The 60,948-nt window shown below is 52.9% G+C and overlaps 1 protein-coding gene and 1 long non-coding RNA gene across 2 annotated transcripts; both read left to right on the top strand.

Annotated features, from left to right (window-relative positions):
* The first annotated feature begins 1,396 nt into the window (after positions 1–1,396).
* HTR7 (5-hydroxytryptamine receptor 7) lies at positions 1,397–34,292 on the top strand. The gene is made up of 5 exons (XM_032952445.2): positions 1,397–2,321; positions 12,546–13,037; positions 17,663–18,124; positions 18,769–18,874; positions 33,653–34,292. The coding sequence occupies exons 2-5, from the start codon at positions 12,550–12,552 to the stop codon at positions 34,214–34,216; spliced, it is 1,620 nt and encodes a 539-aa protein (XP_032808336.2). The 5' UTR covers positions 1,397–2,321; positions 12,546–12,549; the 3' UTR covers positions 34,217–34,292.
* A 53-nt stretch (positions 34,293–34,345) lies between these two features.
* LOC142924268 (uncharacterized) lies at positions 34,346–40,120 on the top strand. Its single transcript, XR_012941451.1, has 2 exons — positions 34,346–35,589; positions 39,325–40,120. It is a non-coding gene; the product is annotated as an uncharacterized LOC142924268 (long non-coding RNA).
* The last annotated feature ends 20,828 nt before the right edge of the window (positions 40,121–60,948 follow it).

Here is a 60,948-nt window from a genome sequence, read left to right as displayed (position 1 = left end):
CCGCGCTGGTCATCAGCGCTGGGTTTGTCGGTTCGCCGTGGTCTCGCACAGGGGCAGTCCAGATTATCACTCCCCCCCCCAACTTCGTCCGCGTATGGCCCACGTTGATGTGCCGAGTATCAACTCCAGCATCGGATTGCGATGGGGCTGGTGGAGCCACACGATCATAGCCGTGAGCCGCGACTCCTGACCCAGGTTCGTAGCGCAGTCGCGCTCACCACTCGCGCCACCGCTCCACGCAATTAACGAATTGACTCGTCGACTGAATTTGCTGAGCGGGCTGGCCAGGATCGGGCAAAGCCGAGCGCCGCTCCCGTTTCGCCCAGCCAAACGGAGGCACCAGCGCAGAGTGAAGTGTCACTGACCCTGACATCAAAACTAACGGTGGCACATTTAAGAATCACAATTAAGAGAACCGTCACGCCGTGCAGGACGTGGCTATAAAAAATAATACTTTTAATGTGAGCTATATATAAGAAAGAAAGACAAACTCGCTCAACAACAGCAATCCTGGCTGTCCGTGCTTTAGCAGCCTCAAACGAGACCTAGTTAATATATTCATTTATTCATCGTTCGCTCTTGTGACGTCGGAGGTGAGGGCGGTCGCAAGAGATTGATGTGGGAGTGGGGAGGTTGCACGAGACGAGGAGAGTGGGACCGCACGAGAGAGAGAGCACGAGAGAGAGAGCACGAGAGAGAGAGCACGAGAGAGAGAGCACGAGAGAGAGAGAGAGAGCGAGAGAGAGAGAGCACGAGAGAGAGAAAGTACGAGAGAGAGAGCGAGAGAGAGAGAGCACGAGAGAGAGAGCACGAGAGAGAGAGTACGAGAGAGAGCACGAGAGAGAGAGAGAGCACGAGAGAGAGAGAGAGCACGAGAGATAGAGCACGAGAGAGAGAGCACGAGAGAGAGCGAGAGAGAGAGAGAACACGAGAGAGAGAGAGAGCACGAGAGAGAGAGAGAGAGCACGAGCTAGAGCGAGAGAGCACGAGAGAGAGAGAGAGAGCACGAGATAGAGAGCGAGAGATAGAGAGAGAGGGAGAGCACAAGAGAGAGAGAACACGAGAGAGAGAGAGCACAAGAGAGAGAGAGAGAGCGAGAGAGAGAGAGCACGAGAGAGAGCACGAAAGCGAGCACGAGACAGGGAGAGAGCACGAGAGAGAGAGAGCACTAGAGCGAGAGAGCGAGAGAGAGAGCACGAGAGAGGGCACGAGAGAGAGAGAGCGAGAGAGAGAGAGAGCACGAGAGAGAGAGCACGAGAGAGAGCACGAGCTAGAGCACGAGAGAGAGAGAGAACACGAGAGAGACAGAGAGAGCTCCCATGCCAAGGTGCACGTTGCTTGGTGGGGGGCCCAGGTTTGGGGGGGGCGGGGGGGTGTTAGGGGCGGGGTTCCACCCTAGCATTTGTCTCAGAGTCTAAACCCCACCACTGCCAGCACACACCCACAAAGTGCCCTTCCCACCACCACCTCCATCAACTGAACTCTCCACTCATCAACCTCGTTCGAGGATGTCGCGTCCGGAGCGATAGTTGTCAGGGTCCAGTGAGCGAGTGTGTTACACCTTGAGATAAGATTATTTATTAGTTTACCTCCTGGCGTGAGAGATGCACGCGACGTGCAGAAGACGGAGAGATCCGCGCAGTAAGAGGGGACGTTTGGGCTGAGGAAGACGTCAATGAAGAAGCCTTGGGAGTCGTGGAATGTGTGAGTGGGTGTGTGTCTGTGAGTGGGTGTGAGTGGGTGTGAGTGAGTGCGTGTGACTGAGTTTGTGTTTGAGTGAGTGTGTGTGAGTGTGTCAGTGTGTGAGAGAGTGTGTGAGTGCGTGTTTCAGTGAGTGTGTGAGTGGGTGTATCAGTGTGAGTGAGCGTGTGAGTGTGTGTGAGTGAATGTGCGTGTGAGTGTGTGTGAGTGAGTGCGTGTTTCAGTGAGTGTGTGAGTGAGTGTATCAGTGTGAGTGAGTGTGTGTGAGTGCGTGTTTGAGTGAGTGTGCGTGTGTCTGAGTGAGTGAGCATGTGAGTGTGTTAGTGGGTGTGTTAGTGTGTGAGAGAGTGACCGTGCGAGTGTGTGTGTTAAGACTCTATGAGGGATCTTTGTCTACGTGTGTGTATGATCGTGTGTATGATGAGTGCGCTTTGTGAGTATTTGCGTGAGTGAGTGAGCGTCGCTATGGATGGACGTGAGCGTGAGTGTGAATGTCAAGGTGTGAGCGAGTGTGAGCGAGTGTGAATTCCCGGCACCGTTGCGAGATTGGACCCAGAGCGCCACCACCACGACCAGCAGCAGCAGCAGCTAAAGACCCGACATCGAACCGGACTCTCCAGGTAAGCAGTCACTGGAGTTCCATAAAAAAAAATATTTAACATTTTTGTATCTAAAAATGCCCAACGATTTATTCGTTAAGTTGTAGTGCAGAGTGTGTGTCTCCGTGATACATTGTGAGTGTCTGTTTGCATGTGTGTGTTAGGCTAACAACACTTCCACACAACAGTGTGTTAAGGCTATACAGGGAATGTATATATGTGTGTGTGGGGAGCGGTGGCGCGGTGGTTAGCGCACTTGCGCTGCGAGCACGTCTGCCAGACCCACGTCGTGGCAATGACACCAGTACTGCAGGTCCTGGGCCCCCCGTAGACTGAGTGGACACATTTGTGAGTGTGCGAGCGAGTGAGCGTTAGAGTGAGTGTGATGGTGAGTGTGAGTGAGTGAGCGTGATGTTGAGTGTGATGTTGAGTGTGATGTTGAGTGTGAGTGAGTGAGTGTGATGTTGAGTGTGATGTTGAGTGTGATGTTGAGTGTGAGTGAGTGAGTGTGATGTTGAGTGTGAGTGAGTGTGATGTTGAGTGTGATGTTGAGTGTGATGTTGATTGTGAGTGAGTGTGATGTTGAGTGTGAGTGAGTGTGATGTTGAGTGTGATGTTGAGTGTGAGTGAGTGAGTGTGATGTTGAGTGTGAGTGAGTGTGATGTTGAGTGTGATGTTGAGTGTGAGTGAGTGAGTGTGATGTTGAGTGTGAGGGAGTGAGCGTGATGTTGAGTGTGATGTTGAGTGTGATGTTGAGTGTGATGTTGAGTGTGAGTGAGTGTGATGTTGAGTGTGATGTTGAGTGTGATGTTGAGTGTGATGTTGAGTGTGAGTGAGTGAGTGTGATGTTGAGTGTGAGTGAGTGTGATGTTGAGTGTGATGTTGAGTGTGATGTTGATTGTGAGTGAGTGTGATGTTGAGTGTGAGTGAGTGTGATGTTGAGTGTGGGTGCGTGAGCGTTAGAGTGAGTGTGATGTTGAGTGTGAGTGAGTGAGCTTGAGAGCGAGTGTGATGTTGAGTGTAAGTGAGTGAGTGTGATGTTGAGTGTGATGTTGAGTGTGAGCGAGTGAGCGTTAGAGTCAGTGTGAGTGAGTGAGCGTGATGTTGAGTGTGATGTTGAGTGTGAGTGAGTGTGATGTTGAGTGTGATGATGAGTGTGAGTGAGTGAGTGTGATGTTGACTGTGAGTGAGTGAGCGTGATATTGAGTGTGATGTTGTGTGATGTTGAGTGTGAGTGAGTGTGATGTTGAGTGTGATGTTGAGTGTCAGTGAGTGTGATGTTGAGTGTGATGTTGAGTGTGAGTGAGTGAGCGTGATGTTGAGTGTGAGTGAGTGTGATGTTGAGTGAGTGAGTGTGATGTTGAGTGAGTGAGTGTGATGTTGAGTGTGAGTGAGTGAGCGTTAGAGTGAGTGTGATGTTGAGTGTGATGTTGTGAGTGAGTGAGCGTGATGTTGAGTGTGATGTTTAGTGTGATGTTGAGTGTAAGTGAGTGTGATGTTGAGTGTGATGTTTAGTGTGATGTTGAGTGTAAGTGAGTGTGATGTTGAGTGTGAGTGAGCGTGATGTTGAGTGTGATGTTGAGTGTCAGTGAGTGTGATGTTGAGTGTGATGTTGAGTGTGAGTGAGTGAGCGTGATGTTGAGTGTGAGTGAGTGTGATGTTGAGTGAGTGAGTGTGATGTTGAGTGAGTGAGTGTGATGTTGAGTGTGAGTGAGTGAGCGTTAGAGTGAGTGTGATGTTGAGTGTGATGTTGTGAGTGAGTGAGCGTGATGTTGAGTGTGATGTTTAGTGTGATGTTGAGTGTAAGTGAGTGTGATGTTGAGTGTGATGTTTAGTGTGATGTTGAGTGTAAGTGAGTGTGATGTTGAGTGTGAGTGAGCGTGATGTTGAGTGTGATGTTGAGTGTGATGTTGAGTGAGTGTGATGTTGAGTATGAGTGAGTGAGTGTGATGTTGAGTGTGATATTGAGTGAGTGTGATGTTGAGTATGAGTGAGTGAGTGTGATGTTGAGTGTGATATTGAGTGTGAGTGAGTGAGCGTTCGAGTGAGTGAGTGTGAGTGAGTGAGCGTGATGTTGAGTGTGAGTGAGTGTGATGTTGACTGTGATGTTGAGTGTGATGTTGAGTGTGAGTGAGTGAGCGTTAGAGTGAGAATACGAGTGGGTGAGAGTGAGTGAGTGTGCGATTGAGGGTGAGTGAGTGTGAGAGTGAGCGTGAGTGAATGAGAGTGAATGAGAGTGAGAGAGTGAATGAGAGAGTGAATAAGAGTGAATGTGAGTGAGTGAGAAAGTGTGAGTGAGAGAGTGAGTGTGAGTGAATGAGAGTAAATGAGAGTGAGTGTGAGTGAGAGAGTGAGTGTGAGTGAGAGAGTGAGTGTGAGTGAATGAGAGTGAATGAGAGTGAGTGTGAGTGAGAGAGTGAGTGTGAGTGAATGAGAGTGAGTGAGAGGGTGAATGAGAGTGAGTGTGAGATAGAGAGTGAGTGTGAGAGCGAATGTGAGTGAATGAGAGTGAGAGAGTGAATGAGAGTGAGTGTGAGATAGAGAGTGAGTGTGAGAGCGAGTGTGAGTGAATGAGAGTGAATGAGAGTGAGTGAGAGAGTGAATGAAAGTGAGTGTGAGATAGAGAGTGAGTGTGAGAGCGAGTGTGAGTGAATGAGTGTGAATAAAAGTGAATGAGAGTGAATGAGAGTGACAACAACGTACACTGCCCATTCTCAATCCACTGCTGAATAACCCCCCCCAACCCCCTCTCCCCACTCTTCGATGGCTTGTTGGGTTGGTGGAGGTCGGTAAGCATTGCCACACGTAAGAATAGTCGTAGAGGATAACAAGCAACGGGGGTTTAATATGGACATCAGCGACCGATCGGGATACAACGCCGCCTCCACTCGCGTCGTTAGTTCGTGAGCTCGCCTCGGCCCGGCTCATCGAACTTAGCACGGGCAGTTGCGTAGCGTCACAGTGCGCTAACCGCTGCGCCACCGCTCCCCAAACGCAAAGAGCCGAGCGCAGACGCAGAGCGCGCGGCCTCAGGTCAATAGCCCCCCCCCCCCCCCCCCCTGAACCCCAACCCCACATAGCCCCCCTCAAAACAATGTGTACTTGGACTTGCGGGCAGGGATGCAGAGTGTACACGAGCGTGGTGCTGGCCACCCGCCCCTTCGTGTGCCGGCCTGCAGAGGTGCTGCGTAGCCCGCGAACAGCGCTCGCCCCAACAGTCTATTTCAAACGCTATGCGGGGAATCGTTGTCGGGAGCGGTTCGTATATCGCATCAAGTTTTACGCACTGAGTGGCCAGCAACACAAATACGAAAATCCCCCCCCCCCCCCCGTATAGCTTGCAACAGACTGTTGGGGAAAATTATCTCGTGTGAGTAGCACCGGCACTGGGCGAGTTGTCATCGGCACTGGGACGCGGCACATCAGCGGCGCTCCCAGCCGCGAATAACAACAGCGGACAGATTGACACAGATTGGCAAGTGTTGGAGGCACTGTGGCCCATTGTGTGTGGTTGTTGTTGTTGTTGCTGTGTGAGTCCGTGTGTGTTTGAGTTCCTAGTGTGGGGGTAGCGGTGGGGTAGTGGTAAGCGCTACGAACCTGCTGTCCCGAGTTCTATCCCCGCTCGCGGCCAACACCAACAAGGGTTAACTGAACCGGTCCTGGGCCTCCACTAGGTCGACTCAGCCTCAAGTGGATACCTGGTGCAGTGTGTAAATATCACCACTAGGGATACAAAGGCGGCCGGGCGTGGTGTTGGCCACCCACCGGCCTTCATAGGCGCTCGCTCACAGCACTCGCCCCAAAAGCCCCACATTTGTGGAGGTGGTGGTGGTGAGTGATTTTGAAAGTCCATGCGCCACCTCAACGCAATTTAAACTATTCACAGCTTGGCCCTTGACTTTGCCCTTGAGCACACGGCGAGATAAGAAGAGTCCTACTCCTTTAGTCTTCCTTCACGCTCAACCTCACGTCAATCAAGGCTCAGAGCCCATTGCAGCAGCCAGCGACGAATCTCAGCCAGCGCTGACAGCTGTCACGGGAACTCCTCGACTCGTGGTGGGTCCGTCAGTTTCAACTTTACAGGTGGCCGGGTGGTTCAGCGGGTTCACAATGACCACGTGTCTTCTCAGATCCTAAAACTAAAACAAAAAATATTTCACCAGGCTCACTGAGCTATATATATTTGTTTTTTTCATTCAGAAGCGACCTGGCCATCACAAATGATAGCTCAACGAAGTGGCCTATCATGGGGAAATGTCAAGCACACTCTAAAAGCACGTTTTAAATGTGGAGGGGAAAAATCCACGCGATCGCGGGGAGAGAGACGCCGCAAACTCAAACATTAAACAGCAACAGGCGTCAGGGTCGGGATCGAACACACGACGACCTGCATGCCAGGCGAGGTCATTAACATCTCGCCGCGGGATCTCGGAGTCTGCGACATGGCCATTATGAACGCCACAAGGCGCCCAAGTCTAATTCGAAGATCCCAGTCTGACACTTCGACTCTTATCTCCTCATCCCTGTCACGCCCACCTCTCTCTATCTCTCTCTCGACGGCTGTCAGATCCCTGAGAGGTGCAAAGGGGACACTTAGCGACTGCCTTTAAAGTGATTTGAGAACCCAACTCTGCACCAGCCACCCACACGCGCCTCTACCACGTGTTTCTTTTTGTGTAACACGTTGTCTCAAGCACAGCGCCCAAAGAGCCGAAACGCCGAGCGGCCAGCAACAGACGGCACTCTTTTCACGCGTTACTTTGAATTGAGCAATGTTAGTGTTCGTATGCGAGCTTCGGGGGGAAGGAGAAAGTGGTGATGATGATGATGACGATGATGAGAGGAGGCAATTCCAAAGTGGGGCAGTGCGAGGGAAGACGCAGAGAGAGAGAGAGAAGTGAGGCGGCCTTCAGTGTGGCGAGTGAGTGCGTGAGTGAATAGGTTAGTGAGGAGTAAGTGAGTGAGTGAATAGGTTAGTGAGGAGTGAGTGAGTGAGTGAATAGATTAGTGAGGAGTGACTGAGTGAGTGAATAGGTTAGTGAGGAGTAAATGGTGAGTTAGTGAGTGGGTGAGTGGTTGAGTAAGTGAGTGGGTGAGTGAGGAGATGAGTGAATGAGTGGATGAGTGGGTGAGTGGTTGAGTGAGTGAGTGAGTGGGCGAGTGAGTAGATGAGTGAGTGGGTAAGTGATTGAGCGAGTGGGTGAGTGAGTAGGTGATTAAGTGGGTGAGTGAGTGAGTGAGTGGGTGAGTGAGTGAGTGAGTGAATAGGTGAGTGGGTGAGTGAGTGGGTGAGTGAGTGGGTGAGTGTTTGAGTGAGTGGGTGAGTGAGTAGGTGAGTGATTGAGTGAGTAAGTGGGTGAGTGAGTGAGTAGGTGAGTGAATGAGTGGGTGAGTGGGTGAGTGAGTGGGTGAGTGGGTGAGTGAGTAGGTGAGTGAGTGGGTAAGTGGGTGAGTGGTTGAGTGACTGGGTGGTTGCGTGAGTGGGTGAGTGGTTGAGTGAGTAGGTGAGTGAGTAGGTGAGTGGGTGGGTGAGTGAGTGAGTGGTTGAGTGAGTGGGTGGGTGAGTGAGTGAGTAGGTGAGTAGTTGAGTGAGTGGGTGAGTGAGTGAGGAGGTGAGTGAGTGGGTGAGTGAGTGGGTGAGTGGTTGAGTGAGTAGGTGGTTGAGTGAGTGGGTGAGTGGTTGAGTAGGTGAGTGAGTAGGTGAGTGAGTGGGTGAGTGAGTGGGTGAGTGGTTGAGTGAGTAGGTGGTTGAGTGGGTGAGTGAGTGGGTGAGTGGTTGAGTGAGTAGGTGAGTGAGTAGGTGAGTGGGTGGGTGAGTGGGTGAGTGGTTGAGTGAGTGGGTGGGTGAGTGCGTGAGTGAGTAGGTGAGTGGTTGAGTTAGTGGGTGAGTGAGTGAGTAGGTGAGTGAGTGGGTGAGTGAGTGGGTGAGTGTTTGAGTGAGTAGGTGGTTGAGTGAGTGAGTGGGTGAGTGGGTGAGTGGTTGAGTAGGTGAGTGAGTAGGTGAGTGAGTGAGTGAGTGGGTGAGTGGGTGAGTGGTGGAGTGAGTGCGTGAGTGAGTGGGTGAGTGGTTGAGTGAGTGGGTGGGTGAGTGAGTGAGTAGGTGAGTGAATAAGTGGGTGAGTGGTTGAGTGAGTGGGTGAGTGAGTAGGTGAGTGAGTGGGTGGTTGAGTGAGTGAGTGGGTGAATGAGTGGGTGAGTGGTTGAGTGAGTGAGTGGGTGAGTGGTTGAATAGGTGAGTGAGTAGGTGAGTGAGTGGGTGAATGAGTGGGTGAGTGGTTGAGTGAGTGGGTGGGTGAGTGAGTGGGTGAGTGTTGTTGTGCCCCGCAGTGCGGCGGTTGGACACAGTCTGGTGGATGAGACGGCACAGTCAGTGCGAGTTCTCAACACTGGTGAACGAATCAACGAGTGAAATTCCCAGCCACAGGAAGCACGGTGGTAGCAGTCGTAGCGATAAGGCAGTGATAAGAAGGCGACTGACCGCCGTTGAGTGAATGAGCGAGTGAGTGGAGCGAATCAGCGGAGTGCTGGGTCATCAATCAACCCCGGACTGCTGCTTCACTCGGAATGATATCCCCGATGCAGCGGCGAGGAGGAAACTCGGAGCCTTATCCTCAAATACAGACTGCAGCAGCAGCAGCAGGAGTCCAACTTGGGCCCACTTTGTGCTGTGTGAAGCAACAGCAGCAGCAGCAGGAGTCCAACTGGGGCCCACTTTGTGCTGTGTGAACCAGCAGCAGCAGCAGCAGGAGTCCAACTTGGGCCCACTTTGTGCTGTGTGAACCAGCAGCAGCAGCGATGATTGTCCGGCGCTTGCGGGAGCTTCTGGCCCGGATCAGAAGTCGCTGCCTCTCCCATGGCGCGTGGCACGAAGTGCCCACGTGGCGAGAACCGCGCGCCGGGAGCTCGTTCATTGCCATCACTTAAACATCTAAATAACGAAGGCAAATATTGCCCGTGTTGACGTCAGCACGGATAATTATTGGCCAGCGTTAATTAATGATGATGTCATTAGGTTATTGGTGGTGTACGATAAGGGGGAAGGAGTGGGGGCTGAACTCCACCCCCGCCCCCCCCCCCCCCCCCACATCAGCAAGTTTTTTTTTATTTTCCCCGTGGTCAGGAAATCGATTCGAGTGTCTAAGCTAGCAGAGACAACATTACTCGTGACTCGACACTCTATTTAAACTCTCTATGCTCCCAGAGTGGTGGACGTCGTTCATCAAAACTCCATAAGCTAAAGAGGCCTCCAGGTACACTGGTGGGGAGCGGGGGGAGGGGGGAGGGTCACTGTTCACGATGGCCGTGTCGCAGATTGCGAGCCAGCAGCCGCTGACAGACACAACCTGGGTTTGAGTCCGCGTCTCGTCATCTGCGCCAGGGTGGTGACCCCGGGGTTCTCGATAGGTGACGGCTTCAGTGCGGTCCCCGATCGGCGTTATCATCATCTGCTTCATCATCAGCCATGGTCTATTCACTGCTGGATGAAGGCCTCAACAAGCCGCTTGCCATCCCTCGCGATCCTAGGATCTAACAACCCACGCCAGCACCTTGCACTGCACGCGAGGCGATTTTGACCGCTCCGTCTCCTCGGTGGAGGGCGTCTTGGAACGAGTTCCATCGCTTGCTGGCTGCCCCGTTATTTTTATTCCTTGACCAGCGGACGACATCTCGTCTGGCGGTGACGCGTCCTGCTCAAGCCCACGATCGGAATACAATTATTTAACCCTGCGTACATTCTCGAATCCACGTGCTCCTCTTTCTCTCTCTCTCTCTGTGTCTGTCTCTCGGTGTGAGTCCCAAGCGTGCATCCACTGCTGCATGAAGAGCAAGGTGATATCTCTATCCGAGTGTATATTCTATAATCCACGTGTCCCCCTCTCTCTCTCTGTCTCAAAATCATTCCAAGGGTGCACATCCTCCATTCCGCCTCTTTGAACGTGGATTTTTCTTTCCATATTTATAACTTATTCTTTGTTACATGATCCTCCTTATTCGCGTTGCTAATCCCCGACGTGACATCCGCGCAGCGTGGCGCAGACCCCCGGGGGATGGAAAAGGGGCGAGCACAAGACCGGCTGCAAAGTACGCGCAGACGACGTCGTCGTGCGCCCACGTGTTCCGCCGCCGCCGCCGTCGTCGTCGTTATTAATAGCGAGCGCATCTCATTGTGCGCACTTCACGTGGAGAGAGAGAGAGCGAGAGGGAGGGAGAGAGGGAGCGAGAGGGAGCGAGGGAGCAAGAGAGAGGGAGCAAGAGGGAGCAAGAGGGAGGGAGCAAGAGAGCGAGAGGGAGCGAGGGAGCAAGAGGGAGGGAGCAAGAGAGAGCAAGAGGGAGCAAGAGAGAGATAGAGAGAGAGCGAGAGGGAGCGAGAGAGAGGGAGAGGGAGGGAGAGAGGGAGCGAGAGGGAGCAAGAGAGAGCAAGAGAGAGGGAGAGAGAGGGAGCAAGAGAAAGGGAGCAAGAGAGAGGGAGCAAGAGGGAACAAGAGAGAGGGAGCGAGAGAGAGAGGGAGCAAGGGAGAGGGAGCAAGAGGGAGCAAGAGGGAGCAAGAGGGAGGGAGCAAGAGAGAGAGGGAGCAAGGGAGAGAGCGAATGATCTGAGCTACCGTCGGAGGCCGTAGGACTGCGAGGAGGGCTGGGTGCAGATGCAGCACGTGTCGTCAAATAAAATGACAAAAAACAGGGGGAACATAGACATAGAGTCGGGAGAGAGGGGGTAGAGAGAGGGGGTAGAGAGAGGGGGTAGAGAGAGGGGGTAGAGAGAGGGGGTAGAGAGAAAGGGTAGAGAGAGGGGGTAGAGAGAGAGGGGGGGTAGAGAGAGAGAGGGGGTAGAGAGAGGGGGTAGAGAGAGAGAGGGGGTAGAGAGAGGGGGTAGAGAGAGGGAAGGGGTAAGGAGAGCAGAGCGTGAAATCTTTCGTGAAATATTTTATTTAAACGGGGGGGGGGGGGGGCACATGAAGCAAAGCATTGAAAAAACTAAAACAACGAAATGATGAACGAAGCAAAGTGCCGACTACACCGAGCACCTTCTTGTTTCCTCTGATCGTAAAAAAGAGAGAGCGAAACAGAGAGGGAGAGAGAGGGGGAGCGAGAGAGAGAGAGATGTCTCCTGTGTGGATTCATAATCCGCGTTCTGCAGAGATGCGTGTCAACAAACCCGTGATGGTGAGGGACGAGGTGGGGGATGGAGGTGTGGGGTGATACACGATGTAATGTGACGGTGCACGCGTGCGCCTGTGATCAGGCGAGACGGCGGCGGGGTTGGTGGATCACGCAGAGATTCCGGCACGGTGTGAGATTGCGGCCTGCCGTGGGTGTGCCTCTCAGAGGGGTCGTGCAGCAAATGGGTTGTCGGGTTGTTGTGTTGCACTCTGCGTGCCTGCGTGGAGCGTTAATGTTTTCTTACGGGTACTTCGGGTTTTTATAATTTATTTTCGATTTTTTTACATTTTTCAATTTTATTCTGATTGTGTTTCCAACATAGCGTCGTCATCACACGAGAGGAGTCCATTGGAGAACTCTCCAGTGGAGCGGGGCAACTCTCCGGCCCACGGAAGTGGCTATCACTGAGCCACCCATGAGAACCCGTTCCTGCGTGGCCTCTGATCCACCCACGGACAGTCGAAGCGGCAGCACTTTCCCACCCGCCCTGCGAAACGAGAGCATGACAGTCAAAGCCATATTCGATGGGATGTTTTTTTTGTATGCAGGGCGGGTTGAGACCCATCAGGTAGCTCACCACACTTGAGACCCCAAATTTAGCCACAGGCGATTGAATCCCGAATTCGAAATCAGCATCTCAGCGTCACCGGCTCATCGTCTCTGACCTCTGTCGGTGACGAGTGCACAGTCCCTGCTGTAGCGTGGTCAGAGGCACGCACATTGAGGAAGGCGTGGAACAAAACGCTGACAGCTGCAGAAAAAGAACCGTGCAGAGAGAGCGAGAGAGAGAGGAGGGAGCGCGAGATGCATGCTTGGAATGACGCTGCGAGACAGAAAGAGGAGCGCGTGGATTCGATGAGAGGACGCGCACGCAGAGTTAAAGACTCCACCACGTCGACTGTTAAGGGACATCACGCGACGCCCTGTGGTTAAGAGAGAGAAACAGTACGGGGCATTAACCTCCACGTCCCTCCCACACCGCTGTTCGCGGTTGTGCCGCGTGTACGCCTCGGCACCACGTCCGACGTTTCACCCCCCGTCCCCCCACCACATCCCGGTCCAACTTCTCACTCCCGCTATCCGCAGCGCCATGGTGCTGGAATTGAACTCGAGTTTCACCGCCGCAGCCGCCTCCTCCTCCTCCGTCGCTGCCTCCCTCATCCCGTCGCGTCCCTCCAACCCCGGCGGCTACCCGGCGGCCGACCCGGCCAACGCGACGTCCGAGGCCGGCCGGGGCCCCGCTTGCCCCGACCAGGTGCTTCTGTACGGCCTGGCCGCGCGCGTCCTCATCGGCCTCGTGCTCGCCACGATCACTGCGCTCACCATCGCGGGCAACCTCCTCGTCATCCTCTCGGTGTGCGCCGTCAAGAAGCTGCGGCAGCCCTCCAACTACCTGCTCGTCTCGCTGGCGGCCGCCGACCTCTCCGTGGCCTTCGCCGTGATGCCCTTCGTCCTCGTCACCGACCTCGTGGGCGGCGAGTGGATGTTCGGCCGCGCCTTCTGCAACGTGTTCATCGCGCTCGACGTCACGTGCTGCACGGCGTCCATCCTCACGCTGTGCGTCATCAGCGTGGACAGGTGGGTGAGTGGGTGGGGGGTGAAGGGGGGGGGGCGAGAGGTGAGTGGGTGGGGGATGAAGGGGGGGGGGGGCGAGAGGTGAGTGGGTGGGGGATGAAGGGGGGGGGGCGAGAGGTGAGTGGGTGGTGATGAAGGGGGGAGGGAGAGGTGAGTGGGTGGGGGATGAAGGGGGGGGCGAGAGGTGAGTGAGTGGGTGATGAAGAGGGGAGCGAGAGGTGAGTGCGTGGTGATGAAGGGGGGAGGGAGAGGTGAGTGGGTGGTGATGAAAGGGGGGGGTGAGAGGTGAGTGAGTGAGTGGGGGATGAAGGGGGGGGGGGCGAGAGGTGAGTGGGTGGGTGAGGAAGGGGGGGGGGCGAGAGGTGAGTGGGTGGGTGATGAAGGGGGGGGGGCGAGGGAGGGGAGGAGGGGGCAGTGCGAGTGCGGAGCCTGTAGCAATGTTATAAAGGGGCCCTAAATGAAAAAATAAATATTAAAACACAAATGTTTTTATCTGCATAGTAAAGTAATTGTATTTTTTAATTTGCTATACAGCCAGATAACACGACAAATCGCTAACCTTAAACACCCAGTCGTTCATAAAAGTTGAAGGCGGTATAGTACTATAGTAATAGAGCAAGTGCAGAATCAACGAACTGGAATTGATAGCTTGAAAGCGTTTAGCGCGGGGCCCTTGAAAGTGCGGGGCCCGTAGCTACTACACGTGTAGCTACTACATATGTACTACATAGCTACTATATATGTACTACATATGTACTACATAGCTACTACATATGTAGCTACTACATATGTACTACATTGCAACTACATATGTACTACATATGTACTACATAGCTACTACATATGGACTACATAGCTACTACATATGTACTACATATGTACTACATAACTACGACATATGTACTACATAACTACTACATAGCTACTACATATGTACTACATAGCTACTACATATGTACTACATATGTACTACATAACTACTACATATGTACTACATAACTACTACATAGCTACTACATAACTACTACATATGTACTACATAACTACTACATTGCTACTACACATGTAGCTACTACATATGTACTACATAACTACCACATAGCTACTACACATGTAGCTACTACATATGTACTACATAACTACTACATAGCTACTACATATGTACTACATAACTACTACATATGTACTACATAACTACTACACATGTAGCTACTACATATGTACTACATATGTACTACATAGCTACTACATAACTACTACATATGTACTACATAGCTACTACATATGTACTACATAGCTACTACATAGCTACTACATATGTACTACATATGTACTACATAGCTACTACATATGTACTACATAGCTACTACATATGTACTACATAGCTACTACATATGTACTACATAGCTACTACATATGTAGCTACTTTTGCTACGAGGATAATCCGGCACTGGAATGGGGGCGGGGGGTGCTGCCCCCTTTCTTCTGTGTGGGTCAGGGGTCACTCGCATGGGAGAGCGCCGGCTGGGGTGTCACCACAGCCAGTGCTGATGGGCGGATGGGACGTTGGCGGAGAACATTTTAATGGGACCGTGGACGTGTTTACACTCAAGGGGCAGCAGCAACAGCGCCATGGTCACTATCACCACCACCATCACCACCATCACGACCATCACCAACACGACCATCACCACCATCACCATCACGACCATCACCAACACGACCATCACCACCATCACCACCAACACCACCAACACCAACACGACCATCACCACCATCACCACCAACATCACCAACACGACCATCACCACCATCACCACCATCACGACCATCACCAACACGACCATCACCACCATCACCACCAACACCACCAACACCAACACGACCATCACCACCATCATCACCAACATCACCATCACCAACACGACCATCACCACCATCACCACCAACACCACCATCACCAACACGACCATCACCACCATCACCACCAACACCACCAACACCAACACGACCATCACCACCATCACCACCAACACCACCATCACCAACACGACCATCACCACCATCACCACCAACACCACCAACACCACCAACACCACCAACACCACCATCACCACCATCACCACCAACACCACCATCACCAACACGACCATCACCACCACCAGTGTCGACATCGTCTCGTTTTGGTCGAACTTATATTTTTTTTAAATCACAACAACAACAACAATGATGACGACTACGACATTCAAACACCAAACATCGCAGCAGATGACGTCACTGTCTCCCCTGGGCGACGCCAGCTGTGAACTGCAGTGCGGAGCGGGGATCGCACGAACGTGGATGGCGTGTGCGTGGGTACCTGTGTGTGCGTGGGTACCTGTGTGTGCGTGGGAACCTGTGTGTGGGTACCTGTGTGTGCGTGGGAACCTGTGTGTGCGTGGGTACCTGTGTGTGGAACCTGTGTGTGCGTGGGTACCTGTGTGTGCGTGGGTACCTGTGTGTGCGTGGGTACCTGTGTGTGCGTGGGTACCTGTGTGTGGAACCTGTGTGTGGGTACCTGTGTGTGCGTGGGTACCTGTGTGTGCGTGGGTACCTGTGTGTGCGTACCTGTGTGTGAGTGGGTACCTGTGTGTGCGTGAGTACCTGTGTGTGCGTGGGTACCTGTGTGTGCGTGGGTACCTGTGTGTGCGTGGGTACCTGTGTGTGCGTGGGAACCTGTGCGTGGGTACCTGTGTGTGCGTGGGTACCTGTGTGTGCGTACCTGTGTGTGCGTGGGTACCTGTGTGTGCGTGGGTACCTGTGTGTGCGTGGGTACCTGTGTGTGCGTGGGAACCTGTGTGTGCGTGGGTACCTGTGTGTGCGTGGGTACCTGTGTGTGCGTGGGAACCTGTGCGTGGGTACCTGTGTGTGCGTGGGTACCTGTGTGTGCGTGGGAACCTGTGTGTGCGTGGGTACCTGTGTGTGGAACCTGTGTGTGCGTGAGTAGCCTGTGTGTGCGTGGGTACCTGTGTGTGCGTGGGTACTTGTGTGTGCGTGGGTACTTGTGTGTACGTGGGTATCTGTGTGTGCATGGGAACCTGTGTGTGCGTGGGTACCTGTGTGTGCGTGGGTACCTGTGTGTGCGTGAGTAGCCTGTGTGTGCGTGGGTTCTTGTGTGTGCGTGGGTACCTGTGTGTGCGTGGGAACCTGTGTGTGCGTGGGTACCTGTGTGTGCGTGGGTACCTGTGTGTGCGTGGGAACCTGTGTGTGCGTGGGTACCTGTGTGTGGAACCTGTGTGTGCTTGGGTACCTGTGTGTGCGTGGGAACCTGTGTGTGCGTGGGTACCTGTGTGTGCGTGGGAACCTGTGTGTGCGTGGGAACCTGTGTGTGCGTGGGTACCTGTGTGCGTGGGAACCTGTGTGTGCGTGGGTACCTGTGTGTGCGTGAGTAGCCTGTGTGTGCGTGGGTTCTTGTGTGTGCGTGGGTACCTGTGTGTGCGTGGGAACCTGTGTGTGCGTGGGTACCTGTGTGTGCGTGGGTACCTGTGTGTGCGTGGGAACCTGTGTGTGCGTGGGTACCTGTGTGTGGAACCTGTGTGTGCTTGGGTACCTGTGTGTGCGTGGGAACCTGTGTGTGCGTGGGTACCTGTGTGTGCGTGGGAACCTGTGTGTGCGTGGGAACCTGTGTGTGCGTGGGTACCTGTGTGCGTGGGAACCTGTGTGTGCGTGGGTACCTGTGTGTGGAACCTGTGTGTGCGTGGGTACCTGTGTGTGCGTGGGTACCTGTGTGTGCGTGGGTTCCTGTGTGCGCGTGAGTAGCCTGTGTGTGCGTGGGTACCTGTGTGTGCGTGGGTACCTGTGTGTACGTGGGTACCTGTGTGTGCGCGGGTACCTGTGTGTGCGTGGGTACCCGTGTGTGCGTGGGTACCCGTGTGTGCGTGAGTAGCCTGTGTGTGCGTGGGTACCTGTGTGTGCGTGGGTACCTGTGTGTGCGTGGGTACCTGTGTGTGCGTGGGTACCTGTGTGTGCGTGAGTAGCCTGTGTGTGCGTGGGTACCTGTGTGTGCGTGGGTACCTGTGTGTGCGTGAGTAGCCTGTGTGTGCGTGGGTACCTGTGTGTGCGTGGGTACCTGTGTGTGCGTGAGTAGCCTGTGTGTGCGTGGGTACCTGTGTGTGCGTGGGTACCTGTGTGTGCGTGAGTAGCCTGTGTGTGCGTGGGTACCTGTGTGTGCGTGGGTACCTGTGTGTGCGTGAGTAGCCTGTGTGTGCGTTGGTACCTGTGTGTGCGTGGGTACCTGTGTGTGCGTGAGTAGCCTGTGTGTGCGTGCTGGTGTCTGCGTTTGTGCACACACACGCGCGCGCGCGCGACCCGGGAGAGCGGTGGCGCAATGATTAGCGCGCTGCGCTACGAACCCGGCCAGCCGAGTCCCTCTCACGGCCAACATCAGCGACGTTAGCCCCCGGGCTTCCCCTGGGTCGACTCAGCCTTAAAAGGCGACCGGGCGTGGTGTTGACCCATGACCACCCGCTCGGTGTCCTCGAGCAGCGCTGAGAACCCCCTACCCCAGGCTGCTGGTCCCAGCGTGAGACCTCTGCCCGTGTCTCGCCGTCGCATCCACGCGCGCCTTGCGTCCGTTACCCGCACCCCAGGTACCTAGGGATCACGCGGCCGCTCACCTACCCGGTCCGGCAGGACGGGCGGCTCATGGCTAAGATGGTGCTGGGCGTGTGGCTCCTCTCCGCCTCCATCACCCTGCCGCCGCTCTTCGGCTGGGCGCAGAACGTACGGGGCGAGCGCGTGTGCCTCATCAGCCAGGACCTGGGCTACACCTTCTACTCCACCGCCGTTGCATTCTACCTCCCCACCGCCGTCATGCTCGTCATGTACTACCGCATCTACCGCGCGGCGCGCATCAGCGCCAAGCGCCACCGCATGGGGCTGCCGGCCCCGCCACCGCGCTCGCCGCCGCCGCCGCAGCAGCAGCAGCAGCCACAGCAGCCACAGCAGCAGCAGCCACAGCCGCCGTCGTCCTTCTCAGCGCCCCGCGTCGGCTCCCCGCCTGCTACGCCGCCCCCGGCCGAGCGGCCCGGGCGCGGGGACTCGAGCGGCAGGTGAGGCCGGGGGGTGGTCACGTGGCTATGTCAGCGGTGTGCATCAGCCGACTCCACCACGACGTGTCCCTGTGGTGCTTCCTCTGTCTCCATGCTGTCTCTTTATAACCCCTCGTCCCTCTCTCTGTCTCCCCGTGTCTCCCTCTCTCTGTGTCTCCGTGTGTCCCCGCCTCTCTCTCTGTCTCCCTGTGTCTCCCTCTCTCTGTGTCTCCGTGTGTCTCCCTCTCTCTGTGTCTCCGTGTGTCTCCCTCTCTCTGTGTCTCCCCGTGTCTCCCTCTCTCTGTGTCTCCCTGTGTCCCCGCGTCTCTCTCTGTCCCCCCGTGTCTCCCTCTCTCTGTCTCCCCGTGTCTCCCTCTCTCTGTGTCTCCGTGTGTCCCTCTCTCTGTGTCCCCGCGTCTCTCTCTCTGTCTCCCCGTGTCCCCGCCTCTCTCTGTGTCTCCGTGTGTCTCCCTCTCTGTGTGTCTCCGTGTGTCCCCACGTCTCTCTCTCTCTCTGTCTCCCCGTGTCTCCCTCTCTCTGTGTCTCCGTGTGTCCCTCTCTCTGTGTCCCCGCGTCTCTCTCTGTGTCTCCCCGTGTCCCCGCCTCTCTCTCTGTCTCCCCGTGTCTCCCTCTCTCTGTGTCTCCATGTGTCCCCCGCGCGCAAGGCACCCCGATGACGGCGACGTGGAGGCGTGGAGCGGCGATGTCCGGGACCCCCCCCACGGGGTCTGCATGTCCCTCAACGGGGACCACCTCAAGCGGCCACGCAGGGTAAGGGGATCGGTCCCATTCCACAAACGGGCTACGCGCTGCTGATGAGGCACGGGGACATCGAAACCGAACAGGGGTTCTGCTTTCCTTTGTTACTACGACGTGGGCGCTTGGTGGGAGGGATTGGCTCTGACTTGCAGGCACACGGAGACACAAAGACAAAGATCACCCGTGTAGCCTTAACAGACTGTTCGGGGAAAGTGTTGTTAGCGAGTAGCACCTGTTTAGGCCGGCACTGTGGCACGCGACGGGGTGGGGAGGGGGATGGCTGCCAGTGACACGCCCGGCCGCCTTTGTCTCCCCAGTGGCGATCTTTGCACACCGCATCTGAGGCCGAGTCGACCTAGGGGAGGCCCAGGGTCGTTTCAGATAATCGTCAGCGTCGTTGGCCGTGAGTGAGTCAAGATCCGCCCGGTTCGCAGAGCAGTGCGCTAACCACTGCGCCACCGCTCTCCGCCCTTCCCCCGCCACTCAACCCTGCTTAGCTGCTTCAGGGATCCGACGAGATGGGGTGCGTTGGGGCTAATTTGGTCATTATCTCCCCGCTAATCACTCACCCCCCGCCGACAACATCACGCGACAATATACCGCGAGATTTTGCTGGGACATGCATTTCACGGTCATTAAACTCGGGGGTTGGTGGGGGGGTCAGTGGTGGAGGGGGGGGGTGGTGGTGGTAGTGTGGGCAGTGGAGCAAGATGGATCAGGACGTTTAGAGCCCCCCCTCCCCACCTCTCGCTCCCCCTCCTCCCCCGGGCTCTCTCCCCTCTCTTAGCGGCGGCTATTGAGGTCATTAAGGAAAGGTCGTCGTTGTAATTATCCCGCTCGTAGCGTCTCTCCCGCTCTTTCTCTCTCTCTCGTTCGCGCGACCTTTTCGGAGCGCGATTGTTGCTCGTGACTGCTTTGTTGTTGTTGCTGTTGTTGTTGCTGTTGTTGTTGTCAGTCTCTCCGAACGGCGAGACTGACCCACGGCTGTCCGTCTCGTTTGTCCTGCTGTGTGGTTTGTGTTGTTTACGTCTGTCGCGTAGGCAGCCGTCTGTTGTGGTGCGTGTCCCTTGTGTGTTCTCTCTCGTTTCTATTGTTTAACTCATCTGCATTGTCTGTTTGGTTCTGTCTCGTTTCTATTGTTTAACTCATTTACATTGTCTGTTTGGTTCTGTCTCGTTTCTATTGTTTAACTCATTTACATTGTCTGTTTGGTTCTGTCTCGTTTCTATTGTTTAACTCATCTGCATTGTTTGTTTGGTTCTGTCTCGTTCTATTGTTTAACTCATTTGCATTGTCTGTTTGGTTCTGTCTCGTTTCTATTGTTTAACTCATCTGCATTGTCTGTTTGGTTCTGCTTCGTTTGTATTGTTTAACTCATTTGCATTGTCTGTTTGGTTCTGTCTCGTTTCTATTGTTTAACTCATTTGCATTGTCCGTTTGGTTCTGTCTCGTCTGTATTGTTTAACTCATCTGCATTGTCTGTTTGGTTCTGTCTCGTTTGTATTGTTTAACTCATTTGCATTGTCTGTTTGGTTCTGTCTCGTTTCTATTGTTTAACTCATCTGCATTGTCTGTTGGTTCTGTCTCGTTTGTATTGTTTAACTAATTTGCATTGTCTGTTTGGTTCTGTTTCGTTTGTATTGTTTAGCTAATTTGCATTGTCTGTTTGGTTCTGTCTCGTGTGTATTGTTTAACTCGTTTGCATTGTCTGTTTGGTTCTGTCTCGTTTGTATTGTTTTACTAATTTGCATTGTCTGTTTGGTTCTGTCTCATTTCTATTGTTTAACTCGTTTGCATTGTCTGTTTGGTTCTGTCTCGTTTCTATTGTTTAACTCATCTGCATAGTCTTTTTGGTTCTGTCTCGTTTGTATTGTTTAACTCGATTGCATTGTCTGTTTGGTTCTGTCTCGTTGGTATTGTTTATCTCATTTGCATTGTCTGTTTGGTTCTGTCTCGTTGGTATTGTTTATCTCATTTGCATTGTCTGTTTGGTTCTGTCTCGTTTGTATTGTTTAACTCATTGGCATTGTCTGTTTGGTTCTGTCTCGTATGTATTGTTTAACTCATTTGCATTGTCTGTTTGGTTCTGTCTCGTTTCTATTGTTTAACTCATTGGCATTGTCTGTTTGGTTCTGTCTCGTTTCTATTGTTTAACTCATTTACATTGTCTGTTTGGTTCTGTCTCGTTTCTATTGTTTAACTCATTTGCATTGTCTGTTTGGTTCTGTCTCGTCTGTATTGTTTAACTCATCTGCATTGTCTGTTTGGTTCTGTCTCGTTTGTATTGTTTAACTCATTTGCATTGTCTGTTTGGTTCTGTCTCGTTTCTATTGTTTAACTCATCTGCATTGTCTGTTGGTTCTGTCTCGTTTGTATTGTTTAACTAATTTGCATTGTCTGTTTGGTTCTGTCTCGTTTGTATTGTTTAGCTCATTTGCATTGTCTGTTTGGTTCTGTCTCGTGTGTATTGTTTAACTCGTTTGCATTGTCTGTTTGGTTCTGTCTCGTTTGTATTGTTTTACTAATTTGCATTGTCTGTTTGGTTCTGTCTCGTTTCTATTGTTTAACTCGTTTGCATTGTCTGTTTGGTTCTGTCTCGTTTCTATTGTTTAACTCATCTGCATAGTCTTTTTGGTTCTGTCTCGTTTGTATTGTTTAACTCGATTGCATTGTCTGTTTGGTTCTGTCTCGTTGGTATTGTTTATCTCATTTGCATTGTCTGTTTGGTTCTGTCTCGTTGGTATTGTTTATCTCATTGCATTGTCTGTTTGGTTCTGTCTCGTTTGTATTGTTTAACTCATTTGCATTGTCTGTATGGTTCTGTCTCATTTGTATTGTTTAACTCATTGGCATTGTCTGTTTGGTTCTGTCTCGTTTCTATTGTTTAACTCGTTTGCATTGTCTGTTTGGTTCTGTCTCGTTTCTATTGTTTAACTCATCTGCATAGTCTTTTTGGTTCTGTCTCGTTTGTATTGTTTAACTCGATTGCATTGTCTGTTTGGTTCTGTCTCGTTGGTATTGTTTATCTCATTTGCATTGTCTGTTTGGTTCTGTCTCGTTGGTATTGTTTATCTCATTGCATTGTCTGTTTGGTTCTGTCTCGTTTGTATTGTTTAACTCATTTGCATTGTCTGTTTGGTTCTGTCTCGTTTGTATTGTTTAACTCATTTGCATTGTCTGTTTGGTTCTGTCTCGTTTCTATTGTTTAACTCATTGGCATTGTCTGTTTGGTTCTGTCTCGTTTCTATTGTTTAACTCATTTACATTGTCTGTTTGGTTCTGTCTCGTTTCTATTGTTTAACTCATTGGCATTGTCTGTTTGGTTCTGTCTCGTTTGTATTGTTTAACTCATTTGCATTGTCTGTTTGGTTATGTCTCGTTTGTATTGTTTAGCTCATTTGCATTGTCTGTTTGGTTCTGCCTCGTTTCTATTGTTTAGCTCATTTGCATTGTCTGTTTGGTTCTGTCTCGTTTGTATTGTTTAGCTCATTTGCATTGTCTGTTTGGTTCTGTCTCGTTTCTATTGTTTAACTCGTTTGCATTGTCTGTTTGGTTCTGTCTCGTTTGTATTGTTTAGCTCATTTGCATTGTCTGTTTGGTTCTGTCTCGTTTGTATTGTTTATCTCATTTGCATTGTCTGTTTGGTTCTGTCTCATTTGTATTGTTTAGCTCATTTGCATTGTCTGTTTGGTTCTGTCTCGTTTGTATTGTTTAACTCATTTGCATTGTCTGTTTGGTTCTGTCTCGTATGTATTTTTTAACTCATTGGCATTGTCTGTTTGGTTCTGTCTCGTTTCTATTGTTTAACTCATTGGCATTGTCTGTTTGGTTCTGTCTCGTTTCTATTGTTTAACTCATTTGCATTGTCTGTTTGGTTCTGTCTCGTTTATATTGTTTAGCTCATTTGCATTGTCTGTTTGGTTCTGTCTCGTTTCTATTGTTTAGCTCATTTGCATTGTCTGTTTGGTTCTGTCTCGTTTGTATTGTTTAGCTCATTTGCATTGTCTGTTTGGTTCTGTCTCGTTTGTATTGTTTAACTTGTTTGCATTGTCTGTTTGGTTCTGTCTCGTTTCTATTGTTTAACTCATTTGCATTGTCTGTTTAGTTCTGTCTCGTTTCTATTGTTTAACTCATTTGCATTGTCTGTTTGGTTCTGTCTCGTTTGTATTGTTTAATTCATTTCCATTGTCTGTTTGGTTCTGTCTCGTTTCTATTGTTTAACTCATTTGCATTGTCTGTTTGGTTCTGTCTCGTTTGTATTGTTTAACTCATTTGCATTGTCTGTTTGGTTCTGTCTCGTTTCTATTGTTTAACTCATTTGCATTGTCTGTTTGGTTCTGTCTCGTTTGTATTGTTTAACTCATTTGCATTGTCTGTTTGGTTCTGTCTCGTGTCTATTGTTTAACTCATTTGCATTGTCTGTTTCTGTCGTTTCGTTCGTGTTGTTACGTGCGTCGTGTCTGCTCCATGTTGCTGCTCATCCGGTGGTTGAGGTGGTGGATCGATTGGTGGTTGTATCGGTTGGTTGAGTTGATGGTTGAGTTGATGATTGGGTTGGTAGTTGAGGTGGTAGTCACCGTCATATTTTGGTTTGTGGTCAGGATTAGTGGTTGAGTTGGTGGTTCCGTTGATCGATGAGTGAGTTCGTGGTTGAGTTGGTGGCCGGGTTAGTGGAATGCTCATCCACATGAGAAAAAACTTGAGGCAATTGTGTAAATTCTACGTTGCTATGACAATGAATCTCTCCATCACAAGCTTCGCTCAGTAACTATCCATTAGCTAAATCAGATTACCAACTCTAGGCACATGAAGCTTAATTGCAAATCAATTAAATCTCATTTAGCCAGACCAAAGCACTCTTAATAGCCTTACTGTGCAAATTCCCCTGCCCGAGGCCCAGAGACAGAGAGTGGCACTCTGTCTTATAAACGCATGTATTTAGGAAGGGGAGCGGTGGCGCAGTGGTTAGCACACTGTGCTACAAACCCCGACCAGCTGCGTTCGATTCCCATCAGCGGCGACTGAATTTTGAAGCCAATGCTGCCCCCCCCCGTCCTCCCCCCCCCCCGTCCTCCCCCGCATTCACCAACCCGCACTGACCAGCGTGGTGAAGTATGGTCGAACAACAATAACAACAAAAACAATAACGTCGGCGGTATAGTCACTTCACTCGCGACGAGTGGGGAACGACTCGAGAGGAAACCACGCAGACAGACGGGAGGGCAGCCAGGCGTCGGCAACCATTGCCCAAGCTCTGCGCTCCTCTGTGTATGAAGGTGTTGCGGGCCAACGAATGAGTGTGGCCGTGAGAGGAAGCGTCCTCGCGAGAAAGCCTCGTGCCCCGAATTGATGTCTGCAACAGGCCAGAGTTGTGTCCCCGTGATTGTGATGTAAGCTACTCAACCATCAACGCTACCTGCTGCAGCTACTGCTGGCTGCAGCTACTGCTGAGTCGCGCGTGTAAACCAAGTGCTTCGCAACGTTTTTGGGGCCTGGCTATATAAAAAAAAATGTTTACCCAAACAGAGCACATGACGAGTTAATTGGCTTTATCAGCAGCTGTAGGAAATGGGTGGCCCATTAAACAAAAAAACGTTGCGAACGTCGAGATCCTCATTTGCTCATCTTTCTAACACCCTCCCCCACCACCCCCGCTCCGCCAGCCCCTCTCCATTAGCTCCCAGGGCAACGGATAATTTAAATTGAAGTTGAAGCCTCGTCGGGCGCGCTTTCGCCGCGGCGACGACGATGATGATGATGATGAGGAGCGAGGCGATCGCCGCAGATTGTTGACATCCGAGAGCGGGGACTTGCGCCGTGCGAGCCGTGGTAGGGTGTGGAGGAGGGGGAGGGAGAGGAGGGGGAGATCGTGTGACTGCGGGAGTAGGACCGATCGATCGTCACCACTGCCGCGTGATACACAATGACCAGCGTGGTACACAATGGTCAGCGTGGTACACAATGTTCAGCGTGGTTCACAATGACCAGCGTGGTACACAACGGTCAGCGTGGTACACAATGACCAGCGTGGTACACAATGACCAGCGTGGTACACAATGATCAGCGTGGTACACAATGACCAGTGGTACACAATGACCAGCGTGGTACACAATGACCAGCGTGGTACACAATGGTCAGCGTGGTACACAATGATCAGTGGTACACAATGGTCAGCGTGGTACACAATGATCAGTGGTACACAATGGTCAGCGTGGTACACAATGGTCAGCGTGGTACACAATGACCAGCGTGGTACACAATGACCAGCGTGGTACACAATGGTCAGCGTGGTACACAATGATCAGTGGTACACAATGACCAGCGTGGTACACAATGGTCAGCGTGGTACACAATGACCAGCGTGGTACACAATGGTCAGCGTGGTACACAATGACCAGCGTGGTACACAATGACCATTGCGGTACACAATGACCTGCGTGGTACACAATAACCTGCGTGGTACACAATGGTCAGTGGTACACAATGACCAGCGATACACAATGACCAGCGATACACAATGACCAGCGTGGTACACAATGACCAGCGTGGTACACAATGGTCAGCGTGGTACACAATGACCAGCGTGGTACACAATGACCAGCGTGGTACACAATGGTCAGCGTGGTACACAATAACCAGCGTGATACACAATGACCAGCGTGGTACACAATGACCAGCGTGGTACACAATGGTCAGCGTGGTGCACAATGACCAGCGTGGTACACAATGCCCAGCGTGGTACACAATGGTCAGCGTGGTACACAATGACCAGCGTGGTACACAATGACCAGCGTGGTACACAATGACCAGCGTGGTACACAATGATCAGTGGTACACAATGACCTGCGTGGTACACAATAACCAGCGTGGTACACAATGATCAGTGGTACACAATGGTCAGCGTGGTACACAATGGTCAGCGTGGTACACAATGATCAGTGGTACACAATGGTCAGCGTGGTACACAACGGTCAGCGTGGTACACAATGGTCAGCGTGGTACACAATGACCAGCGATACACAATGACCAGCGTGGTACACAATGACCAGCGTGGTACACAATGACCAGCGTGGTACGCAATGACCAGCGCGGTACACAATGACCAGCGCGGTACACAATGACCAGCGTGGTACACAATGACCAGTGCGGTACACAATGGTCACCGTTGTACACAATGGTCAGCGTGGTACACAATGACCAGCGTGGTACACAATGGTCAGCGTGGTACACAATGACCAGCGTGGTACACAATGACCAGTGCGGTACACAATGGTCACCGTTGTACACAATGGTCAGCGTGGTACACAATGACCAGCGATACACAATGACCTGCGTGGTACACAATGACCAGCGTGGTACACAATGATCAGTGGTACACAATGACCAGCGTGGTACACAATGGTCAGCGTGGTACACAATGTTCAGCGTGGTACACAATGACCAGCGTGGTACACAACGGTCAGCGTGGTACACAATGACCAGCGTGGTACACAATGACCAGCGTGGTACACAATGGTCAGCGTGGTACACAATGACCAGTGGTACACAATGACCAGCGTGGTACACAATGACCAGCGTGGTACACAATGGTCAGCGTGGTACACAATGATCAGTGGTACACAATGGTCAGCGTGGTACACAATGATCAGTGGTACACAATGGTCAGCGTGGTACACAATGATCAGTGGTACACAATGACCAGCGTGGTACACAATGGTCAGCGTGGTACACAATGACCAGCGTGGTACACAATGGTCAGCGTGGTACACAATGACCAGCGTGGTACACAATGACCATTGCGGTACACAATGACCTGCGTGGTACACAATAACCTGCGTGGTACACAATGACCAGCGATACACAATGACCAGCGATACACAATGACCAGCGTGGTACACAATGACCAGCGTGGTACACAATGGTCAGCGTGGTACACAATGACCAGCGTGGTACACAATGACCAGCGTGGTACACAATGGTCAGCGTGGTACACAATAACCAGCGTGGTACACAATGACCAGCGTGGTACACAATGACCAGCGTGGTACACAATGGTCAGCGTGGTACACAATGACCAGCGTGGTACACAATGCCCAGCGTGGTACACAATGGTCAGCGTGGTACACAATGACCAGCGTGGTACACAATGACCAGCGTGGTACACAATGACCAGCGTGGTACACAATGATCAGTGGTACACAATGACCTGCGTGGTACACAATAACCAGCGTGGTACACAATGGTCAGCGTGGTACACAATGGTCAGCGTGGTACACAATGATCAGTGGTACACAATGGTCAGCGTGGTACACAACGGTCAGCGTGGTACACAATGGTCAGCGTGGTACACAATGACCAGCGATACACAATGACCAGCGTGGTACACAATGACCAGCGTGGTACACAATGACCAGCGTGGTACGCAATGACCAGTGCGGTACACAATGACCAGCGTGGTACACAATGACCAGCGTGGTACACAATGACCAGTGCGGTACACAATGGTCACCGTTGTACACAATGGTCAGCGTGGTACACAATGACCAGCGTGGTACACAATGGTCAGCGTGGTACACAATGACCAGCGTGGTACACAATGACCAGTGCGGTACACAATGGTCACCGTTGTACACAATGGTCAGCGTGGTACACAATGACCAGCGATACACAATGACCTGCGTGGTACACAATGACCAGCGTGGTACACAATGACCAGTGCGGTACACAATGACCAGCGTGGTACACAATGACCAGTGCGGTACACAATGACCAGTGCGGTACACAATGACCAGCGTGGTACACAATGACCAGTGCGGTACACAATGGTCACCGTTGTACACAATGGTCAGCGTGGTACACAATGACCAGTGCGGTACACAATGACCAGCGTGGTACACAATGACAACGCGGGGGGGGGGGGCGGGTGGGGAGATGTCGTCAGTTCGATCTCCCGGCGCGGAAGTTGACAAAATGGGGAAAGATTCTCAAATGTACCCCCCCCCCCCTCGCCCACCACCACCGCCTTAGTTCATCCGATTAGCACGGCTGGCTACGTAGGCTGCGAAAGAAGTTCAACAATCATGCAACGCGCCTTTTGTGGGGTAAAGTGTGGATGCTCCCACCTCTTCCAACGACGTCTGACCTAGGTGGAAGAGTAGGCAACGTACCCTGGCCTCTATACAACTATCCCCCCTCTCTCTCCCTGTATAATTGCTTCAGCCAGCAGTGGCGTGAGCAAGCAATTGCGGGGCTGCGCCTTTGTCTCCACTGCACTGCTTCGCGAGGAGCGATTTTGACATCAGAAGGACAAATGAGCGTTGTTGTTGTTTTAGTTTAGGCAACAAAATGTGAATGATATTCGTTTATTTATTCTGGGCCTGATTATATTAACCCGGGGACACGGAATTGCGTCGTTGCTCCAAGCATCAGAAAGAAAAAATCATCTTCTGATTTAAAGCTTTCGTGACTGCAGGGATTCATATTCTTGGTTCTTTCGGTAAAGTCACGTAGAAGGGAAACAATCAAATAATAAAAAAATATAAAACAATAAAAAATCTCACGACGTTTCGACTGCAACACAAGCAAAAACACAGCAGGAAAATGGTCTTGCTGGTGTTTTTCACACCTGATGATGATTGCTTGTGTTGCAGTCGAAACGTGGTGAGAATTTCATTGCTTTATATTTTTATTATTTCATTGTTTCCCTTCTACGTGACTTTACCGAAAGAACCAAGAATATGAAATCATCTGTTTAAAAAACAAAACTACACACGCACACAAATTTGTCCCCTCGCACGCACAGACTTCCGGGGTCTCTCCGGAGAGTGAGGCAGCTGGCCGGAGTGAGATTCGCACAACCTTGGAGAATTCGGGAGCGCCATTGGCCCGTTGAGAAAGACTCAGAGAGAAAGAGGGAGAGACAGCATGGGGAGAGAGAGAGAGACGGAGACACAGACACACACAGAGATACACACAGAGATACGTACATGTACACATACATAGAGACACACGCAGACGCATACGTGGACAGAAACAGAGACACACTGATGAGACACAGAGACACACTGATGAGACACAGAGACACGAGGAGAGACACAGAGACACGAGGAGAGACACAGAGACACGCGAGGAAAACACAGATACACACGGGGAGACAAAGGGACACGCAGGGAGACACAGAGACACACGGATGAGACACGGAGACACACGGATGAGACACAGAGACACGAGGAGAGACATAGAGACACGCTGATGAGACACAGAGACACGAGGGGAGACACAGAGACATGCGGGGAGACACAGAGACACACGCGGAGACACAGAGACACACGAGGGGAGACACAGAGACACACGAGGGGAGACACAGAGACACGAGGGGAGACACAGAGACACGCGGGGAGACACAGAGACACACGCAGAGAGACACAGAGACACACGCGGAGAGACACAGAGACACACGAGGGGAGACACAGAGACACACGGGGAGACACAGAGACACACTGATGAGACACAGAGACACACGGATGAAACACAGAGACACACGGAGAGACACAGAGACACACGCGGAGAAACACAGAGACACGAGGGGAGACACAGAGACAAACGGGGAGACACAAAGACACACTGATGAGACACAGAGACACACGGATGAGACACAGAGACACACGCGGAGAGACACAGAGACACACGAAGGGGAGACAGAGACACACGGGGAGACAGAGACACACGGATGAGACACAGACACACGGATGAGACACAGACATACACGGAGAGACAGAGACACACGCGGAGAGACACAGAGACACACGGGGAGACACAGAGACACACGGGGAGGCACAGAGACACACGAGGAGACACAGAGACACGAGGAGAGACACAGAGACACGCTGATGAGACACAGAGACACACGGATGAGACACAGAGACACGAGGGGAGACACAGAGACACACGGATGGGGCACAGAGACACGAGGAGAGACACAGAGACACGCTGATGAGACAGAGACACGAGGGGAGACACAGAGACACACGCAGGGAGACACAGACACACGGGGAGACACAGAGACACACGGATGAGACACAGAGACACGAGGGAAGACACAGAGACACGCTGATGAGACACAGAAACACACCGATGAGACACATAGACACACGGATGAGACACCGAGACACACTGATGAGACAGAGACACACGTGGAGATACAGACACACACGTGGAGACACAGAGACACACGGATGAGACACAAAGACACACTGATGAGACACAGAGACATACTGATGAGACATAGACACACGTGGAGATACAGACACACACGTGGAGACACAGAGACACACGGGGAGACACACAGACACGCAGGGAGACACAGAGACACACTGATGAGACACAGAGACACGCAGGGAGACACAGATACACACGAGGAGACACAGAGACACAGAGACACACTGATGAGACACAGAGACACACTGATGAGACACAGAGACACGCAGAGAGAATGCCTCTCGCCCTTGGGCGAGGTGAGAATCCTTGACGCGTGCGATCTGCGGCCGCAGCAGAGCGAACACTTGCGCGCATTTGCAGCCGGAGGCGCGTTGCCTGCTGCGCTGCTCCCGTGCAGCGCATTTGTGGCCGGCCGGGGACAGTTAGCGATGAGTGTTTTTTTGTGTGTGACGACGATGATGGTGGCGATGAAAGGTGAACAGCAGCGACGATGGTGGTGATGAGCAAACAGCCTCACGGAGTCTCAAGACTCGGCGAGACATTTGCCATTGAGTGATGAAAGTTCGGCTTGTTGCGGGAGGAAGCCGCAGGACCCCGGAGAACCGTCCCCTCACTCCCATCACAGAGTCCGAGAAAAGAGTAACAGCACCCACCAAGAAACTTGTCCACGCAGAGGCCGGGCTCACGAGCCTTCTTGCCAGTGACGTCACCTGGCACGGGTCCCAGTCACCTCGCAGCCCGGCGAGGTTTGCGCGGACACTCGCATCATCTCGACGTGATCCACCAACCCCCCTTTGCCCTCCGAAGCGCCGGACCGCGGCGCTCAACGTCGCCGCACCGAGCCGGGCGGCGAGCGAGGAACGCAGCCAGGGCCACGGGGGGGGGGGGGGGGGGGGGAGGGGGCTCAAGTGGCACCGTGGACTAAAAGAGCCCTTCGGAGGAACGCAATTGGACAGCAATGGGACTGTCGATTGATGCCCCCCCCCCCCCCCCGCGTGTAGACGGGTGCGGTGTGTAGTAAGCATCGCCACTGGGGAGACAAAGGCGGTCGGGCGTGGTGCTGTTGGCTTACCCACCTCCTCGTGTGCCGTGCCGGCCTTCGTAGGTGCTCGCTAACAGCACTTGCCCCAACAGTCTGTTACAGGCTACACGGGGGATCTTTGTCTCTGTGTGTGTGTCTGTAGGAACTCGCTAACAGCGCTTGCCCCAACAGTCTGTTACAGGCTACACGGGGGATCTGTGTTGTGTGTCTGTAGGCGCTCGCTAACAGCGCTTGCCCCAACAGTCTGTTACAGGCTACACGGGGGATCTGTGTTGTGTGTCTGTAGGCGCTCGCTAACAGCGCTTGCCCCAACAGTCTGTTACAGGCTACACGGGGGATCTTTGTCTTTGTTGTGTGTCTGTAGGTGCTCGCTAACAGCACTTGCCCCAACAGTCTGTTACAGGCTACACGGGGGATCTTTGTTGTGTGTCTGTAGGTGCTCGCTAACAGCACTTGCCCCAACAGTCTGTTACAGGCTACACGGGGGATCTTTGTCTCTGTGTGTGTGTGTCGTGGCGAGCGGTGATTTGAATAATTCTCAACTTCTGGGACGTGATTTGATGTCTCGTTTGTATTGTCCGCCTTGCTTGTATTGTCTATCTCAATTGTATTGTCTGTCTCGTTTATATTGTCTATCTCGTTTGTATTGTTCTGTCTCGTTTGTATTGTCTATCTCGTTTGTATTGTCTGTCTCGTTTGTATTGTCTGTCTCGTTGGCATTGTTCTGTCTGTGTGTATTGTCTGTCTCGTTTGTATTGTTCTGTCTGTGTGTATTGTCTATCTCGTGTGTATTGTCCTGTCTTGTTTGTATTGTTCTGTCTGTGTGTACTGTCTGTCTCGTTTGTATTGTTCTGTCTGTGTGTATTGTCTGTCTCGTTTGTATTGTCTGTCTCGTTTGTATTGTTTGTCTCGCTTATGTTGTCTATCTCGTTTGTATTGTCTGTCTGTGTGTATTGTCTGTCTCGTTTATATTGTCTGTCTCGTTTGTATTGTTTGTCTCGCTTATGTTGTCTATCTCGTTTGTATTGTCTGTCTGTGTGCATTGTCTGTCTCGTTTATATTGTCTATCTCGTTTGTATTGTTCTGTCTCGTTTGTATTGTCTATCTCGTTTGTATTGTCTGTCTCGTTTGTATTGTCTGTCTCGTTTGTATTGTCTGTCTGTGTGTATTGTCTGTCTCGTTGGCATTGTTCTGTCTGTGTGTATTGTCTGTCTCGTTTGTATTGTTCTGTCTGTGTGTATTGTCTGTCTCGTTTGTATTGTCTATCTCGTTTGTATTGTTCTGTCTCGTTTGTATTGTTTGTCTCGTTTGTATTGTTCTGTCTGTGTGTATTGTCTGTCTCGTATGTATTGTTTGTCTCGCTTATGTTGTCTATCTCGTTTATATTGTCTATCTCGTTTGTATTGTCTGTCTGTGTGTATTGTCTGTCTCGTTTATATTGTCTATCTCGTTTGTATTGTCTGTCTGTGTGTATTGTCTGTCTCGTTTGTATTGTCTGTCTCACTTGTAACATGAAAAACGTAACGTTACATTTCCAGGTAATGTGCCGCGTCATTTGTCAAATTTGACAAATTTGGCATCGTTGTTGGCCACTGTTAAGCAGGCGGAGCAGCGGCTTACTACGACGTCACGGCTACTACTCCCGCAGTCCATTACCGAGGTGTTTGGGTGAGATCACGTAACTCCCAATGCGCAGTCGTGAAACCCGCCACCACCCGACACACGGCCAGTGAGTGAGGTTTGACACGTTAACAAAACGTGGCAATTCGTTACGGGTACAGCACACCGGTTACGTGTTGGAGAGTAAACCCACAAGGTTTACCATTCGAGTACGACGTTTCGCCGGTAATTGCAACCACCGTCATCAGGCAGACAGCCAGGGAGTTGTGGAGAAATCATCCTCCAGATTCGGTTTTAAAATGTGGGATAGTGGTGGGTGTAGCGACGCGTTAATACTTACGCGATCTAACGCACAAACCTCTATGATGAATAACATTGGTCGCGGAAGCCGACTACTACTTTGTGTTAAACCACTCCTGCAGTGTTCACCAGGACGTACGCTGGGTTCGAACCGCGAACCTCTGTCACCAAGAGGCGGAACGTGCTGCTGCTGCTCGGAACACGTCACCACCGCCTCGATAATCGATTAATGGACGAGCGTGAATCGGCTCCTCTAACTCACTAACTCCAATAAACCTGTTACAGTTGATTGACTTGTAATTGACAAATCTACTTGAATCGACATCGCTCATGAATGAACACGAATTGACTAATATCATGAATGCAAATTAATCTACAAATATAATCCATCGACTCATCTAATCTGACCATAATCAATCCAAATGGATCCCCTCCCGATCTTCCAATTACCTCCTTATCACCTCCCGATCTCCTCCCTATCCCCTCCCGATCCCCTCCCGATCCCCTCCCGATCCCCTCCCGAACCCTTCCCGATCCCCTCCCGATCCCCTCCCGATCCCCTCCCGATCCCCTCCCGATCCCCTCCCGAACCCGTGGCGATCCCCTCCAAGGAGGAGGATTGCGCCACGCTGTCTCGCTTGCTGCGCAGCGACGGGCGCAACATCTCCATCTTCAAGCGCGAGCAGAAGGCGGCGCGCACCCTCGGCGTCATCCTGGGTGCCTACACCCTCTGCTGGCTGCCCTTCTTCACGCTCTCCACGGCGCGGCCCTTCATCTGCCGCTCGTCCTTCTCCTCCGTGCCCAACGCCTCGGGCGCGACGGGCGACGGCCTCGGAGTCGGGGCGAGCGGCGGCGGCGGCTTCGGCGCGCACGGCGACTCGGACGGCCGCTTTCGGCTCATCGCCGCTTCGGCGGGGGTCGAGCTGGGCGCCGATCCGAGCCTGGTGGACGCGGTGTGCAGCTGCGTGCCGCTCAGCCTGGAGCGCACCTTCCTGTGGCTCGGCTACGCCAACTCGCTCGTGAACCCCCTCATCTACGCCTCCTTCAACCGCGACCTCCGCACGGCGTTCCGCAGTGTGCTGCGCTGCCGCTACCGCAACATCAATCGCCGCCTGTCGGCCGAGGGCATCCACGAGGCCCTGCGGGTGGCCGAGAGGCCTCACTTCCTGCTGTGAGGGTGAGGGGGGCCCCTGCCGCGAACGCTCCCGACCGCTCGGTCCGGACAGAAATTTCCCCCCCCCCTACACCCCCCACCCCTCAGCCCTACCCCCCCCAAGCCCTATCCCACCTACACCCAGCCCCCCCCCCCCCCAACCGTACCTCCCGCTGGTGAGCAGGGAGCCGAGCCAGTCACCTCGTGCCGCACAGGAGCAGCTGCCCCTGGGGTGTCCCCCCCCCCCTCCACCTCTTTCAAATGTGTTGAGAAGAGATGCGATGTAAGTGGCCTACCGTGGTGTGAGAGCGCTTTGAGACGTCCCCCCGGCAAAAGCAAAATAAAACGACTACAGCGGGCACCTCCGATTATCACGGTTGGCACGGTACCGTGCGAAAGAAGTTCAACATGCTGTACATACATCCTTAAAAAAAAACCACTGACTTGGAACGAGAACAATATTGCACGAGTGAAAGGTCGGGAAAGGTGCAGCCCCGCAAGCGTCTCGCTCACGCCACTGCCGCTGGAAGGGGCCCTGCAGTAGAGGACGCTCCAGAGAGTCGCTCTGCTCTAGAGCGCGCCCGCTCGTTCCACTCTCCCACACGGGGCAGACGATGCCATGGAAGGACGAGGAGATGACCAATACCTATAGCCGCCATTCGCCACTCAGTCAAGGGACGGACCCAGGTTGCCATGGGATGGCCGACTGAGATGACTGACAGATGCACACCAGCTGTGCCCCCTGCCGTGCCAACTTGCTGTGCTTTAGCCGCACGGTGCTCCGCTCGTTGTTGTGAGCGTCGCTCCTCTGCCCTCCGTCGTTGTTGGAGAGCGAACTGCCTCCAACTTCCCAGTCGCGTCCTTCACGAGCCTCCTCCTCCATCGAGGTGATCACCCCACGCTTTACGGCAACACCACAACGCGACCAGTCGATCAACTAAACCGAGGTGACCCCATGAACAAAACTGCAACTCTGTAGCGCTGAGTGGACACAGAAACGGCTGGGCATGTAAAAAAAGAGCTTCATAGCTCATCGGATTCCTCAAGTCTAAATATAGGTTTTGATTCTGAGACGGGGGAGGTGGGAGGAGGAGAGGTGGGTTAATACTTTCCCCGTTGTCTCAGCTGCCGCGCCAGGAGATCGAGATGGAGGCGATCGGGTGACCTTTACAACCACCGCCGTGGCATCATCCATGGGAATAGTTGTGTTAATATAAATATATCTCTGTGTACACACCGTGGTCTATACATTCGAGAAGAGGCGTGGCCGCGGTGGCAAGGCGCGCGACAGGGAACGAGTCTCGGCCACGCAAGCGGCGTGGCCTCGGTTGAGGTGCTTCCTCGTTTTCTGTCGTAGCCGCCGAACGGAGAGCAACGGTGAGAGGAGATCCGACGGTGAGTCAGCCCGTTCCCTTGCCTTGTCATAGAGCTGGTGGATTGCAGATACACCCACTCACTTACCAACCCACCGACTCAGCCACTAACCCACCCACTCACTCACGAACCAAACCACGCACCTACTAACCCACTCACTTACCCACCCACTCACCCACTAACTCACTAATCCACCTACTCACCCACCCACTTACCCAATAATCCACCCACTCATCCACTAACCTACCCACTTACCCACTAACTCACCCACTCACCCACTAGCCCACCCACTCACTCACTAACCCACCCACTCACCCACCCACTCACTAACACACCCACTCACTAACCTACCCACTAACCCACCCAATCACTCACTATCCCACCTTTAACATACAGTGAGGAAAAAAAGTATTTGATCCCCTGCTGATTTTGTACGTTTGTCCACTGACAAAGAAATGATCAGTCTATAATTTTAATGGTAGGTTTGTTTGAACAGTGAGAGAGAATAACAACAACAAAATACAAAAAAACGCATGTCAAAAATGTTATAAATTGATTTGCATTTTAATGAGGGAAATAAGTATTTGACCCCCTCTCAATCAGAAAGATTTCTGGCTCTCAGGTGTCTTTTATACAGGTAACGAGCTGAGATTAGGAGCACACTCTTAAAGGGAGTGCTCCTAATCTCAGCTTGTTACCTGTATAAAAGACGCCTGTCCATAGAAGCAATCAATCAATAAGATTCCAAACTCTCCACCATGGCCAAGACCAAAGAGCTCTCCAAGGATGTCAGGGACAAGATTGTAGACCTACACAAGGCTGGAATGGGCTACAAGACAATTGCCAAGCAGCTTGGCGAGAAGGTGACAACAGTTGGTCCGATTATTCGCAAATGGAAGAAACACAAAAGAACTGTCAATCTCCCTCGGCCTGGGGCTCCATGCAAGACCTCACCTCGTGGAGTTGCAATGATCATGAGAACGGTGATGAATCAGCCCAGAACTACACGGGAGGATATTGTCAATGATCTCAAGGCAGCTGAGACCATAGTCACCAAGAAAACAATTGGTAACACACTACGCCGTGAAGGACTGAAATCCTGCAGCGCCCGCAAGGTCCCCCTGCTCAAGAAAGCACATATACATGTCCGTCTGAAGTTTGCCAATGGCCATCTGAATGATTCAGAGGGCAACTGAGTGAAAGTGTTGTGGTCAGATGAGACCAAAATGGAGCTCTTTGGCATCAACTCAACTCGCCGTGTTTGGAGGAGGATTAGGAGGAGGAGGAATGCTGCCTATGACCCCAAGAACACCATCCCTACCGCCAAACATGGAGGTGGAAACATTATGCTTTGGGGGTGTTTTTCTGCTAAGGGGACAGGACAACTTCACCGCATCAAAGGGACGATGGACGGGCCCATGTACCGTCAAATCGTGGGTCGTGGATGGGTATTCCAGCATGACAAAGACCCAAAACACACGGCCAAGGCAACAAAGGAGTGGCTCAAGAAGAAGCACATTAAGGTCCTGGAGTGGCCTAGCCAGTCTCCAGACCTTAATCCCATAGAAAATCTGTGGAGGGAGCTGAAGGTTCGAGTTGCCAAACTCAGCCTCAAAACCTTAATGACTTTGAGAAGATCTGCAAAAAGGAATGGGACAAAATCCCTCCTGAAATGTGTGCAAACCTGGTGGCCAACTATAAGAAACGTCTGACCTCTGTGATTGCCAACAATGGTTTTGCCACCAAGTACTAAGTCATGTTTTGCAGAGGGGTCAAATACTTATTTCTCTCATTAAAATGCAAATAAATTTATAACATTTTTGACATGCGTTTTTCTGGATTTTGTTGTTATTCTGTCTCTCACTGTTCAAATAAACCTACCATGTAAATTATAGACTGATCATTTTTTTGTCAGTGGGCAAACGTACAAAATCAGCAGGGGATCAAATACTTTTTCCCTCACTGTACCCACACACTCAGATAGTGGGTGAATTCGTGAGTGAATGGGTTGATGAGTTCGTGAGAGTAGGTGGGTGATCCAGTGGGTTAGTGAGTGAGTGGGTGAGCTAGTGAGCGGGAGGGTGAGTGAGTTAGTTAGTGGGTGAGTTCGTGAGTGTGCACGAATGAATTAGTGGGTGAGTGAATGGGTGGGTGAAATAGCGGGTGAGTTAGTGAGTGGTAGAGTGGGTGGGCGAGCGAGCGGGTTAGTGAGTGCGTGGGTGAGCTAGTGAGCGGGAGGTTGGATGGGTTAGTTAGTGGGTGAGTTCGTGAGTGTGCACGAATGAATTAGTGGGTGATTGAATCAGTGGGTGAAATAGCGGGTGAGTTAGTGAGTGGTAGAGTGGGTTGGCGAGCGAGTGGGTTAGTGAGTGCGTGGGTGAGCTAGTGAGCGGGAGGGTGAGTGGGTGGGTGGTGGGTTGCTGTTGCCTGTAGCGTGATGGTTGAGTACAGCCTGCACGAGATGACTTACCAGACCCAGTCCTCAACATTTGACAAGCCCGGCTGTATTTTTTCTTTGGCAAGCCTGACTGCTGATTTTGTGACTCGCAGACGGCAGTGAGGCGGTGGCCGCAGAGCTGTCAGTTTTCCGCGTTTAAGGGTTGATTAGCTGCTCTCCAGATTAGGTCACGCGCTCTTCAAAACGAACTTGCATTCTGAACAGCCAAGTTTCGTCGTCGCTACCGTTGAATGTTGGTGAATTTGCTCATCTTGGTTCACGAATGATAAGCCAATATTTTTCCAAAAAATGTGTATTTTATTATTAGTATAATATAATAACAAGGCCTACACGTCTTTTGGACGTGACGGTCCGTCTGTCCGTCCCTCCATCCAGCCAGTAAAATGTTGTTTCTAATGTAGTATAGCATTACCTTGATAGGGGGGAGTGGTTGGTGGCGCGGTTGAATTTAATCTCTACAAGGCCTGTACGGATATACGTGTTGATAAGAAGCTTTCCTCTGTTGGTAAACGTGATTAAAAACCAGACATTGAGCCGAGTTCTGGACACACAAGTACAGAACATTACAAATATATACACATCGAGAAATCACGATGCACATTCTTGTGTTGTTGTTGTTGTTGAGGCGTCACCTTCCGTTTGAGAGACGCCTGGAGGTCGGGGCTTGATTTCAGCCGGAGCTGTCCTGGGTGCTGAGCTGCAGATAATGTTCCATGCGAAATGAGTGTCAACTAGGCAGATCGGCAGAGTAGGCGGGTGGCTATACCTCTCCACTACGGTAGACAGTGCCGCTGTGTTCAGCGAATTATGTTGCCATGCTGCCGCTGCTGCTGCGTTGGCAGTGGTGCATAAACAACAACAAACACAACACGGTCGTCAAAACAGCGTGGCCTTAAAAGAAAAACATAATAGGCGACGTTTCGGGCAACGGATCTTTATATCCTATGCAAGGGGGCCATTGTCCGAAGCGTTATTTTATATACAGGGTAGTTAAAAAAATGTTTTAACACTTATATGGGACTATCGTTTTTAATGGAAAAAGAACAGATAATGCACTGTAACATGATAACAAATGCAATGTTAATGGCTTCCAAAAGTCAAAGAGTCTCCACTTGTTCGCCATCGTTGTCAACACGTTGCCTGGAATCTTCTCCACGTGGTCTCCAGAGCCCGGAGGCAGCAGCACATGTCACGTGGCGTTGTTGCAATTTCTCAGAAGTGTTAAAACAATTTTGAAGCCCCTGTATATTTATCCGAAGGCACATCCAGTGTTAGTGACGAGTGTGTTGTGTTCATAGAAGGAGAGACAAGACAGAGCTGGGTGTCACCGGTTATCCCGACTCACGCGTGACCCTTCCTGCACGTGCCGTGTCGGCGCTGAGAAGGAGGCGAGGGAGGACGCGCGAACCGAACACGAAGAGCGGGGGAAGGATCCAGCGCTCGCCGTGAAGCGTGAGGGCCACAGCTGGGTCAAGGTCAGGGTCACAGCTAGGTCAGGGTCAGGGCCACAGCTGGGTCAGGGCCACAGCTGGGTCAGGGTCAGGGTCACAGCTGGGTCAGGGTCACGGCTAGTGCCTGGTTGGTTGGTGCGGTCGTGGTTCAGGATAGGGCTGATGACCGCTTGGCATGTGTGGCTCGGGCTGGTATTTGGGGTTGTATAGCGTGGTTGGGGTTAGGGGTAGGGCAGATGTTTGATTGGCTCGCGTCCCGCAGTCCCCTTTCCCCCACCGTTTTCCAGACATTGCCTTGCCAGAACGTCGAGACTCACGCACGCCCACACCCACGTGTTCCACTCGCTTATAATTTGCCATGCAATATGAACAATGGATTAAATGTAGTTTTGTGTTTGCTTTTAAACACACATGTACATACATAAACAAAAAAAAAGACTACGAGGGCATGGGGAAAATGTATATTTGAATGTTTACCGTCACTTGTATAATTATCCTTGTTTTCGTTTGATACACGTATTTATTTTATGAAAACTAGACTGTAGATTTTGTCCACGTTGTATAACGATTCTTCTTTCGCTCGCATTTCACGTCGGGAGGAATTATTCCACTTATTCGAATTAAAAAAAGAATAACTAACCTCGCTCTTTGCCATCCACTGCCTCTTGAATGCGTCGCGCACGTGACTGCCCGGAATCCAGGGAGGGTCGGTGGATCACCGGAAGAGATGTCGCGAATCTCCATTCCCGTGGTCATCGAGGAGAAGCCGTACCCACGGCTCGCCAAGCGAAAGGCGGCAGAGCAAGCGGGGTCATCGACGTCGGTGCCATTTATTACGGGGATCGAGCGTGTTGCCCTCTCCCGTGCATGGACTTTTCTCCGGGTGTTCCGGTTCCCTCCTGCCACGTGAATAATACTGCGTGTGTATGTTTGTGCGTTTGTATGTATGTGTGTTTGTGTGTACTTGTGTGTATGCATATTTGTGTGTTTGTATGTATGTGTGGGTGTTTGCGTGTTTGTGTGTACTTGTGTGTACTTTTGTGTATATATTTGTGTGCGTGTTTGTGTGTGTGTGTCAACAGCGAACAATCAGCGCAGGGCAGTGCGTCTCTTTGACCATCTCCCCGTGTTTCAATCTTTCAGAGCGATATTTAAAATAAAAAAGCATTCACTTCTTCTCACGACCCCCATGCGCCGCAGCCGCCCAACCACCGATCCCGCATCGATTATCTCGCGCTGAGGTTTGTAATTGTCCCCCCTCCCCCCGTAGTTGTAGTCGTCCACGTTGTCGACAGATCGAAACACCCCCCCCCCCTTAAATCGTTACCGCCCCCTCCTCCTCCACCGCTGTTTAACGGATTGATGCCGCTCTATCGGCGATTCGTGCGCGTTCAACCCAGCGCAGGCGACGAGACGTCAATATCGAGGGCCGTGAGATCGCACCAGGAGGGGAGGGGAGAGAGAGAAACAAAATGCCGGTGTGTCAATAACCCAATTTGTCTTCACCAGCCCACCGCACTGGCCGTCTTGGCCGACCACGGTTGAAGCAAAATCCTGTCAAGCGCTACGGGCGCAGCCCAGCGCATCGATGACGTTCAGCACCGCTCGCTTTTGCGAGAGCCGCCTCGACTCGTTGGGATTCGTGCGATTTACACCACTGGCCGGAGCCTCAGCCAGCGGTGGAAATTCCACGTTCGTATGGCCGCCCACTAAAGACGAGTTTGTGTAGTGGCAGGCGCTCTCTCTCTCTCCAGCAGGGGAGACTCTTTGGTTTACTTTGGATTCTACAAGAAACAAAGAACTCAGCAATGCGACTAAGCGCCTGAACACGTGGTCCTGCATGCAGGGTTTATTATTTTTTTTAAACTCTCATTCGCTCTCTTTCTCTCTCTCTGTGTGTGTGTAAATAATCCCGTGTGGGAGGCTGTGATGAGAAACAGAAAGTGCATCTCTTCCCCTCCACGGCATCACCACCACTAACTACCCCGCTAGAACAACCACACCAAAGATCCCCCGTGTAGCCTTAACGGGCTGTTGGGGCAAGTGCTGTTAGCGAGTAGCGCCTATGAAGGCCGGGCAACGCTGCCCATTATTACACCCGACCGCCTTTGTCTAACACTAATTTGAGGCTGAGTCTACCTAGGGGAGGCCGAGTACGGGGTTCAGATCATTATTGTCATTGGTGTTGATGGCCGTGAGCGGGAATCGAACTCGGGTCGCCGGTTTTCGTAGCGCTCACCACTGCGCGACCGCTCCTCACCCCTGCGCGGTGCTGCCCCGTGCCCCGTGCTTTGGGGGGTGGGGGGGAGGATGGCGCGCTCAGACGTCACCGTGTCAGATGGAATACTCCCGGGTTAGTTTGAAGGCGGCGGGGGGCCGACATTGTGGGGTTTGCACCCCCCCCCTCCGGCACCCCCCTATGGACAGTCTTGGGTAGTGTTGGTGGTGTTGGTGGTGGTGTTGATGGTGGTGGTTGTGGTAGTGATAGTGGTGGTGTTGTTGGTGGTGTTGGTGGTGGTGTTATTGGTGGTGGTGTTGTTGGTGTTGATGGTGGTGGTTGTGGTATTGATAGTGGTGGTGTTGTTGGTGGTGTTGGTGGTGGTGTTATTGGTGGTGGTGTTGTTGGTGTTGATGGTGGTGGTTGTGGTATTGATAGTGGTGGTGTTGGTGGTGTTGTTGGTGTTGGCGATTGTGTTGGTGGTGTTGGTGGTGTTGTTGGTGATGGTGGTGGTGAGTTCGATTCCCGCTCACGGCCAACACCGGTGACGATTATCTGAACCCGGCCTGGACCTCCCCTAGGTAGACTCAGCCTCAAATGAATACCTGGTGCGGTGTGTAAACATCGCCACTGGGTGGTGGGGAGAGTCGTCGTGCCGGGAGGATGTGCGGCTTGCCGCTGCTGCTGCGCTAATGGGCTGTGGCGTGCGCTAGCAGAGCGTCAAGTGAGGACAGTGGCTGTGGGGGCTTGGGAAGGACGGGGGGGGAGAGTGGGGAGGGGAGAATGGGGGGGGGGGAGAATGGGGGGGGCGGAGAGTGGTGGGGGGAGAGTGGGGGGGGCGGAGAGTGGGGGGGCGGAGAGTTGGGGGGGGGGAGCCCCTACCTAATTGCCGCTGTCATTAGCGCTCTCGACAGAAATATTAACCCGTTTACAAATCTACCCTCATGGTAAAGATGCCGACGAATACGATGGTGTTGGAGGTAAGAGCGGTGATGATGCAGATGGTGGTGGTGATAATGACAACCGTGTGCGGTGGAGATTCGAGCTGTGAGTGGATCCGAGTTCAATCCGTGGACACGGGGCTCCTTGACGGGGCGAGGTTGACGACGGTCCGAGCGCGCAACCACCGGCAGTGATCCGAGCACCGCGGCGAGGAGAGCCACGTGGAGATGGACCTCGCCCAGCCTCCAAAATAGCTGTCTCAGTGTCACGTGTTCACCGCATCACCATCAATCACCACCACCATCGTTATCGTCACTATCGTTATCACCGATACCTCTAACAGCACCACAATGACTATCAGCATCACTACCACCATCGTTAACATCACTATCAGCATCACCAAAGACAAAGATCCCCCGTATAGCCTGAGCAGACTGTTGGGGCAAGTGCTGTTAACGAACAGCTATGAAGGCCGGCACGGCACACGAGTGGCCAACACCGCGGCCGCTTTTGTGTCCCCATTGGCGATGCTTGCACACCGCACCAGGTACTCATTTGAGGCTGAGTTTACCTAGGGGAGGCCCAGGACCGGTTCAGATAATCGTCACCAGTGTTGGCCGTGAGCGGGAATCGAACTCGGGTCGCCGGGTTCGCAGCGCAGCGCGCTCACCGCTGCACCACCGCTCCCCACAACTACCTCTAAACACCACCACCATCACCACCACAATAATTACCACCATCACCAAAACCTCCAACACCATCTCTGCCATCATCGCCATCACTATGCTACTATCTCAAACGCCACAATCATCATCACGATCCCCATCACGACCTCCTCCAACACCACCGCCCCGAAACGGGTGGAGGTGGGGGGGGATGTGGGGGGTGTGGGGGGTTCTCAAACCCAACAGCCCCCACCCAATTCGATTCCCCAGAAATGAACTCTCTGCAGAATCAGTAGCCCCCCCCCCCAGCGCCCCCCACCCCCGCCCCACCCCCGCCCCTCCCCCCACCCCTACCCCCTACCCCTTCACTCTCCCGACCCCCCACCACAACGCTACCCTCCGCCTCAATTTTGCGATAGATCGATCCGGATATCGAATTGAAAATATCGATCCACTGCAGTAATTACTCAGTGACTTTCCTCTCTCGCTCGCTCGCTCCCTCTCTCCCTCCCCCCATGTCCCTCCCTCTCCCTCCCCCTGTCCCTCCCTCTCCCTCTCTCCCTCCCCCTGTCCCTCCCTCTCCCCTCGCTCCCTCCCCCTGTCCCTCCCTCTCCCCTCTCTAATCTTATCGCTCCCATCCCATCCGTGCAACCCCACCCCCACCACCCCCAACCCTCCTGCCCTGATCTTCCCCTCCCACCCGTGGTGGTGGTGGTGGCGGACTGCATCTGTGATCCGACGCTATTTGGAGGCGAAGTTTGGTGAATCGCCAAGAGAATTGTGAGCCCCCCCCCCCCAGAGTTTGCCGAGGCTGCCTGCAATGTGCCTCGTAGGTGGCAGTGCAGGGTTCGTGAATCTGTCTGCGTCGCGGTAGAACTTTGAGAGGTATTCCCCCTCCAATGCCAGCTGGGATGTATCCACGTCCTCACGATTTTCCTCCGGCCGTGAAGTTTAATTGTAAATGGCCAGACACTACTGTAGAGTCAGTAGAGTCAGTAGATACTACTATAGAGTCAGTAGATACTACTGTAGAGTCAGTAGATACTACTGTAGAGTCAGTAGATACTACTGTAGAGTCAGTAGATACTACTGTAGTCAGGAGATACTACTGTAGAGTCAGTAGATACTACTGTAGAGTCAGTAGATAGTACTGTAATGTCAGTAGATACTACTATAGAGTCAGTAGATACTACTGTAGAGTTAGTAGATACTACTGTAGAGTCAGTAGATACTACTGTAGTCAGTAGATACTACTGTAGAGTCAGTAGATACTACTGTAGAGTCAGTAGATACTACTATAGAGTCAGTAGATACTACTGTAGAGTCAGTAGATACTACTGTAGGGTCGATATATACCACTATACAGTCAATAGATACTACTATAGAGTCAGTAGATACTACTGTAGAGTCAGTAGATACTACTGTATAGTCAGTAGATACTACTATAGAGTCAGTAGATACTACTGTAGAGTTAATAGATACTACTGTAGAGTCAGTAGATACTACTGTAGAGGCTGTAGATACTGCTGTAGAGCCACTAGATACTACTATAGAGTCAGTAGTTACTACTGTAGAGTAAGTAGACACTACTATAGTGTCAGTAGATACTACTATAGTGTCAGTAGATACTACTGTAGAGTCAGTAGATACTACTGTAGAGTCAGTATATACTACTGTAGAGTCAGTAGATACTACTATAGAGTCAGTATATACTACTGTAGAGTCAGTAGATACTACTGTAGTGTCACTAGATACTACTATAGAGTCACTAAATACTACTGTAGAGTCAGTAGATACTACTGTAGTGTCAGTAGATACTACTGTAGAGTCAATAGATACTACTGTAGTGTCGGTAGTTACTACTGTAGTGGCAGTAGATACTACTCTAGAGTCAGTAGATACTACTGTAGAGTCAGTAGATACTACTTTAGTGTCAGTAGACACTGCTGTAGAGTCAGTAGATACTACTGTAGAGTCTGTATATACTACTATAGAGTCAGTAGATACTACTGTAGTGAGAGTAGATACTACTGTAGAGTCAGTAGATACTACTGTAGAGTCAGTAGATACTACTATAGAGTCTGTATATACTACTATAGAGTCACTAGATACTACTGTAGTGAGAGTAGATACTACTATAGAATCACTAGATGCTACTTTAGAGTCAGGAGGTACTACTGTAGAGTCAAATGGACAGACAAATGGAAAGCCGAGCTTTCACACTAGCTTAATATTATGTGTGTATGTATATGTTATGTTTTTTAAGAGAATACAAGTTTTTGAAATATATTTGCCCCCCGCGGGGCAAAGCCGGGTCATTCCTACTACTTCTACATCCAGGAACCTCCTGACAACTAAGCAGTGCGACTCATTGTCGCGGAGTCCCGGAGGGAATTCGTAAGCCATTGTGACTGCGAGGCAAACGCGGGTGGCTCGGAGGTTGGAGAGCAACCCGGTCTGATTAAACCGCGCAGCTTGCTCATGATAGACGGCCTCCGTCGTCTCCCACAAAGATAAATATCCCCCGTGTTGCCTTTAGCAGGCTGTAGGGGCAAGTGCTGTGAGCGAGCACCAGTGATGGCCGACATAGTTTAGTAGCGCAGGGCGTTAACCACAGCACAACCGCTCCCATATGTACGTGTGCGTGTGTATATATGTGTGGACACCATTATGGGTGGCCACGTGGAATGTTCGACGGCTCACTGCGGAGGAGAGGCCGCCACTCCTCTGACGGGAGTTGGACCGGTACCGCCTGGATCTCTGTGATATTCAGGAGGTCCGGTGGACCGGCTCTGGCTCCTGCCACCATGAGGGGTGGACAGTCCTCTAATCGGGGCAGGAGACTGCCAAACAACAGGGAGTGGCTCTTCTTCTGAACAAAAGAATGAAGGGGGTGTGTGAGCATGGTGGTGAGGTGTGGGAAGCTGTAAGCCCCAGGCTACTTTGGGCTCGCCTTCCCATCAACCAGAGGCGATGAGTGGTGGTCGTGGTTACTTATGCCCCCACCGAAGACGAACATCCGTGGAGGGATGCAGGCAAGGCCGATGAGTCAGATGCCTCCTATGACTTCCTGTCACAGGTGCTAGCTAAAGTGGTCCCTCGGGATAGAGTCATCTTGTTGGGTGACTTCAATGCCCAAGTTGGTCATGATGCTGGCACCTGGTCTGGAGTGATTGGAAGGCATGGGCCATATCATCTCAATAACAACGGCAGGAGGCTGTTAGATTTTTGTGCAGCCCATGGGCTTGTAATTACCAAAACGCTGTTCCGGCATCGGCGCATCCACACAACATCATGGATGCATGCCGGGTCCAAGCAAGAATATCTGCTGGACTGCATAGTGATGGAACAGCAGATGTGGGCCCATGTCCTTGACACCAGGACCTACCGTGGAACTGATCTGCCCACTGGCCATCGACTTGTCATCTGTAAGATGCGCCTGCCATTCTTCCACTCCAGTGGAAGAATGGCAGGCGAAAGAATGGCAGGACCCCATTCAAACCCATAGTGGCATGGTCTCAGCTAGCTGATGAAATCTTGACTTAAAGCTTTCGTAACTGCAATTTGTCCTATTCTTTGGGTCTTTCGGTAAAGCAACGTAGATAGGTTCAAAAAATAATAAAATAAACAAAACTACGACGTTTCGATCGCTTATGTTGTGATCGAAACGTCGTAGTTTTTCTTTTTACCTATCTATGTGACTTTACCGAAAGACCCAAAGAATAACTGATGAAAGCTGCAAGCGAGAATTTCATCATTGCTTGCGACTGGGGTTGGCATCGTCCCCCATTCCCCCTGATGTCGAGGGTAAATGGGCGAGGTTTAGGACTGTGGCTCATGCAGCTGCAATGGCTACTTTGGGCACATGGTCCAGACCTCACCAGAGACCCTGGCTGACAGAGGAGGTATTCAGGCTAGCTGAGAAAAAGCGACAGGCCCACTCTCATCGTCTGCAGCATCCCACGTCAGAGAATGAGGAGGCTTACCGCAGCCTTCGCTCGGAGGTTCGGAGAGCCGTGAGGCGCTGCAAGGATGGGTGGTGGTCGCAGGTAGCAGAGGAGATGGAGTCTACCCCAATGACCCGCGATCACAAATCTCTATTTAACTCCATCAAACAAGTAACCTGCAGCGCCACACCTATTACCATCATTAGGGGAAAAAACAGTGATCCAATCTCTGACCCCCAGGAACAGGTTTGCAGATTTGCTGAGCATTTCTGTAAGGTCCTGGGGGAGCGGAAATCCCTCAGCCAGGAAAACATCGTGGCACAAAGTGGGGATGACCCTGCTGAGGCTGCAGTGCCTCAAATATTGGAAGAAGTTACCCCCTGTGAGTGGCTGGCTGAGGTGCCATCTGTTGAGAAAGTACTGAAGGCGATCCAGAGTCTGAGACCAGGAAAGGCACCGGGTAGAGACGATCTCCCAAGGGAAATGCTGAGGGAGGGCGGCGTTTGTGCACAGACTGCCCTATATGACATCATAACAACAATCTGGACCACTGGACGAGTTCCGCAGGATTGGAAGGATGCCATGGTGGTCCCCCTATTCAAGAAGGGGGACCGCACAGACTGTAACAACTTCAGGGGCATCTCACTCCTCAGTGTGCCGGGAAAGGTCCTGGCAAGGATTATTCGACATCGCAATGTGGTTTCAGGAAATGGCGGTCCAGCACAGATGCCATATTTTCTGTCCGTCTGCTACAGCAGAGGTGTAAGGAATTCCAACAAGACCTACATCTCTTCTTTATTGACCTGGCCAAGGCCTATGAAAGCATTATTAGGCCTGGGCTCTGGGTTGTTCTTCGTGCTTTCGGAGTCCCTGACCATCTGCTCACGATAATTAAGGACCTTCATGATGGTTAGCGGGCCCAGGTAAAACTACGTGGCCGGGAGTCGGAGCCATACCCTGTTCACCTTGGGGTGCGACAGGGATGTCCTCTGGCTCTCACATTATTTAACATCTATTTCGACCACGTAGTTCGTGAAGCCTTCAATAGCTGTACCGGAAGAATTTCCATCCGGTGCAGATACAATGGAAGGCTGATCGATGCCCGGATGCGGTCAAGGGATGGCTCCCTATTGCTCAACCATGTTATGTATGCCGATGATCTGGTAATTGCTGCTCACTCAGAGGAGAAGTTGGAGGTGCTTCTGCTGAGCCTGGAGCTTGCCACTAAGAGGTGGGGCCTTACCATCAGCTCCACCAAAACGAAGCACCTGCCTGAGTATGTTGTACCATCGGACACTCCACCCCCACAACTCCCAATTAGTGATAGGGCAGTTGTGGAGAAAGTGGAGAGTTTCTCATACCTGGGCAGTGTGCTCATGACTAGCTCCGGTTTGACAGCAAAGGTCTCACTCCGAATCAGTCGAGCGCCATTTATTCGGTTGCGTAACGCTGTGTGGAAGCTACCTGGTCCGTCACGTCGCACGAAGCTTCAGGTGTTCTCAGACACAGTCATTCCCTCCCTTCTCTACGCTTGCGAAACGTGGACCCCCCTAATGGAACATCTTCGCCGGTTAGAAACATTTATGCTGGCCTGCCTACGATCCATCCTGTGTTTAACCAGGCTGGACTGTGTGAGAAGCTCACAAATCCTTGAAAGATCTGGGCAAGGTCCCATCGGTGAGCTCCTCCGGCAGGCATGGCTGCGTTGGCTGGGTCATGTAGCCCGCATACCCAGCCACCGCATGCCTAAACAGCTTTTGTTCGGCAGGATCGAGGGGGCTAAACGGGCGCGGCACGGGCTAGAGAAGAGATGGAGTGATGTGGTACAGGAGGATGTGGAGCTGAGTGGATTTGCCGATGACTGTTACCAGCGGTGCCAAGATCGGCCTCTGTGGAGGAGTCTCGTGAAAGCCGCTACTGGGCAGTTGGAGGCAGTCGCCCTCCAACAACAACGGAGGACAGAGGAGCGACGCTCACAACAACGAGCGGAGCGCCGGGTGGCTAAAGCACAGCAGGTTAGCACAGTAGGGGGCACAGGTGGTGCATCAGCCAGTCATCTCAGTCGGTCGACCCGTGGTACCTGCTGGGTCTGCCCCGTAACCTCCTGCCAGCGGGCGTTCGACACTTCACGTGGCCTCAAGGTGCACATAGCCTGGCACAAGCGTCGTGGTGACGTCACCGCCACTTAGTGACGAATGGCGGTTGTTGTATTTTGTGTGCCATGATGATCGTTTGAGACAATGATGACGCATGGACGCGTGGCGCTATCAGCACGGGTTTGAGGACGGATGTATTGTCCCGCTAATGCTCCCTTCCACTTCCCTCTCGCTCCCTCTCGCTCCCCCTCCATAACGCTCCTTCCCTAACGCTCCCTCCCTAATGCTCCATCTCCCTCCCCCTCCCTAACGCTCCATCTCCCCACGCCACCTGCTCCCGTTCAGGTTTTTGCGCGGCGTGTGTCGATGTCTGTTTGCTTTCCGCTTCTGTGTGTGTGTACATAAAAATATTATTATGATCATCAATGTGGATGTGCACGTGTGCGTGTGTGCGTGTGTATAAATAAAAACGTATTAATTAAATATATAAGCCACCTGGCGCGGGCCAGGCGAGGTGAAGGAGGAGCGACGCGTGTTTCACGTTCATATCGAGTCGATTTCATTTTCATTTCCATCTTCCTCCAACTCCCCCCCCCCACCTCCCGCTAGGCCTGATTCGAACGATTGGACGTCTTTCGTGTCGTTTTACGAATCTAAGTTCCGTTCGTCGAGTTTTCACCGCTCGTATCGTTCGTTCCGTTAGCCCAAGGCTCGTCTGGTGCTACGCAGCATACGTGACGTAAATTATCCGTTCATAATAATCGACAAAAATAATCGATTCGTGTGAACGGGTGGGTAGATGCATTTCAACGTGGGGATGAACCCTGTACGCCGACAAATAAAATGTAAAAATCCGCAAAGAAGCAAATACATGGCCGTGAAGAAGGCTGTCTCTGGTGAAGGCCAATCAGTTTCAAAGACAATTACATAGATTATCAGAGCATGCTTTGTTTCCATGTTCACTACAAGTAAAGGTTTCTATTTGGTGTTTGAACATCTTAGCACCCCCTGTTTAATTGCCAGAAAGGGTAAAACCTATAATATTTTTTTCAAGCACAGACAGATGCATGCCGGGAATGACACTGAGAGGCAGGCAGAAGGAACACGTGGGTCACAGAACACAGCTCCGAGAGGGCACGTGGGCCCTTCAGGGAATCAGTACACGGCTCATGGCCGTGAATGACAACCCATGGACAAGACTGGTGACGGAATGGCGTCCAAAGGGAGGGAATTACGCCCGGAAAAAGATGTGTGAGCGCCACTGGAAATCCAGCGACGAAATCAACTCGTGTACAGAATGGTTGGTTGTCGTGTGTGTGGAGCGGTAGTGTCGCGGTTAGCGTTACGCTGCGCTACGAACCTGGCCACCCGGGTTCGATTCCCGCTCACGGCCAACACCGGTGACGATTATCTGAACCGGTTCCGGACCTCCCCTAGGTCGACTCAGCCTCAAACGAGTACCTGGTGCGGTGTGTAAACATTGCCACTAGGGAGACAAAGGCGGTCGGGCGTGGTGCTGGCCACCCACCCCCTCTTGTACCGTTCCGGCCTTCATAGGTGCTCGCTAACAGCACTTGCCCCTACAGTCTGTTAAGGCTATATGGGGGGGTCTTTGTCTTTTTGTGTATTTGTACTATGCAGAAGGTACCAATAGCCGAAACGTCGCCAGCGTTTCTCTTCTTCCTTGTAAGGCCACGGCGTTATCGACGAATGTATTGAGAGTGTTTTTCTTTTCAACATTTAAAAAGCGACGTGAATCATGGCCTCGCAGCACGACCATCAATCCAACAGTGGACTCGCGCTGGAGGTGATGCTGATGATGAGGATGACGACCACGACGATGAAGATTTTAAATATGCACGCCTCTGGCTTCTCGGCTCGATTTCCGAGCGGTGAGGAGAGCCGAAGCGGCGGGCGTGAGGACGCGCGCGATGATTTGTGTACGCGTCTTGGACGAAAGCATCGCGAGGTTCCAAATGAATCGGTGGGACTGCGTTGGCGCTTGTCGGGCAGTCGCGCGACCGCGAACCACGTGGTTAGACGCGAGCTCCCGGCGCCGCGGGAGTTGCGCTCGTCCGCACGCGTGAACCAGGTGAACGAACGGGCTCGCTGACAGGACTTGCCCCAACGGTTTGTCAAGGCTATACGGAGGACCTGTGTCTGTCGTGTGTGTATAGATGATATCCAATGACTTAAAGCTTTCGTGACTGCAGGAATTCAAATTCTTTGGGTCTTTCGGTAAAGTCAAGTAGATAGAAAAAAATTTAAAAAAACAATATCACGACGTTTCGATCGCAACACAAGCAATCGTCGTGTGTTATTATTTTTAGTATTTTTCTATTTACGTCGCTTTACCGAAAGACCCAAATAATGTATGATATGTATTAATGACTTTCGTTTCAGATGACTGCGTGACTCTAAATTTATGCTCGCGCGCGTTCATTCCGCCTCGGAGCGGTTTGCGAGACGAGGTCACGAGTTGCAGACTCACCCCAACGTCACCCCCTGTCTCACCCCAACGTCACCCCCAGTCTCACCCCAACGTCACCCCCAGTCTCACCCCAACGTCACCCCCTGACTCACCCCAGCGTCACCCCCTGTCCAACCCCAACGTCACCCCCTGTCTCACCCCAGCGTCACCCCCTGTCTCACCCCAGCGTCACCCCCTGTCTCACCCCAGCGTCACCCCCTGTCTCACCCCAGCGTCACCCCCAGTCTCACCCCAAAGTCATCCCCTGTCTCACCCCAATGTCACCCCCTGTCTCACCCCAATGTCACCCCCAGTCTCACCCCAACGTCACCCCCAGTCTCACCCCAGCGTCACCCCCTGTCTCACCCCAACGTCACCCCCTGTCTCACCCCAATGTCACCCCCAGTCTCACCCCAACGTCACCTCCAGTCTCACCCCAGCGTCACCCCCTGTCTCACCCCAACGTCACCCCCAGTCTCACCCCAGCGTCACCCCCTGTCTCAGCCCAGCGTCACCCCCTGTCTCACCCCAACGTCACCCCCTGTTTCACCCCATCGTCACCCCCTGTCTCACCCCAACATCACCCCCTGTCTCACCCCAACGTCACCCCTTGTCTCACCCCAACGTCACCCCCTGACTCACCCCAGCGTCACCCCCTGTCTCACCCCAACGTCACCCCCAGTCTCACCCCAGCGTCATCCCCTGTCTCACCCCAATGTCACCCCCTGTCTCACCCCAATGTCACCCCCTGTCTCACCCCAGCGTCACCCCCTGTCTCACCCCAACGTCACCCCCTGTCTCACCCCAACGTCACCCCCTGTCTCACCCCAACGTCACCCATTGTCTCACCCCAACGTCACCCCATGACTCACCCCCCAGCGTCACCCCCAGTCTCACCCCAGCGTCACCCCCAGTCTCACCCCAGCGTCACCCCCTCTCTCACCCCAGCGTCACCCCCTGTCTCACCCCAACGTCACCCCCTGTCTCACCCCAACGTCACCCCCTGTCTCACCCCAACGTCACCCCCTGTCTCACCCCAGCGTCATCCCCTGTCTCACCCCAGCGTCACCCCCTGTCTCACCCCAACGTCACCCCCTGTCTCACCCCAGCGTCACCCCCTGTCTCACCCCAGCGTCACCCCCTGTCTAACCCCAACGTCACCCCCTGTCTCACCCCAGCGTCACGCCCTGTCTCACCCCAGCGTCACCCCTTGTCTCACCCCAGCGTCACCCCCTGTCTCACCCCAGCGTCACCCCCTGTCTCACCCCAGCGTCACCCCCTGTCTCACCCCAGCGTCACCCCCTGACTCACCCCAACGTCACCCCCAGGCTCACCCCAACGTCACCCCCTGTTTCACCCCAGCGTCACCCCCTGTTTCACCCCAGCGTCACCCCCTGTCTCACCCCAGCGTCACCCCCTGTTTCACCCCAGCGTCACCCCCTGTTTCACCCCAGCGTCACCCCCTGTCTCACCCCAGCGTCACCCCCTGTTTCACCCCAGCGTCACCCCCTGTCTCACCCCAGCGTCACCCCCTGTCTCACCCCAATGTCACCCCCAGTCTCACCCCAACGTCACCTCCAGTCTCACCCCAGCGTCACCCCCTGTCTCACCCCAACGTCACCCCCAGTCTCACCCCAGCGTCACCCCCTGTCTCAGCCCAGCGTCACCCCCTGTCTCACCCCAACGTCACCCCCTGTTTCACCCCATCGTCACCCCCTGTCTCACCCCAACATCACCCCCTGTCTCACCCCAACGTCACCCCTTGTCTCACCCCAACGTCACCCCCTGACTCACCCCAGCGTCACCCCCTGTCTCACCCCAACGTCACCCCCAGTCTCACCCCAGCGTCATCCCCTGTCTCACCCCAATGTCACCCCCTGTCTCACCCCAATGTCACCCCCTGTCTCACCCCAGCGTCACCCCCTGTCTCACCCCAACGTCACCCCCTGTCTCACCCCAACGTCACCCCCTGTCTCACCCCAACGTCACCCATTGTCTCACCCCAACGTCACCCCATGACTCACCCCCCAGCGTCACCCCCAGTCTCACCCCAGCGTCACCCCCAGTCTCACCCCAGCGTCACCCCCTCTCTCACCCCAGCGTCACCCCCTGTCTCACCCCAACGTCACCCCCTGTCTCACCCCAACGTCACCCCCTGTCTCACCCCAACGTCACCCCCTGTCTCACCCCAGCGTCATCCCCTGTCTCACCCCAGCGTCACCCCCTGTCTCACCCCAACGTCACCCCCTGTCTCACCCCAGCGTCACCCCCTGTCTCACCCCAGCGTCACCCCCTGTCTCACCCCAACGTCACCCCCTGTCTCACCCCAGCGTCACGCCCTGTCTCACCCCAGCGTCACCCCTTGTCTCACCCCAGCGTCACCCCCTGTCTCACCCCAGCGTCACCCCCTGTCTCACCCCAGCGTCACCCCCTGTCTCACCCCAGCGTCACCCCCTGACTCACCCCAACGTCACCCCCAGGCTCACCCCAACGTCACCCCCTGTTTCACCCCAGCGTCACCCCCTGTTTCACCCCAGCGTCACCCCCTGTCTCACCCCAGCGTCACCCCCTGACTCACCCCAACGTCACCCCCAGTCTCACCCCAACGTCACCCCCTGTTTCACCCCAGCGTCACCCCCTGTTTCACCCCAGCGTCACCCCCTGTCTCACCCCAGCGTCACCCCCTGACTCACCCCAACGTCACCCCCTGACTCACCCCAACATCACCCCCAGTCTCACCCCAACGTCACCCCCTGTTTCACCCCAGCGTCACCCCCTGTCTCACCCCAGCGTCACCCCCTGTCTCACCCCAGCGTCACCCCCTGACTCACCCCAACGTCACCCCCAGTCTCACCCCAACGTCACCCCCTGTTTCACCCCAGCGTCACCCCCTGTTTCACCCCAGCGTCACCCCCTGTCTCACCCTAACGTCACCCCCTGTCTCACCCCAGCGTCATCCCCTGTCTCACCCCAACGTCACCCCTTGTATCACCCCAACGTCACCCCCTGACTCACCCCCCAGCGTCACCCCCAGTCTCACCCCAGCGTCACCCCCAGTCTCACCCCAACGTCACCCCCTGTCTCACCCCAGCGTCACCCCCTGTCTCACCCCAGCGTCACCCCTTGTCTCACCCCAACGTCCCCCCTGTCTCACCCCAACGTCACCCCCTGTCTCACCCCAGCGTCACCCCCTGTCTCACCCCAGCGTCACCCCCTGACTCACCCCAACGTCACCCCCAGTCTCACCCCAACGTCACCCCCTGTTTCACCCCAGCGTCACCCCCTGTTTCACCCCAGCGTCACCCCCTGTCTCACCCCAGCGTCACCCCCTGACTCACCCCAACGTCACCCCCAGTCTCACCCCAACGTCACACCCTGTTTCACCCCAGCGTCACCCCCTGTTTCACCCCAGCGTCACCCCCTGACTCACCCCAGCGTCACCCCCTGACTCACCCCAACGTCACCCCCTGACTCACCCCAACATCACCCCCAGTCTCACCCCAACGTCACCCCCTGTTTCACCCCAGCGTCACCCCCTGTCTCACCCCAGCGTCACCCCCTGTCTCACCCCAGCGTCACCCCCTGACTCATCCCAACGTCACCCCCAGTCTCACCCCAACGTCACCCCCTGTTTCACCCCAGCGTCACCCCCTGTTTCACCCCAGCGTCACCCCCAGTCTCACCCCAGCGTCACCCCCTGTCTCACCCCAACGTCACCCCCTGTATCACCCCCCCAGCGTCACCCCCTGTCTCACATCCCAGCGTCACCCCCTGTCTCACCCCAACGTCACCCCCTGTCTCACCCCAGCGTCACCCCCTGTCTCACCCCAGCGTCACCCCCTGTCTCACCCCAACGTCACCCCCTGTCTCACCCCAGCGTCACCCCCTGTCTCACCCCAGCGTCACCCCCTGTCTCACCCTAACGTCACCCCCTGTCTCACCCCAGCGTCATCCCCTGTCTCACCCCAGCGTCACCCCCTGTCTCACCCCAACGTCACCCCCTGTCTCACCCCAGCGTCACCCCCTGTCTCACCCCAGCGTCACCCCCTGTCTCACCCCAACGTCACCCCCTGTCTCACCCCAGCGTCACGCCCTGTCTCACCCCAGCGTCACCCCCTGACTCACCCCAACGTCACCCCCAGTCTCACCCCAACGTCACCCCCTGTTTCACCCCAGCGTCACCCCCTGTTTCACCCCAGCGTCACCCCCAGTCTCACCCCAGCGTCACCCCCTGTCTCACCCCAACGTCACCCCCTGTATCACCCCCCCAGCGTCACCCCCTGTCTCACATCCCAGCGTCACCCCCTGTCTCACCCCAACGTCACCCCCTGTCTCACCCCAACGTCACCCCCTGTCTCACCCCAACGTCACCCCCTGTCTCACCGCAGCGTCACCCCACTACGTTCCCCATACCCCCCGTACATCGTCTCACACCCCCCCCCACCCCTCCCCCAGTCTCGCTGCTGCTCCGTTTCAGAAGTGAGAATCCCTCGAGAGGGGGGGGGGCAGGGGAGAGGGGGTGAGAGTGGGGAGCAGAGGGGGTTCAAAATGGGAAACATTTCCAAGGTTGATCTTTGCCTCCGGCCACCAAACCCTGGGTTATGCAGACTCCCCTTGCGCGTAGATACCCCTCACTGCCTCCACTCCCCACCCAGCCACCTACCCACCCCCTCACCCACCCCCACCCCTCTCATCTCCACACGTTAGCACAGCCCCAACCCCACATTGAGCCACAGGCGATGATCTCGATTTTGCTGCATGGGTATTTGGTTTTTTTTTAGGGGTGGGGCTTTTTCCTCCAATTATATTCAATTTGTGCCGTCAGCGTCACGATGTCCTGAGCAGGAATACATTTTCCCATTTGGAACTGTGGCAGCGAGCAGCGCACTACCTTGTGCCAAAAATAATGCGGCCCTGTGGCAGATGATGTCACGGAATGACGTCGTGAAGTCCCCGTCAACACCCAACAGGTGACGCTGCACGCCGCCGCTTTGTATCGTTGCTTAGAAAATATCCATAATTAATTAAACGCACAACCTTTATCAAATGTTTTTTTATTGAATGTCAATCTTGCCAATTTCAAATGGAAATTTCAACGCAGTTTAATCCTGTTTGAATTCGTTCCTCCGTGTCTAAACCGATGGTTGGGCCATAATTCGTGTATTATTCGTGTATTATTATTATTATTGGATTGTTAGATCGGCGTGGAGGTAAAACGTAATTTATTTTGTACCTCGTTCGTCCCGATGGGTGGACAGAGGCTGCGGTGGGGGGGGGGGGGTGAATTTAAGACACTCGCACCTTTGCGTCGCCTGCCGAGCCGGGAGATCGACCCGGCGACCTCTGGATCGCAAATCCATAGCGTAGACCATGAGACCACGCAGCAACTTGAATGGGCATGATGATGACGCTTGCTACTGCGACATACGTGAGCCCACGGCCTGGATGTCTTTCAACCATCATCTTTATTTGGAGTGCACGAGGAATCCGATGAGCTATGAAGCTCTTTTCCCACAGATGCCTCCTCCTGCGAGTGCTTCTCTCTCCTCCACCGCTCTCTCTGGACACGGCAAGCAGTGGAATTGTTCAGACGACAAAGACCGACGGAACGTGCATTGCCTTGGTGCGCAAACAAGCGATGGAGCGATGGAGGATTGTTCTCCCCGCGGCTTCCAGTGTCGTTGAAGCCGTTGGCCTCTCTGTTTGTGTTGTCATTTTGTCTAACAAGTAGGAGGCTTTCGCGACCAGTGTCACTCATTATAGAGGTGTGTTGGTGGTGTTAGATCGCGTAAATATATAAATGCGTCGGTAAACCCGCCACCACCCGACACAGCTAACTAGTAAGGGTTGTCACGTAAAGAGAAGATGTTAATTCGTCACTAGTACAGCACACCGGTGTGTTGGAGAACCATCAGGTGACAGCCAGATCTGGCTGTCGCCTGATGAAGCTAGTTGTAATTACTGGCGAAACGTCGTACTCAGATTGTAAATATTGTGGCTTGGCTCTCCAACACACCGGTGTGCTGTACTAGTGACGAATTGGCCACGTTCTGTTTAAGTTGCAACCCTTACTAATTGGCTGTGTCGGGTGGTGGCGGGTTTGCCGACACATTTCTATATTTACGCGATCTTACCCAACAAAAAAACACACCCCCCTCTATTATGGAGTATCCCAGCTCGCGCGTTCTTCTCGGCTGTGAGCGTCCCCCTCCAACGCGCCCGACGCCCCCTGTGCGGTGTGTGCGCGGAGGAGCGGTGGCGCAGCGATCAGCGCACTGCGCTGCGCAACCCAATGCTTCGATCCCCGTTCAATTCCACCAACACGGTCGACGATTATATCTGAATCGGTCTCTTCCCCCCGAGGTCGACTCAGCCTCGCATCAAGCACCCGGTGCGGTGTGCAAACATCACCGCTCGAGAGACAAAGGCGGCCGGGCATGGTGCACTTGCCCTTCCCCCATGTCTGTTAAAGGCTACACGGGGGATCTGTCTCTTTGGAGTTTTAATATACAGCTTACAATTTCAAATGCTTCAGGACAATTTGACACGGATTTTCCAGGCTGTTTGGTTCAATCGCAGCGTCACGCCACTGCCGAAGTAATTCCCTTTTGCATTCTGAATGTGCCCATCAATTGTCTGGAGATTACGAAACGTGATTATTTTTTTACGTAGAAAATTTATTTTATTACGAACGTGAATATTAACCACTTCTAATCCGTGTTCGACGCCGTAATGGACTAGAATTACAGTGACAGACAAGGAGCCTAGCTGCCTGGATCGAGCGGTTCGTGATGGCCTTGTCGCAGATCGAGGCCAGGCCGGCACCATGGAGTTTCTGGGTTAGACTCCGGTTCTCTGTCGCCCAACTGTGATTCAATTGTTGTCTATAGATACACACAGAGACCCATAGACTCACACAGAGACCCATAGGCTCACATAGTGACCCATAGACTCATAAAGAGACCCACAGACTCACATAGAGACCCACAGACTCACATAGACACCCATAGGTTCACACAGAGACCCATAGACTCACACAGAGACCCATAGACTCACATAGTGACCCATAGACTCATACAGAGACTCACAGACTCACATAGAGACCCACAGACTCACATAGACACCCATAGACTCACACAGAGACCCATAGACTCACATAGTGACCAATAGACTCACATAGTGACCCATAAACTCACACAGAGACCCACAGACTCACATAGAGACCCACAGACTCACATAGAGACCCACAGACTCACACAGACACCCATAGACTCACACAGAGACCCACAGACTCACATAGTGATCCATAGACTCACACAGAGACCCACAGGCTCACACAGACATCCATAGACTCACACAGAGACCCATAGACTCACATAGTGACCCGTAGACTCATACAGAGACCCACAGACTCACACAGAGACCCACAGGCTCACATATACATCCATAGACTCACACAGAGACCCACAGACTCACATAGAGACCCACAGACTCACATAGAGACCCACAGATACACACAGAGACCCACGGACTAAGACACAGAGACCCATAGACTCACATAGTAACCCGTAGACTCATACAAAGACCCACAAACTCACACAGAGACCCACAGGCTCACACAGATATCCATAGACTCACACAGAGACCCACAGACTCACATAGTGACCCATAGACTCACACAAAGACCCACAGGCTCACACAGACATCCATAGACTCACAAAGTGACACATAGACTCACACAGAGACCCACAGGCTCACACAGACATCCATAGACTCACATAGTGACCCACAGACTCACACAGAGACCCACAGGTTCACACAGACATCCATAGACTCACACAAAGACCCACAGACTAACACAGAGACCCACAGGCTCACACAGATATCCATAGACTCACACAGAGACCCACAGACTCACATAGAGACCCATAGACTCACACAAAGACCCATAGACTCACATAGTGACCCATAGACTTACATAGTGACCCACAGACTAACACAGAGACCCATAGACTCACACAGAGACCCATGACTCACGTAGTGACCCGTAGACTCATACAGAGACCCACAAACTCACACAGAGACCCACAGGCTCACACAGATATCCATAGACTCACACAGAGACCCACAGGCTCACACAGACATCCATAGACTCACATAGTGACCCACAGACTCACACAGAGACCCACAGGCTCTCACAGACATCCATAGACTCACACAAAGACCTATAGACTCACACAGAGACCCACAGGCTCACACAGACATCTATAGACTCACACAAAGACCCACAGACTCACACAGAGACCCACAGGCTCACACAGACATCTATAGACTCACACAAAGACCCACAGACTCACGCAGAGACCCACAGGCTCACACAGACATCCATAGACTCACACAGAGACCCATTTGGTTCAATGCAAGCAAACTCTAAACCGGTTTCGACATTCAGTGGCTCACCAGGAGAGTCAGACCCCCCCCCCCATCCCGACGCGGGACATGTCGCTGTGTGCATTACGCCAAATCCATCAGCAGTTTCTGACGAGGCGCACTGTGGTCCGCTTCTGGTGCCTGTCCGTGGGTCACGTCTGCTAAAATCGAGATTTGATGGCGCAGCCTTGCCGACACTGCTGATGGTTTGTTCACCGCGTGCGAAGGGCGAGTGCATTTCTGCACGTTCTGCATTACTCTGTGATGATGGAATTTTCTCGTAATTCATAGATTAGATTTTTGTTATCACTCGCCGAGCTAATGGGCCCCCGCCAGCTCCCCCCCCCCCCCCCCAGATCCCCACGCCCCCTCCCCCGCTCCGCTCCCCCCACTTCCCCGTGACTTGGGAATTCCGTCCAGCTCGGCGTTGTCTTCATCTCGCCCCCTCGTTTCTCTGGAGCTCAGCTGCAGCGGCGGCGCCGAGCCGCGCCCGTCCCCCCACAACTAAGCAGGCGAGGGGTTGGTGGATCACGCAGAGATTTGTTACATTTACCCAAAACCTTGCCGGGCCACTGCGAGTTGGTGGCCGGCTAATGGTTGGAGTACAGCAAGCGGGTTCACTAACACTATCTGCTGCGTTGCATTGAATGTACTATGTGTGTGTATGTATGTCCGTGTGTGTGTATGTCCATGTGTGTGTGTG

Source organism: Petromyzon marinus, chromosome 11 (assembly GCF_048934315.1).
Source record: "Petromyzon marinus isolate PM22_M1 ecotype Great Lakes invasive population chromosome 11, UKy_Petmar_22M1.pri1.0, whole genome shotgun sequence".
NCBI classification, from domain to species: domain Eukaryota; kingdom Metazoa; phylum Chordata; class Hyperoartia; order Petromyzontiformes; family Petromyzontidae; genus Petromyzon; species Petromyzon marinus.
The sequence above is the reverse complement of the archived record's forward strand: the minus strand, read 5'-3'. Positions and strand labels throughout refer to the sequence as shown.

Bases quoted from the DNA above. Each gene is read 5' to 3' on its own strand.
- HTR7 (XM_032952445.2), top strand. From the start codon at position 12,550: ATGGTGCTGGAATTGAACTCGAGTTTCACCGCCGCAGCCGCCTCCTCC. The intron at 13,038-17,662 runs GTGGGTGAGTGG...CCCGCACCCCAG, and splicing joins TGCGTCATCAGCGTGGACAG to GTACCTAGGGATCACGCGGC. The intron at 18,875-33,652 runs GTAAGGGGATCG...ATCCCCTCCAAG, and splicing joins ACCTCAAGCGGCCACGCAGG to GAGGAGGATTGCGCCACGCT.